The sequence below is a fragment of the Drosophila eugracilis genome, unplaced genomic scaffold (assembly GCF_018153835.1).
Source record: "Drosophila eugracilis isolate 14026-0451.02 unplaced genomic scaffold, ASM1815383v1 contig_661, whole genome shotgun sequence".
NCBI lineage: Eukaryota > Metazoa > Arthropoda > Insecta > Diptera > Drosophilidae > Drosophila > Drosophila eugracilis.
The window spans coordinates 109310-181398 of NW_024573549.1; the positions used below are offsets into that span (position 1 = coordinate 109310).

The 72089-nt window shown below is 41.8% G+C and overlaps 1 long non-coding RNA gene across 8 annotated transcripts; it reads right to left on the reverse strand.

The window, feature by feature from the left end:
* Window positions 1–36007: 36007 nt before the first annotated feature.
* On the reverse strand, window positions 36008–38750 carry LOC108108617. 8 transcript variants are annotated; one of them, XR_001772483.2, is made up of 5 exons: window positions 38281–38627; window positions 37498–37606; window positions 36942–37156; window positions 36812–36879; window positions 36008–36317 (listed from the first exon to the last, which is right to left on the reverse strand). It is a non-coding gene; the product is annotated as an uncharacterized LOC108108617 (long non-coding RNA). The 8 variants fall into 8 exon arrangements; XR_001772484.2 differs by having other exon boundaries at window positions 36942–37105; window positions 38281–38626; XR_001772481.2 differs by lacking the exon at window positions 38281–38627 and adding an exon at window positions 38687–38750 and having other exon boundaries at window positions 36942–37606.
* Between the last annotated feature and the right edge of the window lie 33339 nt (window positions 38751–72089).

Here is a 72089-nt window from a genome sequence, read left to right on the forward strand (position 1 = left end):
TACACTTATGCCAACGGTTTTTCCAATCCTCAAAGCACTTCCCATAAGCACTTTTCGGTATAGCCTTGAGCTCTTGCAGCGATGCAGTCTTTATCTCTTCAATCGTTGCAAATCTCCGTCCTTTCATAGGTCTCTTCAGTTTTGGGAACAAGAAAAAGTCACATGGGGCCAAATCCGGTGAATATGGTGGCTGAGGCATTATTGTGGTGTTGTTTTTGGCCAAAAAATCTCTCACAAGCAAAGATGAGTGAGCAGGGGCATTATCGTGATGCAAAAGCCATGAATTGTTTTCCACAATTCTGGACGTTTCTTTCGTATGTGCTTCTCGCAAACGGCGCATAACTTCCAGATAATACTGTTTATTGACCGTACGACCATATGGTAAGAACTCCTGATGAACCACGCCATGGTAATCGAAGAAAACAGTGATCAAAACTTTGACATTTGATCGAACTTGGCGTGCTTTTTCGGTCTTGGCTCGCCTGGGCCTCTTCCATTGGGAAGATTGGGCTTTGGTTTCGATATCATAACCATACTCGTATACCCATGATTCGTCACCAGTTATGACCCTTTTGAGTAAATCTGGGTCGTCGTTGACGTCATTCAACAGCTCTTGAGCGATGCTCATGCGACGGTTCTTTTGGTCAAAATTCAGCAATTTCGGAACAAACTTCGCTGACACACGACTCATACCCAAAACGTTTGAAAAAATTTCATGGCACGAGCCAAGCGATATACCGACATCTTCAGCAACTTCTCTGATAGTGATTCGACGATTTTCCAAAACAATTTTCGTCACTGCTTGAACGTTTTCATCAGTTGTTGAAGTGCTTGGGCGTCCAGAGCGAGAGCTGGTCATTGGCATCTTCCCGGCCATCTTGGAAGAGTTTGTACCACTTGTACACATTTTTTTACTCAGAACAGTTTCACCGTATGCCACTGTCAACATTTCAAGTGTTTTCAGAGCACTTAATTTTATTTTTTACACAAAATTTGATGCAAATCCTTTGATCCATATTTTTCGATAGCAAAAAATCGCCGAGCTCGCAAAATAACTTGTAACTTTACGCCTCTCACAACCAAACAAAAGAGGATGTTCCATTGAAACTTGGTACAGATGTTAGGGAAGAGTGTACCAATATAACAAAACAAAAAAATCGATAATCGAAAATATGTTGCCCGCGAAATTTGAAAAGTCACCTTACTTTTTGAACACACCTCGTAGTCGTCTTTTTGCTTACGCCTAAATTCTTTGTGTTAGCTTCGCAACAATCTTAGGTTTGTTCTTTTTTCCATCGCCTAAGCCCTCCACTACGACACTCGAACTCGACACCGCGACGTTTGTATTCCGATTTTGTTAGCTTCGCTTTTTTGTCTTTCAGAACGGCAGCTTAGCCACCACGGATCTTTACTGTGCCAATTTTTGTTGTTTATATTTTTTTTTTGCCATAGCGGAGACCCGGTCCCCGCGACCCCCTTCCCCTAGTCATTGCTTGGCAAGGCAACAGCTCAGTTTTTCAACGAGCTCTCGTCCATTGTTATCAAGCGGCAACTCAGCCCCCGCGGCTCCCTCGCCATATCCAGGGGCAAAACCGCTTGAGCATGCATTAAATTGCTAGGCCGATTAAGCTGGCACTGCTCCATATGAGCAACCCATTCCAGCAATATAGGAATAACAGGCAGGTCTCCAGCGACTCTGAATCCGAGACCGAAGGGCCGGCAAGAACTTCTACACCGAAGAGTGTTAACGTCGGCACTCCCTCAGCTAGAAACATGGCATTTATTCCAGAACAAATAAAGGCGGTAGTAGAGGCTGCCGTCAACCATGCCCTACAGGAAGCGGCCATTGACAGCCAGCGCAGGGAGAATGAGTTGCGCCAGACTATTCAACAACTGGCCAACCAAGTGGCGGCGATACAGGTCGCACCCGCCCCAACAGTAGTTCCTCAGATTAACGTTTATACACCCATAGACATTAATAACACCGTCATTTGTAATGAGCCACTAGACGCCGGTAAATGCCTGCCCGGATTTTCGGGTGCCCAGGAAACATACGTCTCCTGGCGGCAGGCGGCAGTAGGCGCATACTATATTTTTAAGGAGTTCGTAGGAAGTTCACGCCATTATCAGGCAGTAATTATAATTAGGAGCAAAATAAGGAGCCCGGCCGATGCAGTGCTATCCTCATTTGGCACAGTGCTTAATTTCGACGCGATTATAAATCGACTCGACTTTACTTATAGTGACAAGCGGACAATGCATAGAGCAGGAGATGGGCACCTTCAGACAGGGGGGTCTTTCGCTTCTACAATATTATGACGAGGTTGAAAGGAAGTTCACCCTCCTCACCAACAAGGCGACCATGTCATACGAAGCCTCGGCTGCACAAGTTTTATGCGAAAAATTCCGGGATGATGCCCTCGCGTATTTATCTCTGGATTAAAACGCAACCTCACTGACGTCCTCTTCGCGGCGAAGCCCAAGGACATGCCATCAGCACTTGCCTTGGCTCAAGAGGTGGAGGCGAACCATGATAGGTATTCCTTTGCATCATCATTTGCAAGAAGCCAGGAAGATAGGGAGAAAAAACAATTTCCTAAGGCGCAAGAGCGTCAGCAGGCCGCCCCTCATGCTAATTCCCAATATAGTGGCGGTAAAAATCCCCATTTTACTAAGCAACACAAGGCACAGGTGCACCCTGCTCCACGCAGCGATAGGCACCATGGAGGTGAATCCATCAATGTCTAGGATGAAACCATCACAGGCCCCGGCATACCAGAATACGAAGCCGGCGCCGTCCGATAGAACGCACCCACAAAAAAGGCAAACGAGTACGACTCGGATGCCATCAATTTTTTAGGGGAAGATCGCTGCTACCCGTCATCAGACGAAGAGTAGCGGGGATTGACATGAGACTTCTAGTCGATACGGTCGCGGCCAAAAATTTCATCCGACCATACGAAGGATTGAAAGGCGTCCGCCCGGTAGAATCTCCATTCAAGGTTCATTCGAGCCATGGAGTCACCACTATCACGAAGAAATGCTTCGTGTCAATTTTCAACTTGAAGGCCACATTCTTCATTTTACCAGATTTGTCCACTTTTAAGGAAAACCAGGGATTGACCTTTAAAAAAGAGAGAGGGGCGTTTTGTCTGGCTTCCGGCCATCTCAAATGGGGCACGGAAATAGAGAACATCGATTTTCATACATGTCCCGTTGTAAATTTTACTGAGGTGGACTGCTCACACGCACCACCTTTGGTCAGAAAAGCATTTTTGAAAATGCTCAGCGACAGGAAAAAAACCTTCGCAGACCCCAATGTGGCCTTTCCTTCAATACGTCGGTGGTTACCACCATCCGAACCATTGATGAGATGCCCATTTATGCCAAACTTTACCGATATCCAATAGGGGCAGCTGATTTTGTCAATGGCGAAATCCAAGATCTGCTAAAAAATGGCATCATCCAAAAGTCGAAATCCCCCTACAATAACCCAATATGGGTTGTAGACAAAAAGGGCACCGACGAAACTGGCAGGCGGAAAATGCGTTTGGTATTGGATTTTCGCAAACTAAACGAGAAAACAATACCCGATCGATAAACCATGCCGAACATCTCGATGATATTAGGAAACTTAGGCAAGGCCAAGTATTTCACAACCCTGGACTTGAAGTCCGGTTATCATCAGATCACGCTGGCAGAATGCGACCGTGAAAAGACTTCCTTTTCCGTTAACGGAGGGAAGTACGAGTTTCGCAGAATGCCATTTGGATTAAAAAGTGCAGCCAGCATTTTCCAAAGAACAATTGACGACATACTGCGAGAGCAGATTGGCAAATTTTGCTATGTCTATGTTGATGATGTTATCGTCTTTTCAGAGGACGAAAACTCCCACATCCGGCACGTGGATTGGGTTCTCAAGAGCCTACACGATGCAAATATGAGGGTATCAACAGAAAAGTCACGATTTTTCAAGAAAAGCGTTGGCTTTTTAGGGTTCATAGTCACCAATAACGGGGCTAAAGCCATTCAGGAATTCCCAGAGCCTAAGAACATATTCGAGGTCAGATCATTCCTTGGCTTGGCCAGCTATTATAGATGCTTCATAAAAGATTTTGCATCCATAGCTCGGCCCGTCACTGATCTTTTGAAAGGGGAACTTGGAAGTGTCAGTAGACACAGATCCAGGAACATCCAGGTGCAGTTCAACGAGCATTCTGGCTTCCGAGGATGTCATCCTCAGATACCCCGACTACCAAAAGGCATTTGATGTAACGACAGATGCCTCAGCGTTCGGCATTGTCGTAGTCCTATCCCAAGAAGGGAGACCCATAACAATGATCTCTAGAACCTTATAGGACAGGGAAGTTAACTACGCTACCAATGAAAGGGAGCTGTTAGCTATAGTTTGGGTCTGGCCAAATTACACCACTATTTGTATGCAGTCAATGATATAAATATCTTTACTGACCACCACCCGTTGACCTTCGCAGTGTCGGAATCCAATCCGAATGCGAAAATCAAGGGGTGGAAAGCCCGCATCGACGAGTCAGGCGCTAAAATGTTTTACAAGCCCGGCAAAGATAACCTCGTTGCGGATGCCCTCTCCAGACAGCAACTTAGCGTTGTGGAAGAGGAAGAAGCTTTTTCTAGCGCGGCCACAATTCACAGTGATCTGTTGCTAACCTATACCATTGAAACCACGGACAAGCCTTTGAATTGCTTCCAGAACCAGATAACTCTAGAGAAGGCACGCTTTCCGTTAAAACGCAGCTCTTTGGAAACAAGAGACGGCATGTGATTAACTTCTCCTGCAAAGATTAATTACTTGATGAGCTCGCAGACATAATCGTTCCTAAAGGCGTAAACGCCATTCATTGTGACTTGCACACGCTGGCAATGATACAGGACGAATTGGTTTGGCAATTTCCAGCCACCAAATTTTGGCATTGCAAAAACCGTGTAACGGATATTTTTGCAGTTCCTGGAAGACGGGAAATCCTCACTGTCGAGCACAACAGGGCTCACAGAGGGCCCAAGAAAATGTAAAGTAGATACTCTCCGAGTACTACTTTCCAAAGATGGCCAAGCTAGCCACCGAGATTGTAGCAAACTGCAAAACATGTGCGAAAGCCAAGTACGATAGGCAGCCAAAGAAGCATGAGCTAGGCGAGACTCCGATCCCCTCTCATGTGGGAGAACTGCTACATATCGACATCTTTTCCACAGACAAGAAATACTTCCTCACTTGCATCGACAAGTTTTCGAAGTTTGAAGTTGTGCAACATGTCCACTCTAGGACAATCGAAGATCTTAAACCGGCCATACTCCAAATCATGAACTTTTGCCCTAGGGCTAGAGTAGTCTATTGCGCTAATGAACCTTCGTTAAACTCGCACACTATCTCAGCCATGCTTGACAACCATTTTGACGTTAGCATTGCAAATGCACCACCACTCCATAGCGTCTCAAACGGACAAGTAGAGCGCTTTCACAGCACCCTTTTGGAGCTTGCTCGTTGCCTAAAAATCGACAAGGGGATAACCGATACTGTGGAAATTATTTTATTGGCAACCGCCAAATATAATAAGTCAATTCACTCTGTCGTTGACAAACGGCCAGTCGACATCGTGCGAAAGCACCCAGACGACCCACAGACGGACGTCCAGAATAAGATTATTAGGGCGCAAAACACGCTCAGGGCCAGGGAAAATGCCTCCCGACAATGCAGAACATTCGAAGTCGGCGAGAAAGTCTTGGTTAAGTCAAACCGAAGGCTTGGCAATAAACTCACACCACTGTGTGAGGAAAAAGCTGTCGAAGCGGACCTGGGGACCACGGTCCTCATTAAGCAGAGGGTGGTCCACAAGGACAACATTAGATAATAATTCATATTTTATTATTTTTTCTATGCTTACACCTAGCCACTTGGCGTAAGTTTTCTTTTCCATATTTTCTCACCCCTAGCCACTTGGCATAAGTTTTTTTTTCTATATTTTCTCACCCCTATCTACTTGGTATAAGTTTTTGTTATAATTATGTTTTATTCTTTATGCTTTGGTGGTGGGCTACCCTGTTTTAAGCAAACACTACAATACATCCAATATTACAGGTTCGTATTTGTATCCCAGTTAGTCCTGCTTACCGTAACATCAGGGCACGTCACGGACTACTCGCAGGCCAAATATATTCCCATCACTGGTGGTAGAATTTTAGTTTGAGAAGAATTCGAGTTCGTTACACACTCGGCGATTCTCTCGGAATATAGGCGCATGGTGGAAGAAACGGATGCCATGACCAGCATGTTTCCCCCGTCACATATGCAGAAACTTTTGAGTGTCGATGTTGCTCACCTGCGTGACCTGCTCGACTCGTTGAGCATCCACCACAGCGTCGTTAAAGGTAGTGGCGGGAACGCCAGATGCAGAGGATTTTAAAAAAATTAAACTTAATGAATGAATTAATTTCAGTTAATAAATGCAAACAATAGGCAGAAAAACAACAATAGTAAAGTACAAGACCAAATTAATAATATTACTACCACCGTCAAACAACTTCTGAGGTCGGCCAAGGGAACCCAAGTCGACACGGGGCATCTTTATGAGATGTTATTATCCCGAAATAGAATGATTAGTATGGAGCTGAAAAACTTATAACTAGCGATAGCTCTAGCCAAGGCCAACATTGTGAGCCCTGCTATACTAGATCATGCAGCCCACAGATACCCCCATCAAAGACTTATTGTCCGTTGATTCCGTTAAAATATTACAGTCCGCTAACCTTTTGTATTTTGTTATCAAATTTCCAATAATCAAATCGTCGTGTATTAAAATCACTGTTTTTCCCGTGTCCCATCATGACACGATGCTCAGGCTGGAGGACAAAATAATAGCAGATTGCAATGGAGCAATCCACACGGTCTACAATTGCTCCACAACACCTGGAGCCACATTTTGCCAGCTGGCGTTAAGAAGGTCGTGCGCGCAAGAGCTCCACGCTGGAGGCATAGCGCACTGTGACATCCAGCACAGCGATCTATATCCAATTACTCACGTAGATGAAGGCATCATAATTGTAAACGATCGTCCGGCACGTGTGAGTGTGGATAATGGCACTTACATCCATGTACGAGGCACGCATCTCATTACCTTTACTGAGAGTGCCATATCCAATGAAACCCGATATGTCAACAATGACAAGGCCCTGAAGAGGGTCCCAGGAGTAGTCAGCTCTCCCTCCCTGAATATTACTGTGGAGCACAACATCCTCAGTCTTCCTTACCTTAACCGCTTGAGTGAGCGAACCTGGAACACATCAAGAGAGTCGGGGAGAATATCAACGAATATCATTCACATCAGATAGTACTGGTGGCAGGAGCAATATGCTGCGCGTTGATCTGCGTCGGCTTCACCTATCGGCGAGTCATCCAGGCCAGGGGAACTGCTGTCCATATAGCAGATATCATCACCCAAATAGGGTCGGCCGGGGGCGGCCTTAATCCCGAGGGGGAGTAGTAAACTAAGTTAACCGGGCGACGGCAATGACCGATCGTCCGAAAGCTTGCTCCGGCCAAATTGCTGACACAGCGTCTGGCCGGAAGCTCGTGCATAGCCGGCAAGCACTACCCATTGGAGTGGCCACTATGAGTCCCTTTTTATGTTGGCTTTAAGTTCAGTACATTTTGATATTTCAATAAAGACAGAGCCATCGCTCTTAGATTTGAATTCCGGCTCAGCCGTTACACAGTTTTTTTATTGGTTGTTGTGCCTTAAGGGCCAACGATAACGAAGGTAGTTCCTCCCTACATAATTCCTAACGAAGAAGGAAGACCGCTAGGCTGACTTGCCCGGCACAACCCTTCCCGCTGCCGACACATTGACTGCTGCGCGGGACTGATTAATTCCCTACATAATTCCCAACCAAGAAGGAAGACCGCTAGGCTGACCTGCACGGTACACCCCCTCCCGCTGCCGACACATCGATTGCTGCCAAGGGACATCTACTAATTTATATGTACATATATATTCTTATTATTTATCGGCATTGCATTGCAAGTCGATAAGTACATATCTATGTAAATATATCGAGTTGCTCACCCTTCTTTTCATATCTCATGAATATATCAGAATTCGCTATTATTCTTCCTCCACTTAGATAACCGGATAATTTTATTTGTCTTCTGTGCTCCTGCGCAATCGTCAAGATACTGTGTCCGTATAAAAGCCAGATGGAAAATGATCCAATTAGAATAGCTAACAATATGGGGTCGGGTCAATTTCTGATATATTTTTGCTGCTCGTGGCTTATGCTAGGCAAAAGTATTTCGGAGGGCAGAGACGCATGCCTTCGTCCTGGATGCCACAAAGTTGGAAATACATGAAAGATTTCTATTCCTGATTGCGTAGAGTTTACCATAACAACAAATGGGTGCCGCGGGTTCTGTGACGTGCAGCTGTTATCACTGTAAAAAGGATTAGATTCAAACAGTATTATACGACCTTAGCCATTTGTAAATTTTATTTAAATTTGTCTAGGTGCTCATGAGATAAAATAGACACACTCTTAAGAATGTTTCTCAGGCAAATATATCTTGAGAGACAAAGGCGTAAATTGTACTTTTGTAAGAATAAATAGGAAGCATCCACTAAGGTTAACTCGTTTTTAGTATGATTGATATTACATTATATATGCTATAACACCATGGGGCTACTTGTCAGGAATTTAAAAGGAGCGTTTCTATATAAGAAATAAAAATAGATTAAATTCCTTTTTTGAAGGTTTAAATTATATTTTCTACTTCACATTTATTCAAAGAGACTATGACGCGATAATAAATGCCACTTCTTCCATGTAGATTTTGTGACTAAATAATAGTAGGGTAATGCAACTATAAGGTACCCGTTACTGACTTATCCAATTTTATTATAATTTTGATTTCATTCATTCATTTGTTACATGAAGATGACACAGCGCCACTATTTGTCAGGAAAATCATGTTTAATAAGTAAACTGCCCATGTGAGGCCTTACAACCTACATCCCTTAATATGTCGCGAAATAATATACCGATATAAAATTGTTTTGCTATATGTAGGTAAGAGTGGGCGTGGCTGGATAATATTACAACCTTAAGATGCGCTGCCATTTCAAGATTTTAATATGCTTAATCCAAACTTTCTATTTTTTTCTCTCTCTCTTATAAGTTCTGAGATCTCATTGAATTTATTTTGTTTTGATTTGTGGACGCTGCTTTCAACTTCTAACTTCTATAGTTCCTAAGATTGTACGTACTAATTATTACACATAACTCCCTTATTTATTTAATTCAAGAAATAAACGCTATAGTCGAGTGCCGCGACTATAAGTGTGGACGGTCAAACATTTTAATCAATAGGTAGAAAAAGTATTGTAAGGAAAATCTAGTATTTGTTAAGTTATCCAATCTCGTATGAATTTCTTGGCCCCTTGAAGTCTGGACCTACTAATATTATATAAAAAGTTCAAATGAAGTCTGAAGTTAATTACAGAGTATTATCGAAATATATTACCGAGAATAAAAAGAACATTTACACAACTTTGCTAACAAACAGCAAGGTCCATTAAGTCGTACCTAAGGGCATAGAGTCCGAAGTAACGCCTGCAGAGATAACAAAGGCACTACAAGAAAAGGGATTTAGCGCTAAGACAGTCTTCAATATCCTTAACAGTGATACAAAGCCGTAGCCACTCTTTATGGTTGAGCTCGAACCAGAAAATCCTGAAAAAACAAAGTGCACCCTTTATACAACCTTCAGTTCCTGCTGCACCGCAGAATTACAGTTGAGGAACCGCACAAACTCAATCGCCCGGTACAATGCGCGAACTGCCAATAATATGGCCATACAAAGTCATACTGTAAGCTGCGCCCGGTGTGTGTAGTTTGTGGAGAGCTTCATGACTCCGCACACTACTCAGCGAGCAAAGATCACTATAACTCGAAAAAGTGCGGCAACTGCGAAGGTTTATAGTTTATAAGGCGCTGAATAGTCGCATCCACCAGAGAGGGATTACTGACAGAACCCAAAATAAACAGTTTACAGCCTTCAGACCAAACCCTGAAGTCTTCTCCTCGACTGCAGCCGAATCTGACTAGGACCCATAAACTCTGCCAAAATGTGCGCAAGTGCTTTAAAATCAGGACTGGCTACCCCTCGAAAAGCTAATTTCCGCAAAATACCAAGACCGAACACGGCTCAGCAGCATCAATCGCCGGAGCACCAAAAGCAACTTTAAGCTTTGATATGTAGCCTACAACAAAGCCTTCAGAATGGACATCGCTTATGCGGACAGCTATGAAGATCTGATGGAAACCCAAATCTATTGATTCAAATGCTGGTTTACAACAATCCAAATAATGGCATCCCTACGGGACTACGTTAAACACTTTTCGCCGCATAAACTCGAGCTATCTCATTCTACTTGACTATCATACTAATGCTGCTTTCGAAACACCTTACAAACAGATACATTTTGAACTACGACATTATTCATCATACGGAGGAAATGATCCAAATGGTAAAGCACATAGTGGGACTGGAACTATAATAAGAAGCCGTATTAAGGACAACTATCAGAAAAAAGTTTCTAAAAACACCTACAGGCCACATCTAAAATAAAAACTGGGAGGCAATTTACACCACCCCGTATACTCCCGCCCCTCTTTATCACTTCACTCACTATTATTATTATAATTAAAATTGACCTCACAGAAAACCAATTGGGTTAAGTACATAAAGTTTATTAGCTCACACATTGACCGGAATCCACATCTCAACGAAGCTTTGTTAATTCACTGGAGTCTGTATTGTGCAGCTCGAGCTTCAATACCTTAAACTATAAACACACAATGCAATCAAAATAAGACAAATCTACAAATCGAACAGCTCGTCCTCGAAAACCGACGCTTACGTCGACAGTGGCAATTTCAACCGTGATGCCTATTAGAAATTCCACGACGGCTGGGCGCGCAGTGACGCAGACAGAGCCAGCATGTTTGCCAACCACCTTAAAAATGTCGACTTTACAACATGAGCACAATGCCTCAACGTGTGGCAATTGAGTTTCGCTCAAACGAAATCGTTAACATCATCCAAAGTCAAATGAATCCGAAAAACCGCAATTTGTCCGATGCAAGGAATTGCGCAGCTAGCTTTTCCTACAGTCGATGTTAACGAGCAAAAATGCAGGCTTAACCTTTTATAGTTCCTGTGGAGAGGCAAGATTGATGGTGCCATGCTTCCTCTGTCAAGCGGAGGACGACCACTTTACTGTTGGGTGTATCGGAGCCGACTGCGTGAGCACGTGCCAACTTCGCAGAGAAGATAGCCCGCACATCCAGTACACGGTACCAAAATGCTGGTACAAACACAACTGGTGACGTTTACCATGTGGAACGAAGTGGCCTATTAGAAACTCCACAGGCGGCTGGGCGTGCAGTGACGCAGACAGAGCCAGCATGTTTGCCAACCACCTTAAAAATGTCGACTTTACAACATGAGCACAATGCCTCAACGTGTGGCAATTGAGTTTCGCTCAAACGAAATCGTTAGCATCATCCAAAGTCAAATGAATCCGAAAAAACACTCGGCTGCAACCTTATAACTCCCAAAATGATCATTGAGCTCCCATATTTCGCCGCTAGCACTCTCACCCAGCTATTCAATGCCATCGCAAAAATTGTCCACTTTCCAGTGAAATGGAAAAAGTCAATTATAATAATGATAGAAAAGCCAGAAAAAGACCACACATTCCCACGTCGTATAGAACTATAAGCCTACTCTCAACCTTATCTAAACTCTTTAAAAAATGCGTAATGACTCGGATAAACACATACCTGAGAATCCAGGAAGGAATCCCGTCTCATCAATTTGGGAGATAACATCATTCGGATAACATCAGAAAAACGAGAGTACTGTACTGCCATATTTTTAGATGTCTCTGAAGCATTTTATAGAGTCTGGCTAGAAGGTCTAATGTACAAAATCAAGATAATGCCCCCCTACAGCAAACAAAAACTTTTAGACTCTTACCTTCGCCGCAGAAAATTTGTTGTGAGGTGCAACACTGCTACATCTGATTATTACACTGTTGGAGGTGGAGTTCCTCAAGTTAGCGTGCTAGAGCTAATATTATATGTCCTCTGCACAGCAGACATCCCGTCAAGCGTCGTTTGCCGATCATACAGCCGATAATTCTTTGCCACTTAAAATGTCCGATGCAAGAAACTGCGCAGCTAGCTTTTCATATAGTCGATGGTAACGAGCAAAAATGCAGGCTTAACCTTTTATAGTTCCTGTGGAGAGGCAAGATTGATGGTGCCATGCTTCCTCTGTCAAGCGGAGGACGACCACTTTACTGTTGGGTGTATCGGAGCCGACTGCGTGAGCACGTGCCAACTTCGCAGAGAAGATAGCCCGCACATCCAGTACACGGTACCAAAATGCTGGTACGAACACAACTGGCGACGTTTACCATGTGGAACGAAACGGCCTATTAGAAACTCCACAGGCGGCTGGGCGCGCAGTGACGCAGACAGAGCCAGCATGTTTGCCAACCACCTTAAAAATGCCGACTTTACAACATGAGCACAATGCCCTAACGTGTGGCAATTGAGTTTCGCTCAAACGAAATCGTTAGCATCATCCAAAGTCAAATGAATCCGAAAAAACCCCCCGGCTGCAACCTTATAACTCCCAAAATGATCATTGAGCTCCCAAATTTCGCCGCTAGCACTCTCACCCAGCTTTTCAATGCCATCGCAAAAATTGTCCACTTTCCAGTGAAATGGAAAAAGTCAATTATAATAATGATAGAAAAGCCAGAAAAAGACCACACATTCCCCCGTCGTATAGAACTATAAGCCTACTCTCAACCTTATCTAAACTCTTTAAAAAATGCGTAATGACTCGGATAAACACATACCTGAGAATCCAGGAAGGAATCCCGTCTCATCAATTTGGGAGATAACATCATTCGGATAACATCAGAAAAACGAGAGTACTGTACTGCCATATTTTTAGATGTCTCTGAAGCATTTTATAGAGTCTGGCTAGAAGGTCTAATGTACAAAATCAAGATAATGCCCCCTACAGCAAACAAAAACTTTTAGACTCTTACCTTCGCCGCAGAAAATTTGTTGTGAGGTGCAACACTGCTACATCTGATTATTACACTGTTGGAGGTGGAGTTCCTCAAGTTAGCGTGCTAGAGCTAATATTATATGTCCTCTGCACAGCAGACATCCCGTCAAGCGTCGTTTGCCGATCATACAGCCGATAATTCTTTGCCACTTAAAATGTCCGATGCAAGAAACTGCGCAGCTAGCTTTTCATATAGTCGATGGTAACGAGCAAAAATGCAGGCTTAACCTTTTATAGTTCCTGTGGAGAGGCAAGATTGATGGTGCCATGCTTCCTCTGTCAAGCGGGGCACGACCACCTTACTGTTGGGTGTATCGGAGCCGACTGCGTGAGCACGTGCCAACTTCGTAGTGAAGTTACCCCGCACATCCAGTACACGGTACCAAAATGCTGGTACGAACACAACTGGCGACGTTTACCATGTGGAACGATAACCTCCTGGGGTCTTTTTCATCAGTTGGGAGTTCAACTTAGTAGCTACGGTGATTATACCCATGGACAGTCTATCCCATGAACAATTACAGCGAGAAAATTTATCGTGGCTGAGTTGGCGAGGACTGCCGGTAGGCCAGAGGACTGGCCCTTGTTCATCGCAACGTATAAATAGACGACGAAGCCATACGGATTCACGGAAGCCAAGAATCAAAAACGCCTTCGGCATATGCTGGAAGGACCAGTCAAAAACGCTTTTAAATGCTACATGTGGAACGTGTTTCGGAGATAATCGTCACGCTGAGAATGCCATTTGGATACCCGAAGTTATCTTCGCCTTGCTGACAAGGATTAGGCATTTCCCACAAGTGAGGGAGATTCAATTTGAAACGTTGGTCGGATTCTCGGTGGAGATGAAAACTGTTTGCGTAACGATGAAATCTCCCAAGTTGGACCAGTACTGGAATAGCCCGGAACGCAGGGCAAAGTTTTGGGGTACGCTCTTAGCTTCTCTAACGGTGTGTACTTTGGCTGAGTTTAGTACGTGGCTAACGCCGATGGCAAAAGAAGCATGGCACGTGATATATGCCGCCTGTGCGCACGCAATTGCAGAACCTTGGATCAGTGTCTAGAATTCCTATAAAAGCGGACCCGCGATCACTAGGTGCCATGCCCACCTACAACAGGGTATTTTCTTTTATCAGTGGTGGTTTAAATCCTCGAAAGCCAACTCAGAGCTAAGTTAGCTTGTCGAAGTCTGGGACTCTCACCCAGTTAAAACTCCACCCCCTCCCCGATTCCCTAGAGGTACTGCCGTGAGGTATTACTTAGCCGGGGGAGAATGCCCTTAGGGCTGTCTAGAATTCTATCCTATTGGTACTATTGTGGACATATTGCTTACAGCGGACCAATTTACTTCTGATTCAAGCATAATTTCCACCAGGTTACAAGCGGCTGGCGCCCTCCCAACCCTTTACTCCGAGTTCTTTTTCAAATTTCACAGATCTCGACGTTCTTGTCAGAAGTTGCGTTAAATAAAAGTCCACATGTCCATGCTTACATCTGCAGTTCTAGGATGAGCTTATGCGTCCATCGTCCTTTGCTGCTATTTACCCACCTCTCTTGCCACATTCAATGGTGAGTTCTCTGCACATTTTGCTTAGGAATTCAGCGGTTACGAATCCTGTGCAGGTAGCACAGCACATTCCACTGCAAACAGGTGTGCGAAACGCACAGGATACCCGCAGGGCACACAATTTCTGTACAGAGTCGCCATCCTGCCTGTAGCTTTCGTTTTTTGCGGCTCGGGTCCATATAGGAGGAGCGTCGATGTGACAACGCTAACCATTAATCCTCAGTCCCCGAGTGTTCGCCATTATTCGCGAAATCGCGGCCGCAGTTCTACCTGCCTTGTAACTAGCGTATGCTGGATGTTCTTTAAAAGAAAGCCGGTGGTCGATCATGACACCCAGGTATTTTAGACTTGGGCGAGATTTTATTGAGGCTTCTCAGATTCGTATAGTAGCCGTCTCCACTTTCTGCCTGCTACTTATTAGGACTGTTTCAGTCTTTTGCGCTGCCAGGGTGAGACCTTTAGCGTCTAGCCATGTGCTTGCTCGTTTCCCAGCTTCGTTGCAGATTTTCTCCGCGACTGGGAGTTTTTGGCCGTTGCTACTATGGCTACGCCATCCACAACGCCAATGAGTCGTGTCCCTTCCGGAATCATGATCCTAAGAATCCCGTCGTACATGACGTTCCACAACAGAGGGCCAAGGACTGATCCTTGGGGAACTCCTCCGGTGACCATGAGATTCGCCTGCCCAGATTCAGTTTCGTATAGGAGCAGGCGGTAATCGAAGTAGCTCTCTATTACTCGCTGTATATACGCTGGGACGTTTAGGTTGCTCAGTGTATTTAGTGTGCGGTGCCAGATAGCGGAGTTGAATACGTTTTTAACACCCAAGGTGTTCGCTATGCAATTCTGCTTAGTGCCGTACAACCACTTTTTTCCCTCAATGGCTTCGTCTGCGATTTTGCACAGTTGATAGCCCCTTTGGAAAGCCATACTGCACCTCCTAGAGACCGTAGAGTTCTGCAAGGCCCCCCCCTAGCCGGGAGTGGAATATTTTTTTCTTTATCCAGCATACAGGTTGGCCTGATTATGCCGTACAACCACCTTTTTCTGCGATTCGCACAGTTGATACCTTTGAAAGCTATTACTCGCAGGACGTTTAGGTTGCTCAGTGTATTTAGTCTGTGGTGCCAGATAGCGGAGTTAAATACGTTTTTAACACCCAAGTTGTTCGCTATGCAATTCTGCTTAGTGCCGTACAACCACCTTTTTCCCTCAATGGCTTTGTCTGCGATTTCGCACAGTTGATAGCCCCTTTGGAAAGCTATACTGCACCTCCTAGAGACCGTAGATTTCTGCAAGGCCCCCCTAGCCGGGAGTGGAATATTTTTTTCTTTATCCGGCATACAGGTTGGCCTATACGAAAAAGGTTCCTCCACCGGCTTGTCACCCTTTGGCATGAGTACCAACCGCTGGCTTTTCTAGCGCCGAGGGAACATACCTTCTGTTAGGCAAGCGTTACACATATCATCGTACTCTTCTGTATTTGCCTTAATTTCAATTTTGAGGACTTTATTTGGGATTCCATCTGGTGGCGGTGCCTTGTCATCCCTTATTATTTTAGTACTCCGAGGACTTCTTCGGAACTTGTGAGCTTTATACTCGCCATGTTCACGATCTGTGACGTTCGCTCCGTGTGTGTTTCCACTATCCTTTTTAGACTGGCTGGGCATGTCGGCGGTGGCCTACTATATACCAGAAGCCGTTTTGTGACGAGTTTATATGCGAAGCCCCATGGGTTTGAGTCTATTTCTTCACATATCTTATTAAAGCACCTGCGTTTGCTCTCTTTTATTGCTTTTCGGCTCGTCTTCTTTCCCTGTAATGTATCTGTAGCGTCTCAGATTCGGGGCTTTCTCTTGAGCGTTGATAAGCGCGGCTTGCCCTGTGGCATTCTTTCCTGACATCCGCAATGACTTGATTCCACCAGTATGCAGGTCTTCTTCTTGATGGGTTTTCCTTATTTTCTGCATAGATTCGTCGCAGGCTAGCTTGGTCTAGAGCCGCTTGTAGAGAGGTCCTCGAATAGCATCTGTACCATCTCCCAGTCTAGCTTTTCTAATTTGTACCTTGACACGGTCTTTGGAACTCGTCTACTCAGCTGTAGAAAGCTATACCATTCACATGGTCCCTGGCGAAGCAGTCTCCGCTTTTTTTCTTGCATAACTCTCCTGAAGTACGGACATTTCACACTCATTGTTGGGTGGTCGCGGTCTTTCTCTTTTTTGCGCTTGCAGAAAATGCAGCAGGCCTTTGCTTTAAAGACTCTGGCTTGGTGCTCCTTTGCGCCGCAAATGTGGTTAAACTCCATACACTTAAAACACCTTTTGGGTGTTATCTTTGGGCGGACTCTGCACCAAGTTCATGCTAGCCTGATTTTGCCCTTCTCCAGGAGCCGTCTTCCTATGTCAGGCATTACTCTTAGTGTGGCGATTTGGGTGCCACCGAATGCCGCCCTTAATCCTACCACCGCGGATTCTGGCAGTTCCACATCGAACTGGGATTTAACCGCACATAGAACGTCCGTCTTTCACCTCGATTGTCTCAGTCAGCGCTCTGACGTCGACATTGCTGCTCAGGATCGCTTTCATTGTGGTTTCAAGCTGTGCGGATAAGGATATCTGCATCCCTCCCGTGGAGCTTCCGTGCCTTCTGTTTCACCACTCTTCTGGCTTCTTCACAGGTTTATGGGGAATTCTGGTGCTCTCTGTCTCGGCATGTTTCCCTTATTTTCTCCTTAGCTGGCTTCGCTTGCCGGCACCTTATGCATCGCCTTTTTTTTTTTACTAGAATGGCTGTCGTTTTAGCGGTTTCTTGCCCTTTTGGTCGCTTGCCGCTCGCGAGTATTTCTGCATAGGTTTTTTTCACAGCCTCCTTAGCTTTTAGCTGGCAGGACTTCTCTCCTAAGGTAGTCAATTTCATCGACTATCTCCCGCATTGGGTTTGTGATGGACCGCTTTCCGTCCATTAGCTTCTTCAGCTCCCTGGTCTTCGATCCCAGGCTATTCAGCTGTTTCAGCACATCCCCTTGCTACTCATCAACTTTTGGGCTGCCTTTTCCTGCTGATGGTGGGGGTACTAGGCTGCTTGCCGCTGGCCTCCACCCTATGTTCTGGCGATCTCGCCATTACACTGCTTTTTTGGAATGGGTCAGCTACCATGTTGACCCAGTCTGGTAGCCGTCGGTGTTAGCTGGCAATGGTGTGTCAATGTGGTCCTCGGAGGGAAAGGACAACCGCACCCCTATGTATGCCGTGGACTGCCGGGATGCACGGTCCAACCGAAGCTACTTGATATTTGAGACGTTCACTTGGTCAACAACATCTACCACTATCTGGATACAACGCAGCGCAACTACTAAGCGCACTCGGCGACGGAGCATCCACGTTAGTCAGACTAGATGAAGCTACGGATAAATAGACAGAGAAGGTGCTAGGAATGTGACAGGAAGGAGAGTCTCATCCGCTACCGCGTATCTCCACGATATCGCCCTGTAGAACCCTCCAAGGATGTCAACGACCCGTAAAGCGTTAGCTTCTCAGTGTGTGTATGTCCCTATATGATATAGATCAAGTATTAAAGCTGGTAGAACGTGCTGAGATAATTAAGGTAAACGACCCCATCGTACTCCCCTGCGGCAGTTACATTACGCAACTTATCATAAAAGAATTTCACCGAAGATTTCTACACGCTTACCAGGAGACGGTGGTTAACGAAGTAAAACAATAATTTTGGATACCAAAACTGAGGTCCACCCTCATTCGTATACGACGCTCCTGCCAACATTGCAAAAACCGACTGACGGTCCCTAAGCCGCTGCGCATGGCGAAACAGCCTTTCATAGACCATTTAGCTACACGGGGTGGACCACTTTGGGCCTATGGTGCGGATTAGACTTAATTCGGAGAAACGATATGGGGTGCTATGCACCTTCTTGTCGATGGGGTAGTTAATTTTGAGGTACAACCACTGACTCCTGTCAGTCCTGGACCCCAGAGGACATCGAAGTTCATTCCACCGGCTTGTCCCCACATGGGTGGCGGGCCCACAATGTAATTCCTAGGAATTTAAAGAGCTTGTGATATGTTACGGTAAAAGCTTAATAAATAAAAGATTAAAGGCATCTAAACGGGAATTTTGTTAACAATGATATGTAAACATTCAATTAAATATATATAATATTAATTATATAATTTGTAAAAATGTAAACTAAGAGAACAAGAACTTCGATTATATAACTTGGCGGCCGTCGCTCATGCGCTCATGCGCGGCCAAAACAAAGTAAAAAAATTATTTTCGTTTAGGTTTCTATTAAACATTTATTGAAGTGCTTTGGGATATACAATGTTTTTTGTTTTTCTAACAGGTGCGTAAACGAATAAATAAGAAGATTTTCCGACACGAGAGCTGACCATATGAAGAGTCAATTTTCAATGTAGGAATGTGCGGTGGCAAGCAAGATTTCATAGAAATCGCTCTGAATGACCTTCGCAGCATTTGGATACTTGACTTGCGCCATCTCTCCAAGCTGCAATAAACAACGTATTGCCATAAAAAGTGCTGGCGAAGTTCCATATGTTACGGTATGTAACTTTAAGATCTTCAGAGATTCAGAAGTATCCCGCCTCCACACTATAAGCTGGAAATTTTGGTTAGCTTCGTCGATCATGACTTGGCGGTACATCTCTTCAATGTCCGCTTCAAGGGCAAACTTATGCATTCTGAATCGAAGCAGCGTAGAATATAGCTCCTCTTGAACATACCATCAAGATGTCATTCAGTAGAAGACGTGTGGCACATTTATACATATTCCTCTATGAAATCCAGATACATTTTCTTTAGATCAGCTGATCGCTCTCGCACTTTGGGACGATGCGTGGGATCGTGATAACGAGAGCGGGAAGAGGGCAGAGGCAATTGATTTCGGCAAGCGAGATAACACGCACGTCGCTATCTAACGCGGGGCGCCATTTACATATGTGCATTATATAAATAAATAAACGTGAATTTTGTGAATTTATCTGTTAGTGCTTGCATTGCCTGGCAACCCCTCTTACAATGACCCTCTGTTGGTCAAATACATGGGGACTCAGCTGCACATGGTGGCCCATGAGGGGATCCTGCAATCGCAAACATAATTGAAAATTCCTGATTCTGTGTGTAAATGGGCGCAGGTAGATCGCGGCTGCGTTAGGCTTGCAAGTCGGTTCTGCGAAACGCGAAAAGAGAACGTCGATACATAGACGAGGACAAGAACTCTCTTGAACTCTGAGACGTTCTCTTATCTTCGCTTCTTTTTCATATTCTTGTGCATAACGGAATCGCAGCTGCGCCAAGTGTTCAAGCCGGCGTGGAAATTAAGGAAAAGGCGATACCTATGCTCATCGAGGACAGGTTCTTGAACTTCGGAGACGGCATCTTTCTTCGCTTCTTCTTGGGGTGGATACTGGTATTCATAACGGAGTAAATAGGCAAGTTGTGTGTGAGACAAGAATTTTACAGAGGTCAACATGAAAGCCGGATCGGATGATGCTCCCTTGGAGCAGTTCTTTAACTTGCAGGAAAATCGATTTCAGTTCGTGAAATCCCTGTTACAACATTTTGGGAAACATTCGCAATCAAGGGAAACGAGGATTTACCTGAAGAAGCGGGTGGAACCGGCGCCTGCGTCTATTGGCCAGGCTACTATTATTCCTTTACAACAACGCCTATCTGAGTAGTGTGCAAATATTGCATATCGCGTTGCCTAGGCTGCAAAAGGACAAAGAATCGTTTTCGTCTCCTCCGCAAGGATTAGCAACGGAAGATCCTTAAACGACGTGTGTGGACTGGGCCTGCCCTTCAGAACGGCATATCGCATGTTATACTAAATTGACGGAAATATCGTTTCGTTTTTGCAGCGGATATCCAGAAGATGTATCGCTGTATAGATGTTCATCCGGAAGTCGCCCAATACCACCGTATATTATGGAGGGCGGCATATGGGTCCATTAGCGTTTTCGCTTTGTCAACGCTTACCTTTGGGACGGCGTCTGCACCCTTCACGGCTATCATCATCGTGGGAAAGCTGATCTTAAAGGAGGTAACCATGTTAAAGAAAGTGCCTTCGGATGGCACTCAGTCGGCGCTGGAGTCAGAAAAAAGTTTCTAAAAACACCTACAGGCCACATCTAAATAAATACTGGCAAGCTATTTACACTAGCCGCCGTATACTGTCCCCCTCGCTTCACTGCTATTATCACTTCACTCACTATTATTATTATAATTAAAATTGACCTTACAGAAAACCAATTGGGTTAAGTACAGAAAGTTTATTAGCTCACACATTGACCGAAGTCCTCATCTCAACGAAGACAACGTAGATAGCTATGTTAATTCACTGGAGTCTGTACTCGTCTCTGCAGCTCGAGCTTCAACACCTTCAATACCCTAAACAATGCAATAAAAATAAGACAAATCTACAAATCGAACAGCTAGTCCTCGAAAAGCGACGCTTACGTCGAGAGTGTCAATTCCATAGATCGCCATCTGCTAAGCAAAGCTTAAGACATGCTTACTCTTACTCAACTTTTTCTTACTCAAGTTCTACAGCAAGAAGAAGCATATGTCCACCGCCGGGTCATAAAGCAATTGTCAACTTCTGGTAGAAAACACTCACTATGGAGAGCTCACCCAACTCTGAGCTCACCGAAAGAAACCGTGATGCCTATTAGAAAGGCGGCTGGGCGCGCAGTGAAGAAGACAGAGCCAGCATGTTTGCCAACCACCTTAAAAATGACTTTACCACATGAGCTTTAGCCTCAACCTGTGCCAATTGAGTTTCGCCCAAACGAAATCGTTAACATCATCCAAAGTCAAATGAATCCGAAAAAATCCCCCGGCTGCAACCTTATAACTCCCAAAATGATCATTGAGCTCCCATATGTCGCCGCTTGCACTCACACCCAGCTTTTCAATGCCATCGCAAACATTGTCCACTTTCCAGTGAAATGGAAAAAGTCAATTATAATAATGATAGAAAAGTCAGAAGAAGACCACATATTCCCACGTCGTATAGAACTATAGGCGTACTCTCATGCTTATTTACACTCTTTGAAAAATGCGTAATGACTCGGATAAACACATAAATTTGGGTTTCGTGGAAAGCAAGGAACAATTGAGCAGGTCAACCGGAACCAGAAATTCGGAACGCGTTCGAAAAACGAGAGTACTGTACTGCCATATTTTTAGATGTCTCTGAAGCATTTGATAGAGTCTGGCTAGAAGGTCTAATGTACAAAATCAAGACAATGCCCCCCTACAGCACCCACAAACTTTTAGACTCTTACCTTCACGACAGAAAATTTGTTATGAGGTGCAACACTGCTTTATCTGATAATTACTGGGCTGGGGCCAACATTATATGTCCCGACAAGCGTCGTTTGCCGATGATACAGCCGATGATTCTTTGCCACTTAAAATGTCCGATGCAAGGAACTGCGCAGCTAGCTTTTCATATAGTCGATGGTAACGAGCAAAAATGCAGGTTTAACCTCTTATAGTTCCTGTGGAGAGGCAAGATTGATGGTGCCATGCTTCCTCTGTCAAGCGGGCACGACCACCTTACTGTTGGGTGTATCGGAGCCGACTGCGTGAGCACGTGCCAACTTCGTAGAGAAGTTACCCCGCACATCCAGTACACGGTACCAAAATGCTGGTACGAACACAACTGGCGACGTTTACCATGTGGAACGATAACCTCCTAAGGTCTTTTTCATCAGTCGGGAGGACAACTTAGTAGCTACGGTGATTAAACCCATGGGCAGTCTATCCCATGAACAATTAACAGCGAGAAAAATTAGCGTAGCTGGGTTGGTGAGGTCTGCCGGTAGGCCGGAGGACTGGCCCTTGTTCATCGCAACGTATAAATAGACGACGAAGCTATACGGATTCACGGAAGCTGAGAATCAAAAGCGCCTTCCGAATACGCTGGAAGGACCAGTCAAAAGCGCTATTAAATGCTGCATGTGGAACGTGTTTCGGAGATAATCGTCACGCTGAGAATGCCATTTGGGTACCCAAAGTTATCTTCGCCTTGCTGACAAGGATTAGGCATTTCCCGCAAGTGAGGGAGATTCAATTTGAAACGTTGGTCGGATTCTCGGTGGAGATGAAAACTGTTTGCGTAACGATGAAATCTCCCAAGTTGGACCAGTACTGGAATAGCCCGGAACGCAGGGCAAAGTTTTGGGGTACGCTCTTAGCTTCTCTAACGGTGTGTACTTTGGCTGAGTTTAGTACGTGGCTAACGCCGATGGCAAAAGAAGCACGCCTCGTGATATATGCCGCCTGTGCGCACGCAATTGCAGAACCTTGAATGAGTGTCTAGAATTCCTATAAAAGCGGACCCGCGATCACCAGGTGCCATGCCCACCTACAACAGGGTATTTTCTTTTATCAGTGGTGGTTTAAATCCTCGAAAGCCAACTCAGAGCTGAGTTAGCTTGTCGAAGTCTGGGACTCTCACCCAGTTAAAACTCCACCCCCTCCCCGATTCCCTAGAGGTACTGCCGTGAGGTATTACTTAGCCGGGGGAGAATGCCCTTAGGGCTGTCTAGAATTCTATCCTATTGGTACTATTGTGGACATATTGCTTACAGCGGACCAATTTACTTCTGATTCAAGCATAATTTCCACCAGGTTACAAGCGGCTGGCGCCCTCCCAACCCTTATACTCAGATCTCGACGTTCTTGTCAGAAGTTGCGTTAAATAAAAGTCCACATGTCCATGCTTACATCTGCAGTTCTAGGATGAGCTTATGCGTCCATCGTCCTTTGCTGCTATTTACCCACCTCTCTTGCCACATTCAATGGTGAGTTCTCTGCACATTTTGCTTAGGAATTCAGCGGTTACGAATCCTGTGCAGGTAGCACAGCACATTCCACTGCAAACAGGTGTGCGAAACGCACAGGATACCCGCAGGGCACACAATTTCTGTACAGAGTCGCCATCCTGCCTGTAGCTTTCGTTTTTTGTGGCTCGGGTCCATATAGGAGCAGCGTCGATGTGACAACGCTAACCATTAATCCTCAGTCCCCGAGTGTTCGCCATTATTCGCGAAATCGCGGCCGCAGTTCTACCTGCCTTGTAACTAGCGTATGCTGGATGTTCTTTAAAAGAAAGCCGGTGGTCGATCATGACACCCAGGTATTTTAGACTTGGGCGAGATTTTATTGAGGCTTCTCAGATTCGTATAGTAGCCGTCTCCACTTTCTGCCTGCTACTTATTAGGACTGTTTCAGTCTTTTGCGCTGCCAGGGTGAGACCTTTAGCGTCTAGCCTTGCTTGCTCGTTTACCAGCTTCGTTGCAGATTTTCTCCGCGACTGGGAGTTTTTGGCCGTTACTACTATGGCTACGCCATCCACAACGCCAATGAGTCGTGTCCCTTCCGGAATCATGATCCTAAGAATCCCGTCGTACATGACGTTCCACAACAGAGGGCCAAGGACTGATCCTTGGGGAACTCCTCCGGTGACCATGAGATTCGCCTGCCCGGATTCAGTTTCGTATAGGAGCTGGCGGTATTCGAAGTAGCTCTCTATTACTCGCTGTATATACGCTGGGACGCTAAGGTTGCTCAGTGTTTTTAGTTTGTGGTGCCAGATAGCGGAGTTGAATACGTTTTTAACACCCAAGGTGTTCGCTATGCAATTCTGCTTAGTGCCGTACAACCATTTTTTTCCCTCAATGTTTTCGTCTGCGATTTCGCACAGTTGATAGCCCCTTTGGAAAGCCATACTGCACCTCCTAGAGACCGTAGATTTCTGCAAGGCCCCCCCCTAGCCGGGAGTGGAATATTTTTTCCTTTATCCATCATACAGGTTGGCCTATTACTCGCAGGACGTTTAGGTTGCTCAGTGTATTTAGTGTCTGGTGCCAGATAGCGGAGTTAAATACGTTTTTAACACCCAAGTTGTTCGCTATGCAATTCTGCTTAGTGCCGTACAACCACCTTTTTCCCTCAATGGCTTTGTCTGCGATTTCGCACAGTTGATAGCCCCTTTGGAAAGCTATACTGCACCTCCTAGAGACCGTAGATTTCTGCAAGGCCCCCCTAGCCGGGAGTGGAATATTTTTTTCTTTATCCAGCATACAGGTTGGCCTATACGAAAAAGGTTCCTCCACCGGCTTGTCACCCTTTGGCATGAGTACCAACCGCTGGCTTTTCTAGCGCCGAGGGACCACACCTTCTGTTTGGCAAGTGTTACACATATCATCGTACTCTTCTGTATTTGCCTTAATTTCAATTTTGAGGACTTTATTTGGGATTCCATCTGGTGGCGGTGCCTTGTCATCCCTTATTATTTTAGTACTCCGAGGACTTCTTCGGCACTTGTGAGCTTTATACTCGCCATGTTCACGATCTGTGACGTTCGCTCCGTGTGTGTTTCCACTATCCTTTTTAGACTGGCTGGGCATGTCGGCGGTGGCCTACTATATACCAGAAGCCGTTTTGTGACGAGTTTATATGCGAAGCCCCATGGGTTTGAGTCTATTTCTTCACATATCTTATTAAAGCACCTGCGTTTGCTCTCTTTTATTGCTTTTCGGCTCGTCTTCTTTCCCTGTAATGTATCTGTAGCGTCTCAGATTCGGGGCTTTCTCTTGAGCGTTGATAAGCGCGGCTTGCCCTGTGGCATTCTTTCCTGACATCCGCAATGACTTGATTCCACCAGTATGCAGGTCTTCTTCTTGATGGGTTTTCCTTATTTTCTGCATAGATTCGTCGCAGGCTAGCTTGGTCTAGAGCCGCTTGTAGAGAGGTCCTCGAACAGCATCTGTACCATCTCCCCGTCTAGCTTTTCTAATTTGTACCTTGACACGGTCTTTGGAACTCGTCTACTCAGCTGTAGAAAGCTATACCATTCACATGGTCCCTGGCGAAGCAGTCTCCGCTTTTTTTCTTGCATAAAGCGTTAGCTTCTCAGTGTGTGTATGTCCATATATGATATAGATCAAGTATTAAAGCTGGTAGAACGTGCTAAGATAATTAAGGTAAACGACCCCATCGTACTCCTCTGCGGCAGTTACATTACGCAACTTATCATAAAAGAATATCACCGAAGATTTTACACGCTAACCAGGAGACGGTGGTTAACGAAGTAAAACAATAATTTTGGATACCATTTAGCTACACGGGGGTGGACCACTTTAGGCCTATGGTGCGGATCAGACGCAATTCGGAGAAACGATATGGGGTGCTATGCACCTTCTTGTCGATGGGGTAGTTAATTTTGAGGTACAACCACTGACTCCTGTATTTTAGTATTTTATGGCCCAGCTAGAGTGCCTAGTGGAACTCTGGAGCGAAAACAGCGTTTAAGGGGTTAGAACGAAATTACGAAATTACGAAATGCATAAATGTGGATGCGTGACGGGGTCAAAGATCTACTCTCACGCGACCTTACTGGATCCCAGAGGACATCGAAGTTCATTCCACCGGCTTGTCCCCACATGGGTGGCGGGCCCACAATGTAATTCCTAGGAATTTAAAGAGCTTGTGATATGTTACGGTAAAAGCTTAATAAATAAACGATTAAAGGCATCTAAACGGGAATTTTGTTAACAATGATATGTAAACATTCAATTAAATATATATAATATTAATTATATAATTTGTAAAAATGTAAACTAAGAGAACAAGAACTTCGATTATATAACTTGGCGGCCGTCGCTCATGCGCTCATGCGCGGCCAAAACAAAGTAAAAAAATTATTTTCGTTTAGGTTTCTATTAAACATTTATTGAAGTGCTTTGGTATGTACAATGTTTTTTGTTTTTCTAACAGGTGCGTAAACGAGTAAATAAATTTTCCAACACGAGAGGAGGCCATATGAAGAGTCAATTTTCAATATAGGAAAGTGCGGTGGCAAGCAAGATTTCATAGAAATCGCTCTGAATGACCTTCGCAGCATTTGGATACTTGACTTGCGCCATCTCTCCAAGCTGCAATAAACAACGTATTGCCATAAAAAGTGCTGGCGAAGTTCCATATGTTACGGTATGTAACTTTAAAATCTTCAGAGATTCAGAAGTATCCCGCCTCCACACTATAAGCTGGAAATTTTGGTTAGCTTCGTCGATCATGACTTGGCGGTACATCTCTTCAATGTCCGCTGCAAGGGAAAACTTATGCATTCTGAAGCGAAACATTCAGTAGAAGACGTGTGGCACATTTATACATATTCCTCTATGAAATCCAGATACATTTTCTTTAGATCAGCTGATCGCTCTCGCACTTTGGGACGATGCGTGGGATCGCGATAACGAGAGCGGGAAGGGGGCAGAGGCAGTCGATTTCGTCAAGCGAGAGAACACTCACGTCGCTATCTAACGCGGGGCGCCATTTACATATGTGCATTATATATATAAATAAACGTGAATATTGTGAATTTATATGTTAGTGTTTGCATTGCCTGGCAACCCCTCTTACAATGACCCTCTGTTCTGTGCCAAAAGTACAAGCCGGCGTGCAAATTACGGAAAAGGCGATACCTAGGCTCATCGAGGACAGGTTCTTGAACTTCGGAGACGGCATCTTTCTTCGCTTCTTCTTGGGGTGGATACTGGTATTCATAACGGAGTAAATAGGCAAGTTGTGTATGAGAAAAGAATTTACTGAGTTTTCGTATTAAATTATTATTTGGGGTGGTGAGTTGCGCGCGAAGTGCGGTTTTACAGAGGTCATCATGAAAGCCGGATCGGATGATGCTCCCTTGGAGCAGTTCTTTAACTTGCAGGAAAATCGATTTCAGTTCGTGAAATCCCTGTTACAACATTTTGGGAAAGATTCGCAATCGAAGGAAACGAGGATTTACCTGAAGAAGCGGGTGGAACAAGTTGAGGAATTACGAAACGCGTTCATGGAGACGGATTCAGTGATCGTGAACCTGGAAGGGTTTTCTGAGGAGCGGTACATGGATGCCTATTGCGCTTTCGCGGAGGATTTGGACAAACTTTGACCAGAGGCTCGTGCGCCTCCGCGCTGATGCGACAGTGTGGCTGATCATCCCCCAAATGTCAGTTCCGAAGTTTTCCGACGCCTGCGTCTATTGGCCAGGCTACTATTATTCCTTTACAACAACGCCTATCTGAGTAGTGTGCAAATATTGCATATCGCGTTGCCTAGGCTGCAAAAGGACAAAGAATCGTTTTCGTCTCCTCCGCAAGGATTAGCAACGGAAGATCCTTAAACGACGTGTGTGGACTGGGCCTGCCCTTCAGATGTCGCATGTTATACTAAATTGACGGAAATATCGTTTCGTTTTTGCAGCGGATTTCCAGAAGATGTATCGCTGTATAGATGTTCATCCGGAAGTCGCCCAATACCACCGTATATTATGGCGGGCGGCATATGGGTCCATTAGCGTTTTCGCTTTGTCAACGGCGTCTGCACCCTTCACGGCTATCATAATCGTGGGAAAGCTGATCTTAAAGGAGGTAACCATGTCAAAGAAAGTGCTTGCGGATGGCACTCAGTCGGCGCTGGAGTGGGACGACGAGCTTCCTGACGCTCTGTTCGAACGGTGGCGAGCGTTTCGGGATGGGTTGCTGAGGATTGGCGATAAAAGCCTAGACCGATGGATTCATCGTGCTATAGCTTACTGCTGGGTTACTCCTACAAGACCTAGAAGGGAGCTGAGTAGCTCAGTCTTAGCCGTCAAGTTGTTGAAATGGCTTACTTCGGCTAAGTCACTAAGCGTCCTACCCATTGAGTCTTTCTATTGGACGGACGCCACAATTCTTTTACACGTGGCCAACAGGGTCGCGTTCATTCTGGATCATTCTTCGTCCTCGCAATGGAGGCATGTGGGCACGGCAGAGAATCCAGCGGACTGTGCGACAAGAAGACTGTTTCCGGGAGAATTGAAGGGCTTTGGCTTGTGGTGACGAGGCCCTGAGTGGTTTACACGCAGTCCGGGTGACTGGCCTTCGATGGATTTCGAGCAGGTCGACACAAGCGATGCCGCACTAGACGCAAAGGCGGCCGAAGCACGCGTTCACCACGCAGTCCCGCTACCGTCGTTTGTTGGCAGATTTTCTACTTTCAGTTGGGCTGTACGAGTCAGGGCCTATGCGTTTCGGTTCAGGCACAACGCTGTCGGTAAAGGGGAGGGGCGCATCGGGGTCCTAACCATTGCTCTAGTGGCTACAGTTCGCATCGTGCAGCAGGAATCGTCTACCTGCGCGAAGTAAGCTTTTGAGCTTGTCGCCGATCTTTTCGGAAGGCATCATCGAGTGAGGAGGCGGCTAAGCTATTCTAATTTGCCATATGAGCGCCGACATCCGATAATATTCCCAAGTTCCCATAATTTCACTGAGCCGGTAATACGACACTCGCATGTTTTGACTTTGCACGGAGGTGCGCAGCTGACTTTAGCGCATACACTCCAGCGGTTCTGGATAGTGACAGGAAGGCAGGCAGTTCGAAGAGTTGGACGTATATGTGTCCGGTGTTTCCGGGCGCAGCCCTTCGCTTCGGCTCAGCTCATGGGAGACTTGCTGCTTCAACGAATGAGCCCCCCTAGTCGTGCATTCATTGCAACGGGAGTTGACTACACGGGCGCTATAGAGCTCAAGGCAGCACGGTTGCGAGGCATCAGCTTCTACAAGGGGTATATCGCCGTTTTCATTTGCCTTGCAGCAAAGGCAGTGCATTTGGAAAAGGTGACACGCCTCTCCACGGAGCATTTTCTACTGGCCCTGGACAGATTCACAGGTAGGGGAGGGATGTTCCAGCACCTCTACAGTGACAACGGGACTAACTTTGTGGGGGCGGACAATCTAATGAGGAAGTTCTATGGTAAACTTCGAGAAGATTTCAGACGACCTAGGGTTTCATACGCCGGCTTATTTCTTGATTGGGGACTCGATGCATGCTCCTCCGGAGTTTCGCCCACAGTCTAAGTCCTTCGCGGAGCAGTTCCCGATCCAGCAGTCAATGGTACGTCATTTATGGAAGGCTTGGAGTATGGATTGGCTAGCACATCTGCAGCAGAGGCCTAAGTGATGCGGCGAGGCTGAAGGACTCCAGCTTAACGACCTCGCCATCATCAAGGGCGACCGATTTCCGCCGTCGCAATGGTTACTGGGGCGCGTTGGTTGGTGTCGAAACTTTGTCCTTTGCCAATCCGATCTTAAGCGCTGTCTCTTGCCCCCCTTATTAATAATTAACTTATTTCTTCTGCAGACTTCTAGTTTACTTTCCCATACTAGACATTCTACCCCACAACCAGGATGGACCGGACAGGCGAAGGTTTCTCATCCTAGGTCTAGCATTGGTGGGCGGCATGCTCAGTTTACTGCTTGTCCCAGTGTGCTGGAAGCTGGAAGCGCACTTGGGACGATACGTGGGATCGCGAAAACGAGAGCGGGAAGAGAGCAGAGGCAGTCGACTACGCTATCTAAAGCGGAACGCCATTTACATATCTTCATTATATATATAAATAAACGTAAATTTTGTGAATTTATCTGTTAGTGCCTGGGAACCCCTCTTGCAATGACCCTTTCTTAGTCAAATACAAGGGGACACAACTATACATTTTACATTCTCTTTTCAAGAGATAAAAATCTACGTTTCCCAACTTCATACGACAAACCAAGAGTATTTGGGTCAGATTTGAACGGCAAACGAACCGAAAATCTACCAGACGACAGTCTTTGAGTATTTTTCTAAAAGTGCAGTCTCAAAGTTGCTGCTCAGGAGTATGGACTTTAGCCTTAGGCGGCAAGTCCTCCATAGGCCAAAATTTCTGCAGGGTGGTGTCGATTGACTTCATCTGTTCTTCCTGATTGTTGAGATGTACCGAATTTTCTGCCTTTATTTTGTTTTCCGAAGCACATCTCCCTGACACTATCCAGCCGAGAACAGTTTTTGGTAAGATGGGAAGTTTTGGCCAATGCTTTATCTGGCCAACTGACAGAATTTCAAAGAATGATTCTGCGCCGATAAGCATGCCATTTTTGGACGCGAGATTTGTATTAGCAGAGTATCTGTGCAACAATGTGTGGTGAGAAAATTTGCACACCCTGCACATGGCTTCCCGCAAACTAGTGCTAATGCAGCGCTCCAGCGTTTTACCAACATGGTCGATAAGGCATATTGGTCTATTGGGTTTTGGGAAAGGACCCCATTTCTGAATCTTCCATCGCCTTCCATCCGGACCTAGGGCTTTTCCTGAGGGCATGTCTCTGGCTATCAGCTTTATCTCCTCTATCATATTTTCCCTCGGTGGTTTTTACACCACGATTTTGTATGCTGAGCCCAATGGGTCATCTTCGGCCTAGTCACACAGGTCCAAATAGCATCGCTATTGATCAGTCTTTTCAGCGCATTCTCCGCATGCTCGCGTCTTTATCCAGACGTCTGGCCAACAAGCAGTCCTGCGTGAGTCCGCAATTTCCTACGTCCGCCAATAGACCGGTTGGAGATGCCTGTGATGACTCTTCGTTTCCTTCCTTCCTTCGGGCCTGCATCCTGCCACGCCCTCTCTAACGCCCACAAATAACGACAATTAAAATCACTGAAATCTGATGATCTATTAGAGCTAGAAAGTAGAAATTAAGTATGTATAATCTTGAGATGGCAGCTCATCTTATGCTGGCCTCTTGGCAACTAAAAGTGATAGAAAGTTGGTTATTATTAGTTACGTAGTTTTTTAAGATGCCTCGAATCCGTATTATTTTTTTCTTATTCTGTTAGGGTAAAAGTTATTGTTATTTGAATTCTGTATTGAGTCTTTTACTGCTAGGGAGTCGAAATATATATTGAATTTACCCTTTTGGTTTTTAATAATTTCGAAGCATAGCAATTTTTTCAGAGGTGAGGATGAACATTGCGGCAGTATGTCATATTTTATTATTAGTGTGTTCGAAGAGTTTTTGTTGTGTTCCTAGAGATGTATCATGTTTCTTATGGGTTCGGAGTATTTTGTTTATTAGTTTTGAGAGGGGTCAGGAAGGTCTATACTTATGAAGTTTTATTGGTTTGAAAGGTAAATTAAGTGCTAGGCTTAATTTAATGGTCTGGTCTATTATTGGTGGCGTTTTCTTTTTTGATTTTTTACACTTGAAAAACTTGTAAATTGGTGTGTTTTTGGAAAAATAGGATAGGATTTTTAGATAAAATGGCAGTTATAGTGGCGACTGAAGAAGTTTAGAAAATAAAAGAGGGCCCACACTCCCCGCATCATTATTACCTAACCCCATGGTGTCGAAAAATTAACCTTATAATGATTTAGGGAAGGAATCACGTGTCCAGATAAGAGTGAGGCTGCTTAATCCCATTAGCATTGGGAAATTCAACGTGAATTGTCAAAACGCTACTCCAGCAGCTCAACGGTTAATTTATAGCGATTTTGATTAACATAATCATTTCATCACAAGTTTCAACACTAATATACTTATTTCTTAAATATATTTTTTCTCTTTTTTAAAATTAAACTTAAATTTGTAGTTACTCCTTCTTGGTGAACCTCAACAACAAACAAAAAAGAAGTGAATTAAGTTAAAGAAAAAAAATTTTAAGAATTGCAAGAAAATGCAAAACCATATATTCAGTGAAGAAAACAAATGGAAAAAACAGAAACTATATGAATATAAAGATTTTTCATTTGCAAGTAAATTTCGCAAAGCCAATAGCCATCAGTTTATTTAAATCGTTAATTTTTTTTCGTGTGAAAGTCAGTTCTTTAAATACTATAGGGTTACAAAAACACTAATTCTTTTACAGCAGACCTAAAGCAGAGATCGATCTTTCACCTATGGATATGCCGTGAGTGGTTTATTTATTTATGTAAATACACTGAGAATAATTGTTCTTTAGTAGTGCGAAAATTGTAATAGCTTATGTCACGTAAATACTTTATTCATCATTCTTCATACCACCAAAACAAACCTGAACTGATATAACATGAATTTTATTTATACGATTTAAGAACCTTAATTTTGTTATTACCTAATACCCTAGCAAATTAATAGTATCCAAAAATCCCAACTAAGTAATAGTCGATTGGATTCTTTTTATTAAATGCAAATTGTTTTTTTCCCCATCTAACCACGCCCGCCCGAAGGCCCACAAAACCCAAAAAATCAAAAATTTTAAAATTGTGTAAAAGACTAATGGGTATCTTATAGTCGTGGCACTCGACTATAGCGTTTCCTTTTGGTTTATACTATATTTATATTATTTATATATAGTTACTTTGTCTTGTATGAATGACCTATATATTTACTTTGAATCTCATATAAATTTTTTTCGCATATAATTAAAGTACTTTCATTCGATTTCATTCGATATCTTGTTAGTTCTAGCCGAATTTTGTTTTCTACACTTTTACAATTAAACTGAATTATGAAACGTTAATTATCTTCTATTTGAACTTGGCTGATTACTCCGAGGTTGTAGGATGTACAAAGGGTTCACTAGAGCTCTGCTCTATCGGAAAGTGACCAAAGCTAGGGTCGGCAATTCAAGAGTCCCTTTATATCTGTGACATCGCAAATGATCAATTTTTCTTTTCTTTCTTGCAATCTTTAGTTTTCCTTTTTTTTTGAGAAACAAGTTTTTGAATGAGAATTGTTAATTATTATTAAGTAAGAAAAATGGCTCCCAACGTGTAGGACCTTAATGAAGCTGTTTATTAAAACTCAAGGATAAATTAATTCGACGAGCCGATCGATCGGAGACTCACGAGCGCTTATTTCGGCTTGTCTTACGGATAAATAAGAATTCAGCATACAGTGATGGTGAACAAATTGTAAGCCATGATTTTGGTATTAGCTAGATTACTGCTCCCGACGTACTAACCCGGTTGGGGGACTTCCAAGCGAAGTGGTTTCGAGGGGCAGGACAGCTAATTTCCTTGTTGCCCGCTTGCACAATCCAGAGCTAGTGCGGAACACCGCAACTCGATCGACGCCATCATCTCCGGAGACAGTGCTCTCCACCCATCCGAGGCGCCACTGGAAGGGGGGTAAGTTGTTCTCCGTGATGAGGACCATGCTGCCTGGATTTACGTTGTACTCGGGGGAGCGCTCCGCTCCTAAAGCAACGAGCGGTATTCGGTGCTCCATTTTCTCCCGAATATTTGTTGCATTTAGCAGCGTGTGTGCCAACGCTGCCACCGACTCAGACGATCAAGGTTGAGATGGGTGACGTCCGGTTTGTCCATTTGTGTGAATGTAGACCCAATAAAAAAGTGTGCAGGAGTCAGGACATCGATGATGGCCGTGAGTTCAACGTTGCCGAAATTTCACAAACTAGCGTTCGCAGCTCGTGAAATGTGAGAATGGATTTTCCAACAACGCGAGCAAAATGGTACTTGGTAGATTCGACAGCAATTTCCTACAAGCCTCCAAAGTGCGGAGAACGAAATTCCACTTGATTTCCTTCAAAGTTAGGGAACTACATAACTTGCTGTGTTGAGGATCGCTAAGGAACAGCTGCCGCAGCAAAATGATCTCGTTCTTAGCTACCACAAAATTGGTTGCGTTGTCCGGCCAAACCGTTTGAGGCTTTCCCCTCCGGCTGATTGCTGTAGGTAGGATATACGGGTTCTGGCTAAGCGGAAAAATATACGGGTTCTGGCTACAAGGAAAAATATACAGATTATGGCTGGCTAGAAAAATACACAGATTCTGGCTAGGTGGAAAAATATACGGATAAACGGATTCTGGCTACAGTAAAAAATATACGGGTTCTAGCTAAATGTGGATTTTGGACTCCCCTTCACTCCCCCCTCCCCAAGTACTTTAACTAGACTTCTACCTCAATATACTGTTCCAAAGCTCCCACTGCACTCACCCTAAGCTCGCTCACGACTCCTCCCCTCCAGGCAGTGTATTGTATGTATAGATATTAAAAAATACGTCTTTATTGTTTTTTATAACTTTTTTGTTTATGTGTTTTTAAGGCTTTATCCTTATCTTTTTTTTAATTATTAAATATTCTCATAACCATTGAGAAGAACGAATATTTTATGTGATGTGTCCATGTGAGCTGTTAATTTTTTTACATTTTTTTTGTAATATGTTAGAACCTATAAATATTTTTTTCAAAGAAAGCGCATCATATTTTGAATATTATTAAAATATATCTATACCAACTGCAAAAAAATATTTCTTTGTCAGAGTCTCCATCTAACTTAACCAACCATACGATCGTGTTGAAGACTGTAAATATTTTTTATACATTGCACAAAGGAATATTTTAAATAGTTTAAATATTATCAATGGGCAATAAAAGAAACAATATTTTTTTGTCAGTGTTTTCTACACGCTTCGCCATGCATACGATCGTGTTGACGGCTTTCAATATTTTAAATTATATATTTCCTCAGAATACAGTGCAATATTTTATAAAGTTAAAATACCTTATATTTTTTATCCTGTTATTTTTGTTTTGTTTCTCACGTTTTTTCAGCGTTTAACAGAAGTGTTAAATATTTTTTTGGTCAATGCCATCGATATTATTATACAACAAGAAGAAACGCTATGGTCCAGTACCGCGACTATAAGACACCCTTTACTGTTTTATACAATTTTATAATATTTTGCTAGTGGAACACAAGGCGCCACCTATTGTCAGAGAAAGTATGTTGATTATACATATTGAATTTCTACTTTCTAGCTCTAATAGTTCCTCATATTTCAGCGATTATATTTTTTGTGATTTGTGGGCGTTAGAGTGTGTGTGGCAGGATGATGAGATAAATTTGCGCTGCGTAGCGCTCATACGGACAGAAGACCAGACCGAGAAACGGACATGGCTTAATCGACTTCCCTATTTATACTGATAAAGAATATATAATATATACCTTCTTTGGGTCGGAAACGCTTCATTCCTGTTACAAGCTGTTCAAGGAATCTAATATACCCTTTTACGAGTAATGGATATAAATATTAATTTTGCTAGTGAAAGTTCACAAAGCGCACTCTTTTATCAGAAAAAGCATATTTAGTAACGGATAACCTACCTTTCTTTATAAATAGCGAAATAATGTTCTGATATTAATTTTTTTTGGTAAATTGATAGATATAAACTAGAAATATTAAACAAAGTCAAAAAAGGGCTTAACTTTTTAATGGACGCCATAGCTTTTCGTGGCTTGAGGACGGCCTCGCCCATTTGGCAGGATGCTGAAATAAACTTGCGCTGCAACAGCATATGGCATATGGACATCACATGAAGAGTTATGAGCACGCGCAAAATGTTTGGAATATGAGTAATTTTGATAATATATCAGATTATTTATTGTTATATTTAAAGATTGATGTGCTTTTGTTATGTGATATCTTCGAGAATTTCAGAAAAGTATATAAAAAAACTATAATTTAAATCCATGTCAATATTATACAACTCCTGTTAATAAATTACATTGATATGCCATGCCACAAGCTATGCCATATAAAAATACGAAATAGTTAGAAAATTTTGATTTACATGCGTAGATGATCAATCAATTGTCACCTTTTAGAAGTAGATTTGGAATATACTGAAAACCTTGACAATCGACACACTGATTTACCATTTTGTCTGAAAAACAAAAAAGAATGAAAATATGCAACATCCAAAATTGATTACAGACTTGACAAACAAATATAATTATTAGTGCATTATATGCACTACAGAAATTTACAAAAGTGTCTTAAACATAGCATGATTTTAAAGAAAATTCATCTTTGGTCTTTGGAATTGACTGCAGTAATTATTAAAAAACATGGGCTGATAATGATTTAAAAAAAAATTGTATCAAACTACTAAACAGCAAGACCATTGAGAATGTTGATAGGAGAAAATTGAATTAATGAGCAGTTAGTAGCTATGTTTTTTGTGATTTGTGGGAGTTACAGCCACGGCAGGATGCTGAGATAAACTTGCCCTGCGTATGGACCTCAAGAATCTTCATGCTAATTCTCAACTTTGTATCTCTGGTTCCTGAGATCTCAGCTTTCATACGGACAGACGGACAGACAGACGGACATGGCTCATTCGTCTTTGCTATTCATCCTGATCAAGAATATAAATACCTTATAGGGTCGGAAACGCTTCCTTCTACCTGTCAGAAATCGTCAATCCTTTTTTATAATTCATCTTCCTACAATGTAAGATTGTTTTTATCGGAAAAAAGAATAAAATTTAATAAATTGTAATACTTACACTGTTAATTTAAAAGTATTTACCAAGTTTTTAATAATTTCTCGACTTTTTTGAAGATTTCTTGTAATAGGTAGGGTAGTGGTTTCACAATTACTCCAACGTACCACTTATGTTGGAGGTTGAGTATTCTCCACATTTTTAGAAAGTCCTCCGACTAGCACCTACTGTTGTGATGATGTAAAGTGTTATTGCGATTGTTGTTGATCCATATTATCCTTGTTGGTTTTTAAAGAATTGTAGGACAATTTATTGTTTACTCCAACAAAATTTGACATTAAACTGACTTAAAATTGAACTGTCTAGCGCCATTTATTGAAGGATTACTATTAGGATTTGTTTTGCATGCGCCCGGATGAAGTGAGTGGGAAACTAGTTGCTTCAAAAGTGATATTATATTTAGAGGAGTGGTTATCTGGAGAATTTTCAATTTTTTTCCGGTTTCCTTTCATTATATAACAACGCACGTGTAAAACGCATTTATTGCATTTATTTCACAACAATTTTAAATAGCATTTATTTATCATCTAACCATTAGAATTTATATATATGTACATACTATACAGAGTTTTCATTCTCCGTCGTTGTTTATGTCAAAGGAAATTGATATTAATAACTTTGTATACACTTTGTATTATATTGTGATATATTAGATAGATGATGTTGATCTAGAAAAAAACAAAGAAAATTAATAAAATCCATTAGCGCATGGTATACTTTGATTATACAACAACGGATGTGTGCTTGCGATTTGATTTAAATTAGAACGTATTTATTGTATTTATGTCACAACAATATTAAATAGAATTTATTTATCATCATCATATAGAATGGTTATAATAAACATTATATATATACATACGAGGTGTGTTCAAAAAGTAAGGTGACTCTTCAAATTTCGCGAATTTCAAATTTTTCGATTATCGAAACCTTTTAGAAGTTATACGAGGTGTGTTCAAAAAGTAAGGTGACTTTTCAAATTTCAAATTTTTCAAATTTTTCGATTATCTTCAGTTTTGGGAACAAGAAAAAAGTCACATGGGGCCAAATCCGGTGAATATGGTGGCTGAGGCATTATTGTGGTGTTGTTTTTGGCCAAAAAATCCAAATCCTTTGATCCATATTTTTCGATAGCAAAAAATCGCCGAGCTCGCAAAATAACTTGTAACTTTACGCCTCTCACAACCAAACAAAAGAGGATGTTCCATTGAAACTTGGTACAGATGTTAGGGAAGAGTGTACCAATATAACAAAACAAAAAAATCGATAATCGAAAAATTTGAAATTCGCGAAATTTGAAGAGTCACCTTACTTTTTGAATACACCTCGTATATGTACATACCATACAGAGTTCGCATTCTCCGTCGGAAGGAAATTGATATTGATATTTGTATACACCTTGTATTACATTGTGTTGTGTTAGATAGACGACGTAGAATGAAACAAAGAAAATGAATGACGCAATATATATTTCTACATTGTTGTTGTTGCAAACAAAATTTCACAGAAAGTCATAATTTATAAATCATCATGTTCATCAGTTTGTTAAATGTATATGGAATATTGTTGTTTAATTTAATTAAGGGTAATATTCAAATTGTCAATATGTTCAATCGCATATGTATATTTTGCATTTTTTCCTTAGCCAAGGGGGAGATTATTAAGATATTTTTGAATGAAATAAATAATTTTGTTTGCTAACGTCATATTTTTTTTCGTTGTATATATAAAGTATTTATATGCAAGACCTGTTCGTAATCGTTGATGTTATTCGTTCCAATGTTTTTTTCTGACTGTGTGTTTTGAGAGGTGGATCTGATTTCATCATCTAATAAATAACTTATATCTAACTTTTTTTCGCGACTCCCGTTGCTTATCGTGCAACCCACCTCCCGCCTAACCGACCGAGGGGCGCTGCCGTCTATCGTTCGGCTCGGAACACGGGGATAGGACCGAGGGGAAAATTAAATAAATAAATAAATTTTATATGTGCTAAATGGCTTAGAAAGACAATTTTTACGTTAGTAAGAGAAGTATTGGATGTTATGTGGTAGAGGGTATTGTAACTCGAACATAATACCCTAAATGGAAGGGTATGAAGGGCGAAGTTCGAGCTGCAATGTCCCAAGGATAAGGGAATATAGTTTCTAGTGGGCCTAGCGGGCATATTGATGTTTAAGCGACCTATTAGGGCTTGGCTATCAATATCACCACTAATAAGATTGTTAATAAAAACAACGCCAAGCATTGTCCTACGGTTAGCAAGGGTCAGTAAGTTTATTGGTAATAGTCTACTTTTATAGGAGGGAAGATGTAAGTTTGCATCCCAATTTTGGCCACGAAGAGTAAATAAGAGAAAGTTTTTTTGGATTGATTCTATACGGTCTTGGTGGACCGCGTACTGGGGGTTCCAGACGCAAGATCCATACTCTAAGATCGGACGAACGAGAGAGACAAATAAAGTTTTGGTTATGTAAGGGTCATTAAATTCTTTCGACCATCTTTTTATAAAACCTAACACACCTCTGGCTTTGTTAACCATGGAAAATATGTGGTCGGAAAATGTAAGTTTGGAATCCAATAGGACACCTAAGTCGTCTACTAGCTTAATTCTATCTAGGGTTACACCACAAAGTGTATAAGTAGATATTAACGGCTTAGAGCGACTGAAGGTCATTACTTTACACTTAGAGCCGTTAAGATTTAGTAAGTTTGCAGAGCACCAAAATTGAAAGTTGTTAAGGTCAGATTGTAGTTTTCTCTGGTGGCACGAATCTTAATATTGAACACAAAGTTTCACATCATCTGCGTACATTAAAATAAAAGAATTTGTTAAAGCGATTTGAAGGTCATTTATGAATAATGTGAAAAATAGCGGACCTAAATGGCTTCCCTGAGAGAAAAATCCATTAGCGCATGGTATACTTTGATTATACAACAACGGATGTGTGCTTGCGATTTGATTTAAATTAGAACGTATTTATTGTATTTATTTCACAACAATATTAAATAGAATTTTTTTATCATCATCATATAGAATGGTTATAATAAACATTATATATATACATATATGTACATACCAGAGAACGGCAAGGGTACACCCAGACAATGAGTGCACTCGAATCATGTGTGCCTTTTCGGCACTCAGAGTGTGATCGGCACCCTAAAATATGGGTGTGTGCCTTGCACAAGCTCATTTTGAATGTGCACTTGCGCACCCAGTACTCTTTTCAACAGACACCTGACACTCATAGCAAATGAAGCAGTGTCTGAGACACCCATGTTTTTGGGAAAAGTAAGTCGGGTGTCTTGAAAATGAGTCGAGTGCCTTGAAATGATTCGAGTGTCTTGAAATGAGTCGGGTGTTTCGGGTGTCTTCAGCTGTATTGCATGAGCAGGTCATTGAGGGTTGACCGAATAATTTTACATGAAAGGAAGGATGGAAATCCCAATAATTTAATCATAGAAAAGTATATTTCTAATAATACAAATTATTGCCGTCTTCAGTAACTAATATTAAAAAATAAGAGTTTATAATCATTACAAGTATTTAATGACAAAGTCTTAAAAAAACCCAAAAAAAAAAAAACGTACATTGCATCAATATTTTTTAGTTTTCCGTGTTGTTATCAAACCATCTACCTGCAAATGTATTCCCGTTTTTTGTAGATGCGTATAAGAATACAGATCATAAGTCAATTGCACTGCGAATAACAGGTAGATGGCCTCGACATGGAAAATCCTAAAATATTTGGCCTTTTATAGGGGCCATTATTGGGATTTCCTTCCTTCCTTTCATGTAAAATTATTCGGTCAACCCTCCAATGACCTGCTCATGGCAATACAGCTGAAGACACCCGAAACACCCGACTCATTTCAAGACACTCTGAATCATTTCAAGACACTCGACTCATTTTCAAGACACCCGACTCACTTTTCCCAAAAACATGGGTGTCTCAGACACTCGCTTCATTTGCTATGAGTGTGTCGGGTGTCTGTGCATTAGGATCATGTGCCTAGAATTGAGCGGGTGTCAAAAACGCAAACACCCTAAACGCACAAAGCGATCTGTGCACTCCGGGTGTGTGCTCTTTTATGAATGTGATTCGGGTGCCGAAAAAAGATACCCTTGACGTTCTCTGGTACATACCATACAGAGTTCGCATTCTCCGTCGGAAGGAAATTGATATTGATATTTGTATACACCTTGTATTACATTGTGTTGTGTTAGATAGACGACGTAGAATGAAACAATGAAAATGAATGACGCAATATATATTTATACATTGTTGTTGTTGCAAACAAAATTTCACAGAAAGGTCAGATTGTAGTTTTCTCTGGTGGCACGAATCTTAAGATTGAACACAAAGTTTCACATCATCTGCGTACATTAAAATAAAAGAATTTGATAAAGCGATTTGAAGGTCATTTATGAATAATGTAAAAAATAGCGGACCTAAATGGCTTCCCTGAGATACACCGGATGAAGCATAAATCGGACCAGACAAGACATCTTTAAATAAAACACGTTGCGTTCTACCAGTCAGATAACTTTCAACCCATCTAAGAAGATCAAGTCAAGTTTATGAACTAAAAGTGAGTGATTTACAGAGTCAAATGCTTTACTAAAGTCAGTGTAGATGACATCTGTCTGAACACTTTTTCGGAACCCAGTGATGACATAAGAGGTAAATTCAAGTAAGTTTGTAGTTGTAGACCGTCGAGTCATAAAACCAAGTTGATATGGAGATATTACTGATCTACACTGGTGTTGCAAATGGGGCACAATAATTTTCTCAAAGAGTTTAGGAATTGCTGATAATTTAGAGATACCTTTATAATTACCAGCATCCGAAGTTTTCCCTTTCTTGTGTAAAGGAATGGTGAAAGATTCCTTCCAAATAGGGGGAAACGTAGTCGTTTCAAGCGAGAGGTTAAACAGTTTGAGAAGAGGATTGCAAATGGAAGACGCGCAGTACCAAAGCACACAGCCCGTAACGCCGCTCTGAAGATCCTTAAGAATACCACGCTTAGATAAAAAAGGTCGCGTGACGAGGTTCGACTGCGGAACACCGTAGACATAAGGCTGCCTAGCGGTTGTCGAAGGTGAATATGTGGCTTGAAAAAACTTGGCGAACATATCGGCTATTGCCTGATCAGTTCTTGCCGTTGAGTTTTCAAACGATAGTGCTGAAGGAAACGTTTTTGGTCTACGCTTAGTCTTAACGAAATCATAAAACTGTTTCGGATCCTTTGTAAATTGGGTCCTACAACGATCTAAATAATTTTTATAACACTGAGCGTTAAGCACGGTAAAATTTGACCGAGAAATTAAGCATTGAGAGTAACTAAGCGGAGTTATAGTTTTTAAGTATTTGTTCTGAAGCCTGAACTTTATATTTTTTAAGGTGCTTGTTCGGTCAAACTCACAATATTTTTCGTCTTACATACTGTTTCTCTTTGCCTATACAAATGTAAACAAAGCTCATTAACATGTAACCAATCTCTGTAAATTACTCTGTTGGAACATTATGTTATTTTGCCGCTGCTAATAAAAGGCAGTTGCTGATGTTAGATCTTGGAAAACGGTTGTCTTTTTCTCGCCTGAGTTTTTAGATTGCAATTAGTTTATGCACCCCCCAACCTGATATCTTATGCAGCACAAAAGACGCTTCGTGCATTATACATTTTGGCGCCCAACGTGGGGCAGTGTTTAAACAAATTATTAACAATTTATTAATTCATAAACAATTGTCGTGAAGTATCGCCCGCAACAATTATTCCGCTCGACCCGCTCATCGCAACTCAACATTGTCATAACCGCATACAAAGGTGAACATTCAACCCTAGTGCATTCATCGAAAGTGAATAATAAAAAAACAAATAAAGTTATTAACTATTCACGAAAATTCTAAGGGCAACGTGTCGTTCGTATAACGGAACTATTCGCGCTCTTCTTCGCACATCTCTTCGCTTGTGTGTGTGTGCCGCCCGCTCCTATAAGCTCGGCGTCGATCGCTCATTCTCATTTTGCTCCGTTATTCCGCCAGCAAAGTGTTGTTGTTTTGTTTACATCGCCAACTGCAGTCGCTGGTACAGTTTTTGAGTTCTAGTCGCTTTCGCTTTGAACTAACTTCAGCGGCATTGCCACATTCGTCGCTCCGCGTTGTTGCTGCCGCAACTTTACTCTCGTTCTCGCATTCGCATTCTTCGTCGCAGCAATGGAAACGACTATATTGGAGACTCTCAAACGGCAACGCTCGAATATTAAGCGCAACATTACGCATAAGAGGAATGGTCGATGTCAAGGAAGAAGAAGAGCAGAAATCGCCGGCTGAACTTCAGTGCCGTTTGGGAATCTTAGAGAGTCATATTTTTAAGCAAGCCCTTTCGGTACAACTCAGAAATTGAGACCATGGAATCCACAGATAGTGGACGTGCAGACCTGAGGAGGACAGTTACATAACTACAAAGTTGGCAATTCAGCAACTTCTTGGAGAGGATCTGCACAACACAGTTTTCGACCACATCTCTGCACCAAGCTACAGCGCGCCGTCTCGACTGCCAAGATTGGCACTACCTAGCTTTGCTGTAAATCATAAGGATTACAAGAACTTCATCTCGTCGTTTCTGCCACTGGTCAATCGTGAGCAAATATCTAATATAGACAAATTTAATCATCTCCGTAATTGTTTAAAGGGACCTGCACTGGAAGCTGTCGCAGCCTTCCCGGTCACTGGAGAAAATTATGCGAAGGCGCTGGAACGGCTGAAGGACCGGTATGACAAGCCTGCCCTAATCTTTGTCGAAACGTTAGCCTCGATTTTTAAACTGCCGCCGGCTGCTGCGGCAAGTGCTCAACAGCTCCGCAGCCTAATCGACAACGCATCCGCGTTATATAGTGCCCTTTCATCGCTAGGCTCGGACGCTCAAATTTCTGAGGCGATGCTCATTTACGTGGTCATGGAGAAGTGCGATCAGCAGACCAAAACAAAATGGAACGAATCACTGGATTATCTCACTCTGCAATCCTGGAGCCAATGCACGCAGATACTTGAGCGCCACTGCCAGTTTCTTCTGTCTGACGAGCAATCCCATGGATCGGAGCGGCCAAGACCGACTCGTCCCCCGCAAGATATCACAATTCGTCGTTTTCGCTGACCAACGCACCATGTGTATACTGCCTCGCACCCTCACACAAATTACTCGGATGTGACAAGTTTAAGGACCTTAATCCAACGCGATTTGATGTCGTTAAAACACACCGTCTGTGTTTAAACTGTCTGTGTAGAGGTCACCAACTGTCGAGCTGCCCATCGAGAAATCGCTGTCGCACCTGCAACAAGGCACATCATACCCTGTTGCACAACAACCATTCGCTAGATTCATCTCGCTCGCACCAACCGTATCCAACCGCACCGCCATTGGAAGCTGCAACACACTCGCACTCGCATTCTGGCCAGAAGTCTCAGGTGTTGCTTGCCACTGCTATGGTTCTCGTCAAGGATGCGTTTGGAACCTACTGGCCTGGAAGAGCTCTTCTCGACTCCTGCTCTCAAGTGAACTTCGTGACGGAAGACTTCGCACAACGGCTTCGCTTACGGAGGGAAACCCATGCAGTCCAAATTCGAAGCATCGGCCGTTCGCAAACAGATATTAAATATTGCACAACTGCATCTGTCAAATCTCGCATTTCATCTTTCGTACTCTCCGCAGATCTCTGTATTATTCCACAAATCTCATACCAGCCCGATCTGGCCATCGACGTTTCGACTTGGAAGCTGCCAGAAAATACGCCGCTCGCTGATGAAAGATTCTACCAATCACGCCACGTCGATCTGCTACTGGGAACCGAAGCCTTCTTCGACGCCTTAACTGTAGGGAAAATAAGGCTGGGACCTCAAGGCCCGCTGCTGCAGAATACTCAGTTTGGCTGGGTCGTAACCGGCCGACTGCAGCAAACCGCGCCAATAGAAGTTTCCACTTGCATGGCTTTAAACGCAAGTTCAATTGATGTCAACCTCAAAAGTCTGTGGGAACTGGAAGCAGTCGATTCGCCACCTCTGCAGAAGCCGGAGCATGCTATTTGCGAGGAACAGTACGAGAAGACCACTTGACTCGACAGCACTGGTAGGATTGTCGTCAAACTGCCATTCAAGGCTGACCCAACTCGGTTGGGAGACTCATTTGATATCGCTCGCCGTCGGTTCCTAAGCATGGAACGTCGCCTATCGAAATCTCCAGCACTTCGTCAACAATACTGCGACTTCATGGAGGAGTATGAGAAATTGGGGCACATGTCCCCAGTTATTCATCCTAAACTGCACGAGCCGCACTACTACATCCCGCATCACTGCGTCCTCAAACCCAGCAGTGAGTCTACTAAGCTTAGGGTGGTGTTTGACGCCTCTTGCCGGACGTCAAATCAATTATCACTCAACGACTTGCTATGCGTTGGCCCAACACTCCAGGAGGACTTGTACCTGCAGCTTCTAAAGTTCAGGCTTCATCGTTACGCCATCACTGCAGATGTGACCAAGATGTATAGGCAAGTAAATCTCGACATTATTGATCGCAAATACCAGTACATTCTTTGGAGAGCATTTCCAGAAGACACGCTGCGCACGTATCAATTGAATACGGTAACCTACGGCACTGCAGCCGCCCCATTTTTGGCAACACGTAGCCTCAACCACCTCGCTGATGTTCATCAAGCTGACTGTCCAATCGGCGCCGCTATCATAAAGTCGTCTTTCTATGTTGATGACCTACTCACGGGTGCAGACGACTTAGAGACGCTTCGCATTATCAAGGATCAAGTCACAGAAATTCTTCGTCGAGGGCATTTCCCACTCACCAAATGGCATTCCAACTACGTTGGATTCATGGAAGATCATGCATCCAAGAAGCTCAGTTCCTGTGGCGAGGGACTAGCCAGCGCTCTTGAGTGAACTGGAACCAGCACAAAGATACACTGTTCTTCAAGTTCATACCAAGGAACCACGCAACGCGTATCACCAAAAGAAGTATTTTGTCCACCGCATCCGCCTTGTTCGACCCGCTTGGTTTGCTCTCACCGCTTATTGTTGTCACAAAAATACTTCTGCAAGAACTTTGGCTCGCTGGCCTGCAATGGGACGAGAGCGTTCCAGAAAACATACACACGGCCTGGAGCAAATGCCTAGAATCATTCCAAACAGTCTCAATTTGATCGATTCCCCGCTATTGCCTCCAACACAAGATGCGATCACTTCAACTTCATGGATTTTGTGACGCATCAATCAGGGCTTACGGCTGCTGCGTGTATCTACGCTCGGAAACGTCGACGGGAGATGTCGCAGTGCAGCTATTGACTGGCAAATCGAGAGTGACTCCTGTGAAGAAAAAATCCCTTCCAAAACTGGAATTGTGTGGAGCGCATTTGCTGGGCCAACTGTATGCGAAATTCCTGTATCGCCTGCGTTCGGTTCAGACCCAAACTGGAGAACCAACTCATGGGATCGCTACCACTAGAACGAGTGCTACCGCAACAGCCGTTCCAAAGGTGTGGCGTCGACTTCTGCGGACCGTTTAACACATATCTTCGCATTAGAGGAAAGGGTCCAACAAAGTCCTACCTCGCCGTCTTCATTTGTTTGGCATCCAAGGCCGTCCATATAGAAGTCGTCTCGGATTTGTCAACCAAGGCATTTCTTGCAGCACTTAAACGGATGATCGCCAGACGGTCAATTCCAACCGACATCTTCTGCGACAACGGGAACCAATTTCGTCGGAGCTGCCAACCATCTTCAAGAACTACGAGCGTTCCTTCAAGACAAAGCCACCCAAGAAGTCATTTCGTCTTATTTGTCAACTGATTTCATAACTTTCCATTTCATCCCTCCTAGAGCTGCTCACTTTGGAGGCCTTTGGGAGGCGGCGGTAAAAAGCGCCAAGAGTCTACTCTACAGAACACTGATGAATTCAAGATTCACCTTCGAGGAGCTCTGCACCATAACCACTGAAGTCGAAGCGATTCTCAACTCGCGCCCATTGTCTCCGCTGTCTCCAGATCCCAACGACTTTGGGGCACTTACTCCGGGCCACTTCCTGGTGGGGAAATCTCTTCGTGCCCTTCCAGAACGGACTGTGTCATCAACACATGCGTCCAGCCTGGAACGATTCGACGCCGTGACCGCGAGCAAACAACAGTTTTGGCGAAGGTGGTCGCTTGAGTACCTACAGGAACAACGCTCGCGCACCAAATGGACAACACCATCGGCCAACATCAGGGCTAACACCATGGTCATCATCCACGACGACAATCTGCCTCCTCAGCGATGGAAGATCGGGCGCGTCAATCTTGTTGAAAGATGATACTTTCAAGGCGGCCGGGATGTTCGGTCAAACTCACAATATTTTTCGTCTTACATACTGTTTCTCTTTGCCTATACAAATGTAAACAAAGCTCATTAACATGCATTAACCAATCTCTGTAAATTACTCTGTTGGAACATTATGTTATTTTGCCGCTGCTAATAAAAGGCAGTTGCTGATGTTAGATCTTGGAAAACGGTTGTCTTTTTCACGCCTGAGTTTTTAGATTGCAATTAGTTTATGCACCCCCCAACCTGATATCTTATGCAGCACAAAAGACGCTTTGTGCATTATACAGTGCTTAAGCCCTTGGTATACCAAGGAGGGTTATCCGTTCTGGGCGGGTACCTCATCGGGACACATATATCAAAAATTAGGTTTAATGCATGGTAGAATATGTTTAAAGCTGAAGTCATATCATTGCATGCGTAGAGATCGGACCAGTCAAAATCAGAGATAAGAATATTAAGTTTAAGAAAGTCTGACATGCTAAAACATCGAACCTTTTTGACAGCCCTAGTAGGCTCTGTCACTTGGAGTGGTCCAGCATCGATCGCCAGCTCCAGAGTGGAATGATAAAGATCTTCAGGGCGTGTAAGTGGTATAACCCTAGATATAAATACGGAGTCCGACTCTGAGGTAAAGCATAGATCGAGTAACCGACCCAAAGAGTTTTTAACATGGTTAATTTGTTCCAGGGTCATGTCTAACATACCTGCAATAAAATCATGATGTGAGAAAAGTGTTAAAGCTAAACTATTTTCATTTTTGACCAGTTAATTTGTGGTATGTTAAAATCACCCAGAACCACTAACTGATCCAAATCTGATAATAACGTAAAAACGGACTGTATGGCCGCTAGGTGCAACTCATACGTGGATGGGTCGGACCTGGGAGGGATGTAAGAAAACGTAATAAATAAAAACCTACCAGGAAGCGAAAGTTTAACACAAATGAATTCGATATCGCCGAATTGAAGATTAATCTCCTCGGATACGAGTTTAGAATCGACAGAAATTAACACTCAACCCCTGGATCCGAGTGATCGATCAAGCCTGTATATTACATACCTACTCGGAAAAATTTCAGAGCTAAGAATTTCCGAAACCAGCCATGTTTCGGTAAAAACTTTGCTTAGTACGCAACCCCCTTGTGTTCTGATAGGAAAGAATGAGAGACGATGTTAGTTTTTTGCGAGGGGTTGCTCAGTGGCTTTTGTTTGGGAGAGTTTCAGCGCTGCAGGTCGATTAATTTTCTTTTTTTTTATGTCCCGGTCGATGTTCTTGGACGAAAATGTGTTCCGGCCAGAACTTGGTTGAGCACATTTTGTCAAATATTAAATGATGATACTTTTCTATTATAATGATATCTAAATTTTGTTATGTCATCCACCTTGATGTCGGCTTTCGTTCTGGCTTGCATGTATGCCAATACGTCTGCCTCAGACGTATTCTCGAAAAGCCGGGAAACGAATATATGTTTCTCAGGTGGGATTACTTTTAGGGGCTTTGGTGTAGCAGGTTCTAATCCTGCACCGCCAGTGCACGCCGGTAGTCCGGGCACGAAATTCCCCTGCAGTGTATCGGGTGGGTTGATGTTAATGAAAATTGGCTCTGTAGGAGCCAGGAGCCTTGAAGCAGAAGATGGGTGGTCAAGATCATGGACAAGACCAGTCAAACATTTTGTTATCAAGTACAGTGGAACGTCTATTTGAGGAACAAAATCAACTTCTGGAACGAATGCATATCCATCGGGAGCAGCTGATTTAAGGTTTGAGAAAATTAGAATTCCCACATTTTCTGGCAAGTACGGAGATTGGAGCCAATTTAGTGATTTGTTCTTAAGCTCAGTAAATAATAACGAAAAGCTTTCCAAGTGTCATTATCTGAAATCTTATTTAGATGGGGAAGCACTGTCCTTAATTAAACACATTGCCGTTACTAATGATAACTACCAAGATGCGTGGGAAAAATTGGAAAATCGTTATAACAAGAAAACGCTAATCGCTCGAACATTTGTTCAAAACTTTCTATCGCTGCCAACCGCTAACAATTTGAATATCGCAGAGTTACGTAAGTTAATTGACTCTGCCGACGAATGTATTCGAGGCCTACACGCGCTGAACTGTGACAGACGCGATGTGTGGCTAATTTATATTTTGCTATCCAAACTAGGACCCGAAATCAAACAAGCTTGGGCAAACTGCAGTGTGTCGTCCAAGGAAGACGTCACCATACATGATCTATTCGCTTTTCTTTTTGCACATTGTGATACTTTGGAGTCTTGTCAAAATATACACGTAATACAACCCCCAAGACCAGCCCAGAGTAGAAGCCGCCAAGCCGCTTATCATGCCAGTGGATCAAATCAGTCTTCTCGCGACTGTATATATTGTCACGGACAGCACAGTATATACGCATGTACTGCATTCAAAGCCCTGGATGTCGCAAATCGCCGTATCTTTGCCAGGGATACTAAGCTTTGTTTTAATTGCCTAAGTCGATCTCATCAAGTCAAGAATTGTAATTCTTCGAGCACTTGCCGTCAGTGCAAGGCTAAGCATCACACGCTAGTCCACCCGGAAGAGTCTAGATCGATTCCGTTGGCTTCCGCCCATATGTCTGCGGCTGAGGTTAATATATTTCCTTCGATTGATCCTGATGTTGGTTTAAATACTGCTGCTGTCAGCCATCATACTGTGGAGAGGGCCAACAATCAAGCCCTACTGCCAACTATTCTAGCTAATGTAGTTGACACATGTGGCAACAAGACCTCGTGTAGGATATTGCTCGATACTGGATCAACAATAACCATTGTAGCTGAGTCGTTTATCCAACGGATTGGAATTCCACGTACGCATGCTCGCATCTCAGTTGTTGGATTGGGTGCTAGCCCGGCTGGAGTTAGCCGAGGTCGCGCTAGCTTCACTTTGCTTTCAAGGACTACGACTGCCTCATTGGAGGTCTCTGGCCTAATTATGAGTTCTCTGACTTCTTTGATTCCCGCTCAGCAGGTCAAATCCACCGCTTCTGTCTGGACCAAGATTCGCAACATACCGTTAGCTGACCCGACGTTTGGATCACCGGGAAAAATCGACGTTATTTTAGGCGCTGATCAACTGTGGAACATCTACACTGGACTGCCGAGAGTTTGGTATTGAATACCCCATTTCGCTACATACTAATTTTGGTTGGGTTATTACAGGCAGCTATAATGATTGTGGCGAACCACTTACGAAAGCACAAGTTCACCATGCTTACGAAGATTTGGATTCCCTAGTTCGCTCTTTCATGGACATGGAGCAGGTGCACCCGACCAAAGCCACGATTGACGCCAGTGATGGTGTGTACATTGTGCAGTACCCATTCAAGGAACCCATCATACCACTTGGCTCTACGTTGCCACAAGCTCTAAATCGCTTTGGCGCCCTCGAACGGAAATTTCGAAAGTATCCCGCACTCAAACAAGAGTATGTAAAGTTCATGGAGGACTATTTGAGAAGAGTACATATGGAACTGATACCTGCTGCTGAAGCGTTTGAGGAACCAGGACGCTGTAACTATTTGGCTCACCACGCAGTGTTTAAACCGGATAGCACCACTACCCGTTGCCGAGTTGTATTTGATGGCTCAGGAAAGGACTCCAAGGGTCATTCGCCTGACTCACGACTGCACATAGGCCCACCTATTCAAAGGGATTTAATTGGAGTATGCCTTCGCTTCCGTCAGCATCTTTATGTATTTTGCGCTGACATTGAAAAGATGTTTAGAGGCATTTTGGTGTCAGACGAACACACGCAGTATCAACGCATAGTTTGGAGAAAGGAGGAAAACGCAACGCTGGATCATTATCGACTGCTGACCGTAACCTATGGTTTAGCTTCATCGCCATTCCTCGCCGTTCGAGTTCTTAAGCAGCTCGCGAACGATTATGCCAAGGTGTATCCAAACGCTGCTGTCGTTCTTAACAGAGACGCGTACGTCGATGATATTCCCACTGGATGCGACCAAATTCAGGATCTTATTGCACTCAAAGATGAGTTAATTTCTCTTCTAAGCAAAGCTCAATTCAACCTTCGAAAGTGGAGCTCAAACTGTTACGCCCTATTGGAGTCGTTGCCCAAGGAGATTTGTGAGTATCCGCTAGAAGCTTTAGAGAAGGACAGTTCATTTTGATTTGTTAAAGTGCTCGGACTGTGTTGGGATCCAAAAGCTGACTGTATTTTCTTCAAGCTAGAAATCCCCGGAATTACAACCGCTCTTACCAAACGCATTCTGCTTTCGGAACTAGCCAAGATCTACGATCCGCTGGGCTTGCTTGCACCCACAACTGTGTATCTAAAGATTCTCTTTCAAGATAGCTGGCTGAGTTCGGTCGAGTGGAATGAGGTATTGCCTCCCCAATTATGTACACGGTGGCAACAGTTCGTATCGCAAATGCATTTATTGGAAACCTGTCGAGTACCTCGATACATATCAGCACCGCTTCAAACAATGGAACTGCACGGATTTGCAGACGCATCATCCCAGGCATATGCTGCCGTCGTCTACAGTCGCGTCGAAGTCAACAATGTATATGCTGTTAGTTTGATAATGGCAAAAACTCGCGTGGCGCCTATTAAGCCTGTCTCCATTCCGCGGCTGGAGCTAAACGCAGCCCACTTGCTCTCTAAGTTGAATTCCCTGGTCAAGCAATCATTAACTGTTCCTATTTCCAGAATCAATTGTTGGTCAGACTCTGAAATAGTACTGCATTGGCTATCATCTCCTCCCCGGACCTGGAACACTTATGTTTGCAACCGCACTGCAGAAATCTTAGAGACGTGCCCACGTAGCTGCTGGCAACATATTCGAAGTGGCGATAACCCTGCAGACTGCGCATCCCGAGGAATACTTCCAAAGGACCTCTTAGATCATCCAATCTGGTGGAAAGGACCAGCTTGGCTTTCTCAGTCACGCTCAACTTGGCCACCCGTGAAGGCTAAGTTTGTTCTGTCGACAGAAGAAGAGGCATACCTGGAGGTAAAGACCGATCCTAAGGTTAATCTACACATTTCCGACGACGGAAATTTACTAACTTGTATGATTAACAAAACATCCTCATGGTCTCGTTTGTTGAGGATACTCAGCTACTGCTTTCGTTTCGTTCATCGTCTTCGTGGGAGGAATCAACTTTGGCCGTTCCTGTCGGCGTGGGAGCTAAAATATGCCCGGTCTAGGATATTCACCCATGTTCAAAAGGAATCCTTCAAAGTGGAATACAAGCAGTTAAGCACCGGACAGCCACTAAAAAAGAACTCGAAGCTGATCCGTTACACCCCTTTCTTAGACGAGCAGAGTGTAATACGTGTTGGTGGCCGCATCGATAGTTATATGGCTAATTATGACGCAAAACATCCCATAATCCTGCCTAAGGAATCCCCAATCGCTGCTTTATTAGTTCAACATCAACATGCTATATCGCTACATACTGGTATCGAATACACTTTTCATAGTCTACGACAAAAGTATTTGATTCTAGGAGCTCGAAACATCGTACGCCAAACTGTATTTAATTGCAGAACTTGCTTCTTGCAACGGCGACATACGAGTTCTCAACTTATGGCTGACCTACCCGCGTTTCGAGTTCAACCCGCCCGCTGCTTTCTTCACACAGGATTGGATTATGCTGGACCTGTGACGATCAAAGCCTCTACAGGTCGGACACCAAGATTTGGCAAAGCTTTGTTTGCTATCTTCGTTTGTCTCTCAACAAAAGCGATACACATTGAATTGGTCAGCGATTTGACAACATCCGCCTTTATAGCCGCTTTCAAACGCTTTTGGTCTCGACGAGGGCCCATATTGGACTTATATTCGGACAACGGAACAACTTTTCATGGAGCCAAACGAGACTTAGCTGAAATGCAACGGATCGCAATTGCCCAAGCTCATAACGAAGAGATTTCGAGCTTCTTGTCAAGTTAAGAAATCAATTGGCATTTCATCCTGCCCTCAGCCCCCCATTTTGGAGGTATTTGGGAGACTGGGGTGCGATCTATAAAGCTGCATCTAAAACGAATTATAGGCAGCAGTGCATTAACATTCGAGGAATATTCGACATTGTTAATTCAGATTGAAGGACTTCTGAATACTCGACCTTTGTACGCACCCAGCGATCACAGCTTTAACCCACTAACCCCTTCTCATTTTCTAACAGGTCAGCCTCTCACTTCGGTACCAGAGCCATTGTTTCTAGATGTAAACATCAACAGACTACAGCGCTGGAGACAATTGCAGGCCAAGGTTCAAGGATTCTGGAAACGCTGGAGCCTTGAGTATCTCAGTACTCTTCAAGTTCGCACGAAATGGCAACAAGATACTCAGAACGTTGCCATTGACACCCTGGTTGTGCTGAAGGAGCCGAATCAACCGCCAAGCAAGTGGCTGTTGGGACGAGTCGTACAACTTCATCCTGGCCAGGATCAGAGGATCCGTGTGGTCACCGTTAAAACTGCCAGAGGAATCAACAATCGCCCCATTACGAAAATTGCTGTGCTTCCTTTGAACTGAACCGTCGTTCAAGGGGCCGGTATGTTGAAGAATAGGTCGGTTAAATGCTCATTATTGTATTATTGTCAAATCGCACCTAGTTAAATGCTCATTATTGTATTATTGTCAAATCGTAGCTAGATAAATGCACATCATTGTTTTGTTTTTCGTCTCAAATCTTGAAGCTCACACGGATAGACAAAATTGCAGTAAATTCGCATTGGTATTGCAGTATCACGCGTTTTTCTGCATTATCTTTTCTGCACGTTTTTTCGGCTTTTATTATAGATTTTGACTCGAATCCAACCGCTTGTAATTTGCCCGCTTAATAAATAGTTAATAATCGATCGCAACCGCTTGTAATTTGCCCCGCTTAATAAATAGTTAATAATCGATTGCAACCGCTTGTAACTTGCCCCGCTTATATACATATATAGTTTTGGACTTGCTTGCAACCGCTTGCAACCTGCACCGCTTAATATATATAGGTTTTGACTCGTTCGCAATCGTTCGCAACCGCTCGCACCTTACCCCGCTTAACAAATTGTAAACCCGCTTATAATTAAGAAATAAACTCGAATCTTAGAAAAAGGAGATACAGTCCACTTAATTCGCCAAGCGCCCCCTTCCTTCACAGCCTCTCGACCCGGATACCAGACACCGCGACTTCCCTCATCACCCCACTTAGCCAACCCGACGACCAGCAGAGACACAGCAGCGGTAGTGCAGACACCAAACGTCAGCGGCGTCAGAGCGACAGCGCAGCGACAGAACATCAAGGGCAGAATGGCACCGGCAGAACCGCGGCTGTCAGCGTCGGACTGCTGCTACCGCTCTGCCAGCGTTATGCGGTCAACAAGCCATGCAGATTATGATTGAGATTAACTTCGATTTGTACCCCCGAGGCAATCAGACGACTGTTCTAGATTATAATAAAACCATTGTAACGTATTAAAACGCTTAGTGTTTTATTTTAACGTAGCTGCGTAGAATGAAAGGTTTAAATTGTGGACGAAGGAACTGGAAACACAAGATATGAGGATGCTCATAACGTTGACTAGGTGGTATCCGGGGGAAAGCTCCCCCCTCATGTCTGATCATAACTGGCGCCCGGACAGATTCCACTTTCTTCCGAAAGTGGGAACCAAAGACCCCCCAAATATAAAAGAAAGAATGAAATAATGAGACATGACACAGTTCTTGGAATTGTCGAATTCTAGGAAGTGTTGTCTTGATTGGCGAGCATCGAGGCTGACTCCACAATTCCAGAAGTTCACCAATTCCTGGTATCCGAAGTTTTGGACAACTGTCGAGTGTGGTCTGGTTGAAGAGCGTGGGGAGCTCATGCACAGATCAGTTCGCTTAACAGAAAAAAGTTCTATAAATAAATGCAAAGGTATTACCAAAGTTCTGAAGAAAGAAAGAATAAAAAAAAATGTTAATTTTGGAAACAAAAGAAAATTAAGTATTAAAAAATTAAAGAAAAAATCAAAAATATGGCGTCGTGCGTGTGAAATTTAAAATAAAAAAAACCAACAATGAAATTTATGTTAGAGGTGACATTCTCCACGGGTGCAAAAAATTTTGAATAACTTAGTACCTGCCGCGGCGATTTGTCCACGTACCGTGTGACGCGGCATATTCGCGGGCACAAAACACTAAGTAATATAATAAAAAGAAGCAAAAGTCCACTGCGGCGATAAGTCTGCACCATTGGGTAGCTTATTCGCGAGTGTAAAAATTGCAATTTTAATTAAATAAACACAGATAACCGCTGCGGCAATTGATTTGCAAGTGGCAAAAATTATAAATCTATTTTGAAGTTAAAAAATTTTTTTTTCCAATTATAAAAAATGTGTCGTGTATGTGGCAAAGCTGCCCAGTGGATTGTGTGGCAACCGTACCTTAGTAGGCACAATGCCAAAACGGATAAATACGGACCACCGCGCCGATAAACACAATTACACAGAAATAAAAAATATAGAACCAAAAAGACGAATTTCACTAAAAATCGCACAACGCTCAAACGAAAATTTTTTTGTTTAAACAGAAAGCAAATCACATACTAATTCTAATCTAATTTCAGAATAATAATCCTGTAAGAGAGAAAACAGAAGACCTTGAAATATTGAAACACTGAAACATCAAAACCACGAAACAAAAAAAAGGAGGAAAATACTAACGTTAAGTGAAACGATTCTTTATACGCACGTCTCTTAATAAAAAAAAAAAGTAAATAAATAAAGTAGAAATTAATTTACAAAAAAAGGAGAAAACTGTTGATAGATTCCCTGCTTCGACCCAGAACAAAAAAGAAAAAACTCCTGAGCAAATTTAATCTAAAAAATGGAGGAAATGAAAGGAGTTTTGAACCGTCTTGATGCTACCATTTCGGCCTTAACCACTCAGATGGTGGGCATGAAGGAAGAGGTTAGGAAAATAGGAAATAGGGTGAACATTTTAGAAACTGACTTTGAGCAACGCAACCCGGTATCAGAGATACCGCTACCACTAACACGTCCGCGTACAGAGTACGAACTGAAGGAGTCTTTGGCCGTACCGGATTGCGTAAGGGAGCTTGTGACTTTCGAGGGAGATTCCGAGAAATACAACTCTTGGATTAATGGGGCTCAATCCATTGTTAACGACTTCGAGGTGTACGGGAGAAACCCCTATATAGGTCAGTCCTTAATCAGATTAGACAAAAAATTAGGGGCAACGCTGACATGGCACTCAATGCCTATAACGTGCGGGATGACGATTGGGCAGAGGTCAAACGGGTATTGGCATTACACTTTGCCGATAAACGAGATGTTGGTACACTTGAGTACGAACTAGCTTAAATGACCCAGGGAAGCCAAAAACTGCACGATTCCTACCTTAAGATCAATAATCATGTCTCGCTCATAATGAATAAAATTAAGGGTATGAATTATTCTACGGAGATAACCGACGCTTTTCTTGCCGGTCAAAGGGACAAAGCCCTTAATGCTTTTATAAGGGGAGTAAACGGCGACGCTTCTAAGCTACTGATAATCCGTAAGCCTGCGAACGTCCACGAGGCATACTCTATTTGCAATTACAAAAGGTAGAACCGAGGAACCCTGCACTAAGGGCGCCTTTTTTTAGACAGACCTTTAGCCAAAGTCACCGGAATTATAGACCTACCGCACCAAGGTTCCCCCATACGAATCAGTTTAACAATACCCATTTAAACCATAGGGTACAGATTAATTCGGGACACAACTTTGCTCGCAGCAGAAGCCCGCAGAGCCCCCCAAGATTCCAGGGAGCTAGAGCAATCAAGCATGAGTCAAACCATTCAGGCCAAAGTTATAGATCAAATTTTAACTCGTGTCAGGCAGAGGCCGGTGGCATCAAACGGAGCCCGAGCGCTAATTCCAATTTAAACCCCTTCCGTAAAGCGCAAAGGCTTTTCCATATCCAGTCCACTCCATCATCAGACTCCGTTCCCAATGAGTGTTATCAACAACATTCTGGTAATGAGGGGGAGGAGCTGGAACACCCTTCGCAAGGGGTGCTTAGGATATGTAGTAACTGCTAATGGTATCAAAGCAGACGAGAAAAAGGTAGAGGGTGTCACAAAAATGAAACCACCTACCAATGTAAAGGAATTAAGGAGTTTTCTCGGCATTACATCTTACTATAGGAAATTTATTAAGGAGTATGCAAAGGTCGCGAAACCATTAACTATTTTGACTCGAGGAGAGTTCGCTAGGATTAAGTCGTCACAGTCGAAAAAAAGTGCCCATTGAACTCGACGAGGCCGCGATGAAAGCCTTCAATGATTTAAAATCTATCCTTTCATCCTCAGAGGTTTTGGCATTTCCAAATTTTTCTAAACCCTTTCACTTAACCACTGACGGAAGAAAACTATGCCACCAATGAAAAAGGAATGCTCGCCATAGTGTGGGCCTTAGATAATCTTCGGTCTTATTTGTATGGTGCCGGTTCCATCAAGATTTACGCCGATCACCAGCCTTAAACATTTGCCCTAGGCAATAGAAATTTTAACGCTAAATTAAAACGTTGGAAGTCCCGTATTGAGGAATACAATTGCGAACTAATATACAAACCAGGGAAGTCGAATATAGTGGCCGATGCACTTTCAAGGGTTACAACGTACGTTAACCATCTGGGCTCTGGCACCGATAACGCCTCCGAATCAGATTCTATAGCTACAATTCATAGCGCTCTTCAAGACGCATCTAATTTAATCCCCCACGTTGAAATACCGATTAACGACTACCGAAATCAACTGATTTTTCATCCAGGCCTATCCGATTACTCATGTGAACACCCAAATGCCGGATACATGCGCCACTCAATTCCAATTAACGACTTTACCTCTTCTAAGCTTCTAGACTCACTAAAAATGTCCTTAAAACCTTCAGTAATCAATGGGATTAAAATTCCGGACGATTACCTACAACTCCTTCAAACCTGTTGCTTTCAGAGTTTTAAATTGTTTAAAATCCGCATAACACAGCGCTTAGTTCAGGATATTACGGACGAAGAGCAAATTTGCGAAGTCATCGAAAAAGAACATCGCAGCATTCAGATCCTAGAGAAGTACTATTTCCCACGGATGGCTAATATCATTCGCACGCAATTGTCAACCTGTGCCACTTGTAAATAAACCAAATAAACCACCACTACAATCAACTCCTATCCCTAATTACCCATGTGAAATACTTCATATCGACGTTTTCACATTGGAGAAAAAAGTATATCTCAGTTGCATCGACAAAATCTCTAAATTTGCTAAACTTTTCCCCTTACAATCGAAATCAGCAATCCATCTTCGCGAAACACTATTGCCTGCACTTCACGGCGCCTAGAGTGATAGTTACTGATAACGAAAGAGGCCTTCTATGCCCAACTGTCCTAAACTACCTTCGAACTTTGGAAATTGAGCTCTACCATACCCCAACTCAGAAAAGCGAAGTAAACGGTCAGGTAGAAAGATTCCATTCCACCTTCATGGAAATATATTGATGCTTAAAAGGCGAATATCCCACCTTTAAACCAAACGAGCTTATCTCAATTGTTGTAGACAGATACAATAACTCTGTCCACTCGGTTACAAATAAAAAACCCGTTGACATTTTTTTCAACCTCTAGAATAAACTACCAGTGGCTATCTAATTTTAAACAGCAAGCTCTTGAGGACATTCGAGGCCTCATTGAGCACAAACAAAACTTAACCAATAATGGGCGAAATAAAAATAGAGGCGACCCAATTTCCTATGAACAAGGTGACACCGTGTATGTCACCAATAAACAGATTAAAACCAAAGAAAAGCAGCGATTCAAGGCGGAGGAGGTTGAAGATGACCGAAAGGTCACTATCAAAACAAGGTCGGGAAAAATCTTTCATAAATCCCATCTAAGAAATTAATTTTTTTTGATCAACAGTGTAGCTTATATTTTTCTCGACAGGGAAGACTGGCAACAGAGTATCATAACTCCTCAAAACATTGAAATTTATCTATACAAAAGTGCGTACTGAACGTTTCACTGACTCATAACCTCCTTCAAACACAAACAAACAAATAAACATTAGTAATAAACAAAAAAACTCAATAATTCAATTCTTAGTTTAAGTCAAACAAAGACAAAAAACCCCTCATAACAGGGAAACAATTAATTAAAACGATACATCAAATAAAATTTTTTTTAGTAATAAGAACATACGAATAATACAAGAAAATACCAAGAACACGAACACAAACATTAGGCTTAAGACAAAGAAACCATTTTATTATAAGAATCTACATTTCATGTGCACGTAATCCCCCGCCGACGTTACAAGTGCGTCCACAATCTACGTGGCGACAACCCTCCACATTTTCAAGTATGATGCACCGGTTGTCCCCTTGCAACAAGGTACCGTCTGGAGGACCAAAGGCGTTTTTAAACTGGCTCACGTCATCAACCTAGGCCACATGCAGCAACTCATCGACCAGGTGGCAAACGAGGCTATGGTGGTAACCGACCAACGTATCAACGCACTAGTTGGCCACTATCTGCAACACGCTTCAGAAGGAATATCGCGCATGGTTGGCGCACCAACACGAAGACAACGCTCAATCGACCGGCTAGGATCAGCCTGGAAATGGGTCGCGGGATCGCCGGACAAATCGGATTGAAATGCCATCTTGAAAGAGGAGGACAGCTTGACAAGAAACAACAATCAGCAGATTCGCATCAATACTAGGTTATTCGACACAACACACGAGTCGCTCCAGAAGTTGAGCGACGTTATCGGGAGAGTCAACGCAATAGATGGGGACTTCCACGTGACGACGGCCCTTCTGCATAAAGCAATTATAATAGCGGACCAGGTCAATGAAATACTGAGGGCCTGCCATCTTGGAAAAACTGGAGTGGTCAACACGAATCTCCTGGACCACGATGAGGTCGACACAATACTGGCGGAGGTGGACCGCCTCCCTTATCAAAACGTTGTCGAGGCCGTCGAATTCTCTAAACCAACAATCCTGACAAACGGGACTGCTCTTTTGTACATCTTGGCTATGCCCAAGGTAGTGGATAGGAGGTACAGACTAATGAGGATCTACCCAAATACAACACATTGGCGATGGACCGCCTGGAAACATATGCCCTCCTCGGAAAGTGTATATCCATCGGCAACACAACGGTCTGCCGAGAAAAGGACTTGTTGAAATTGGAGGAAGACGGTTGCATACCCAGACTGTTAAAAGGAGGTCAGGCCGAATGCGACTATCTGATGATCAACCAGGAAAAGGTGGACATAATCGATGACGGCACACTCTTCCTAACCAACTTCAATGGAACGATACCCACACCAGCCAAGAAGTACAAATTGGAGGGATCGTACGTCATACAATTTGACAACGAAACAATCTCAATCGGCGACCGGAACTACAGCAGCTACTCTTCAACAAACCTTATGGCAATGGAGTTAACACCGGCCAAGCGCCCCCTTCCCTTCACCGCCTCTCGACCCGGATACTAGACACCGCGACTTCCCTCATCACCCCACTCAGCCAACCCGACGACCAGCAGAGTCACAGCAGCGGTAGTGCAAACACCAAACGTCAGCGGCGTCAGAGCGACAGCACAGCGACAGCGCAGCGACAGAACGTCAAGGGCAGAATGGCACCGGCAGAACCGCGGCTGTCAGCGTCGGACTGCTGCAACCGCTCTGCCAGCGTTATGCGGTCAACAAGCCAGGCAAATTATGATTGAGAGCTACTTCGATTTGTACCCCCGAGGCAACCAGACGACTGCTCTAGATAATAATAAAACCATTGTAACGTATTAAAACGCTTCCTGTTTTATTTTAACGTAGCTGCGTAGAATGAAAGGTTTAAATTGTTGACGAAGGAACTGGAAACTCAAGAGATGAGGATGCTCATAACGTTGAACAGGTGGTATCCGGGGGAATGCTCCCCCCCCTGTTCATGTCTGACCATAACTTTAATGTACACAAAATTGGTGGTTTTTTACCAATCGTACCTATTTTGGCTGCTATAAGTGCCCTCGGTAGTTTAGCTAGTGGAAGTGCATCCATTGCAAAAACAATAAATAACGCTAGAATTGCAAAAGGGGATATGTAGGAAAAGAAACGACATAATAGAAAAAATGAAAGTGTTCGTGTAGGAGAAGGGTTATATCTCAAACCGTATAGAACAGAACCATATATTTAGGGATATGGTATTAAGAGGCGAAAAAACTAATATGTAAGATACCCAAAAGACAACTTTCAAATATACCCATTACAATTTTTGCTCAAAAGATATCCCAATTTTTCCGAGGAGTATTTATGAGGGATTTGCAATGTGGTATAGTAAACCTAGATGATTCAAATTCAAGTGGTCGCATATAACAAAAATAAAAATGATATACATTATTTTGATAATTTCGGAAATCTACAACCACCTATAGATGATGTCAAGTATTTGGGAAAACAAATACAATACAACTACCAGTTCAACATTTTGATACATACAACTGTGGTTATTTATGTCTTTCATTTCTACTTTCCTTTGTCAATGGAGTGAGTTAATAACCCATCGTTTTGATTGGCTTATACTTAGGAGGGGGAGGGAGGGTGAAAAAAAATGTGTTGTATATACGTGTGTATGTGGTTTTAAAATCGGGAGTGCCTACTTCAAAATTCACAGTCCAAGTTTCGACCTTAAAAACAATTGCTAAACAACAAAATCAACTGCTAAACAACAAAAAAGCAACTGCTAAACAACAAAAAACAACTGATTAACAATAAAAAACACCAGATTAGCAAAAAAAAAAAACTGATTAACAACAAAAAGCAATATATAATAAAATGAACATAGAGAACAACAACTATAAGAACGAGGAGACTACAGAAGAATAATAGGAAGACACCTGTTAAACCGACAAGTTTGGTTTATGTTTTAACGACAAGAACGATGAAAAAGATGATGCCGCAGAAACAGCGTTCATACCAATTGATGTTAAAAATAATGCAAAACAATTAAAGCTTGAGACGGTAACTCAAGAATTGAATAGATGTAATAAGAAATGTATTTTGTCAAAGGCAAGGATGACTAAAAATGTAAAGTTCTCCATCTTCTAGGCGGAGTGTAAAAGGACGAAGATTGGAAAATCCCTTGTTCTGGAGTTGGAGGACTACTTTCTATACACCCCGGTAAGGTATACACATCTTCGGGACGAATTTATTTAGGAAATGGTTGATGGGAAATTTAATATTCATAAAAACAATAATAATTTATATTTAGAAGTAAGTAAAGTATGTAAAAAAAAAAAACTAAATAAAAAACCTTTATTTTAAATTAGGTTAAACAAATAGAATTTAAAATCTATATATATATTTATATATAGATACATATTCTATATATTTTTTATTAATGGAATGGATGGATGCTGTAGTTTCCAGTAAACAGTATAGATCGAGTATCTGAAGAGTGATTACATAAAGAATTTATATTTTTTTAAAATTTACTTTATCTAAATTTATTCAAGTTTCAATAATGAATGTGTTAGCTCAGTTAACAAAAGCGAGATCTGCCTTGAAGAGAAGGTTTGATGACCTAAAACATGTAAAGAATCAAAGTGTTATAGAGTTGGAGGAAACTTTTAAACCTATTACAGAACCTTTACATGAACTTGTTAACGAAAATAAAAAGCAGACATTTTTAAAAACAAATGTGGGAATCACGGTTAAGCGTGAATTATACGAAAATGAAAAGTATGAGACTGATTTGCCAGATGACCATGATCTGTGGTGACAACATCAGACAAAACGAAACTTATCTCAGTACCGATCTATGAATGATAGTGATTCGTATAATGATTTCTTTTCACAAACAAATCTTTTTGAATTAGGAAAGAGAGACGAAACATATAATGATGATGTGGACAAGGGGAGTGAGCCGGAAGCTATATCAATGCCTACAAATGAAAATGAAATGAGGGAAGATATAAATATATAAGACGAAAAAGATAATGAAAATTATGATTTTAATATCAGTTATTTGAGTCGGGAAAATATATTGGATTAGGATTGCGGACCTAAAAAGCTTTTGATAATGTATTAACATTAGGGGATAGTGAACTAAAAATTATTAATAATAAGATTCATTTGTCTAATGGAATGAGTTGAGAGCTATCTCCTGGTCTGAACTCTCTTAATTTTCATAAACACCCCCAAAATTATAATGATCATGATTTAAAAATATATAAAAATATTATGTTAGAAACATATGTTCACAGATTAGGTTATAACGTGAATAATCAAATTAAAGGTTCACGAGCATTTAAATATACTAAAGTTATTAAAAAAATTAAAAAACGATAATGAAAATCCTACAACATCCACTCCACTTAGTACGAAAATTGGTTTCGGTTATATGACTCTGGAGGAATCAAAAATAAATTATATATATTGGAATGATGCTAATGAACTAGTCAAACGGTTACAAATTTTAGTGGCGTCAAAAACAGCGGGTAACAACAATCACAATAATGAGATTTTCTCAATAGTAGAGGAACAGCGAGAGGAGGGAATTATTGTTTCATTCGAGTATATATATTAAACACAAAAAAGATTTTTATTTATAATCATCATGTCTGTTGACAAGCTTAGAGATTTTTCTAATGATAGGGATCGATCAGATCATTCAAAAAGAGGTGTTAAATTAATTGAAAATTTTTTAATTGATACTGATGGGAATCTAAATGCTCAAAATAAAAGAGTCAAAAAGGCTATTAAACCCTTAGATGATAATGACTTGACCACAAAACAATATACAGAGTAGTGTGTCAGAAAGTTGGGGGAAGACCTAAGAAAATTTGTAAGTTAAAGTATTAATCGTCGACTTACAAAAATTTCGAATCATGAAAGTAAAATAGAGATCTATAACAAGGGAGCAGATAGTACTGATCAAATATTTGAAAAAGTTCTTGAAAAGCTAAAAATTGAGGACTATATTTTTAAGTGTGTAACAAAACCGACAGCGATACCAAAAAAGACAACAATTGAAATGGAAGGTGTAGCCTATATACCTATTCGAAGAATATGATTAAACGAGCAATTGTAAATGAGTTGCATGGACCGTCTCGTAAACATTTTCAACGAAGACGAGTCATTACGAAGGAAATAAACGACCTGTGGCAAGTAGATTTGGTCGAAATAAGTGGTTATTCAACATGTAACTGGGGTTATCGATACCTATTAAATATAATTGCTACGTTTTCTAAATATGCTTGGGGTGAAGCATTACAATCAAAAAATGCCAATGGTGTTTTCCAAGCAATGGAGAAAATCTTAAAATCAGGTCATGGAACACCAAAAAATTTACAAACAGATGATGGAAAAGAGTTTTTTAATACAAAATTAAAAAAATTAATGAAACGTGTGATATAAATCATTATTCGACGTTCAGCACTCTTAAGGCATCAATTGTCGAGCATTTTAACAGAACACTCAAAGAGTCAATGTGGCGTAAGTTTAGTTTCAATGGGAAATATAAGTGGATAGATATTTACAAAAATTTGATATTTGATTACAATAATAGGGTACATAGAATCATAAAAATGAGCCCAATCAATCTCAAGACAACTAATGAAAAACAAATATTACAAGACTCATATTTTTTTTTTTTTTTTTTTTTTTTTAGAATAATAAGTAATAAGGGATTGTGAACTAATACTTTATTGGTTGTTATAAAAGTAAAAAAAGATGAATCATCTTAAATGACACATATTATTTTCAGAATACTTAAGATTGTGAACAAATATTTTCTTGGTTGTTATTAAAGTAAAAAAAAAGGTGTATCTTTATCAATGACACATATTATATTCAGAATACTTGAATACCAAAAATGAACTAAAATTCCTTCATCAAAAACTTTTTTTTCAAACACATAAATGCATGTTATTGTCATAGAAGCAAAGACTAAAACCAAAACTATGGATATGGCTAATTCTAATAAGAATAAAAAGTTAATTCTTTTAAAAAAAAGGTAAATAAAGAACATTTGAAACATTTTCTCAAACTTTAAACACTAACGTACATATTTCGTGTGTAGCAGATGTTAATATCTAATCAACAGTTCTATACATTTAATCCATATCTAAACAATGCTGAGAATCCAGGATGGCGGTTGCCTTGTTATAATGGGACTTTGTTTTAAAATGGCACTTTAAAGTATACCTTTCAGCGAAGTTAATATTGCATATATCACAGCAATAAGGTCTTTTGCCGGTATGCAAAAACTTGTGTTTGTTTAAGGAGGTTTTGGTATTGAATCGTTTGAAGCATTCATCACATTGGTATTTCCAGTCTCTGATGTGTCGTCTCCGTTCATGTAAATATTTTGCTGTGCTGGTAAAAAACGTATTCGGGCAGAATTTGCACTTAAACGGCTGCTCTCCCAGGTGGCGAACCCGTACATGTAATTTTAACAGCAATTTCGAGACAAAACGCCTATCGCAGAATATGCAGGCGAAATCTTTTTTACCTGTGTGACGCACCAAATGTATTCTTAGGTTGTAAGTGCTCTTAAAGGACTTTCCACACTCTTTACAATCTAGAGATTGAGTTTTACGGGCCCTTTTCTTGGCTGGATATATATTTTCAACCGCTTCGGCTTCCAGTTTCTGTTTAACGGTCACCTCCGTTTTATGTGGAAAAGGAACAGCTTTCGGTGGCAAATTTTCTGTCGCAACCGAAGAAGTCTCGGCTAAAGGTGTTTTACGTTCTTTTTTAAATCCTTTCAAATCTGACTTACCATTTTTCTGACTTACCATATAATCACATAAACATATATGTTGAGAGTAAACTACGAAATGGCGATCAAGTTCGTAGCAGCAAGTATAAACATGTTTTTGAAAAAATATACAAAAGATATCTTTAAAATTAGAAAAGTCAGCAATACATTCCCCAAAACATACTTTTTTGACGATAATAAAGGTATTCCGATTCAGGGTGGGTTTTATAAAGAAGAACTCAAAAAGGCTGAATTCCCAAACACATTTCTAGTTGAGAAAATTTTAAAGCGAAGAGTTGGTAAAGTTTTGGCTTGGCTTTTTATAGTATAAATACCAAATTAAAAGACAATGTAATATTTAACTTTAATTTTGGTTTTATTTCTTTTTTCTTTTTATAATATATAATAAAATTTAAATATATTTACATACGTATAAATGTACAATTTTATGATGTGTATATTAACAATTTTAATAAAATATTATATATTTTGTACAATTTATTTTTATTTTACTTATATTTATCATAATCTTGATCAAAATTAAACATTCTTAATTCAATTGACTTATAAAATAATTCTTGTTCTATGTTTACTTGATTATCTCTAATTTCATTTAATGTATTGGCATCTGTATTTCTCTCAGTTCTAAGAAACTGATACTATCCACAATGTCCTTTTTCATTAACCTTTTATGTTTTATTGATAGAGTACCGTGATCATCGTGATTTAACATTGCAAACTCTATTTCATTATGTTTACGCTTTCTTTTACTATCATTAGCATAAGCACATTCTTATATACCCTATTTGTTGATATTTTGTGTGCCCTTGATCTAATTATTGTCCTACTACCATATAGTTTAGTTCCAGTGAGTAATACATTTTTATAATGATCCACAGTTAAATTTCTGGAACTAAGAGTTTTCAACTTCATCTATTTTATGACTATAAACTTTGGAGCATAGACCTATAAATTCACTCATTGGTTTTCGATTCAACTCATCTTTCAAATATCCTAACCCCTTTTTAATAACTTTTTTAAAATTATATAAATCGATTCTTCTATCTGAATAATCGGATGTATCAAATTTTGATTCAATATCACCATGAATATCCTTATAAAAATCCTCAATTTTTATAGTATAGATAAATGAGTCTGTATCCATGTAATTTAAAACCAAATTTTCGTTAAATTTGGGTTTCATATATTGGTAATGAAAATCATACATTTTCCATTTTTATAAGTCCAACACAGCAAAACCCAAATACATTGGCTTATCAAATATCACAGAAAGTTCTTTCATTTGGATATCATAAAACTCGTCATTTGTTTTAATTGCATAATGAAAATTAAATTTTGAAACTAAATTTTTTTTTTGACTGAATTTATGAACATCTGTAGACTCCCATGTAGGAACCAATTTAACCGCTACACTTTTTTCCATAGTTTTCCCATTGATCGAGTTGTTCATAAATTCATTGTTCATTGTTATAATTTATTATTAGCTTTCTGTCTGTGTAAAGTATTTAAGTCAATGTAAGTCTTTAGCCAAAGTTTTCGTAAAAAGCTAACCCCTTTATTAATCTTTTTTAATATTAACCCATTTTGTATGCATTGCTGCAAATTTATATAATGGATTACATAATTTTTTTGTTCCCGAGGTTAGCTATTAATTTTTTAACTTTATCCTTTTAGATGCCAAAATATTTAACGGACAAAACGGAAGATCATTATGTGTATCATGAAGGCGATAGTGGTAAATTAGGTCTACTTCCAAAAAATATCCATACTCACTAATAATATATATTTTATGTATATCATATTTTTTTAAACCATTAGGAGACCATTCAAACCCTTTATATGGAAGAGGTTGTGACATCCCCAACCATATAAATTGTTTGCAACCAAATACATTAAAAACGATGATTCCTTTGTTGGATCATAATCTGTTAAGTATTTGTTATTTGCCTTTATTTCCTCTGTATATCTATGGCAACATTGTACTAAGCTCCTTGAATGCTATTTTGAATAAATCTATACATATCGATACCTACTAATAACTCTAGTTGAATATTTGTGGTTTTTAACATGGCTGCCCAAGATAGAATGAATAATTTTATAAATTTATTTTTCTAAAATTTTCAAATATAATATATCATTCAATAGGAAAACATCAGTTTTTAAATACAACTCTAGATAACCCTTTAGACTTGAACAAGAAAATTGTGACCAGACATTATGTGAGTGATCATAATCATCTTGAGAGCATTCCTTTTCAGTCAAGTTACTATAGAATGCTGCTATTGATGGTAAAGAAGTTTCCTCATGTCGACTAGCTGAATCTAAATATTCATAAGGAAAGATACCCTTTCTACGCATTTGCCTTGTTAATAATCTATAAAAACAATTAATTTTATTTAGTATGTTTTTTTTATAAAAAAATATATATAAACATATATATATAGAAGTTAACACCGGCCAAGCGCCCCCTTCCCTTCAACCCTCTCGGCTTTCGGGGCTACAATAATGCAGCCGCCGAGATATACAACGACAGCTACGCGGCGACAGCGATGGAGAGACCAAACGGGAGAGCGACAGAACGACGGCGGCATTCTGCCGGAGGCAATTCCCTTGCCGACGGGCAGTTTCGCCGGCGCCCTGCCAGGGGTATGCGGCGAGGCACTGAGGATCGTGCCCCTGACTCGGGAAGACGGCTTTGGATCTTAGCGAATAAAACCTCTATAACGTATTGACGCGATCGCTGTTTTATTTGTAACGTAACTCGTAAATAGAAGGGCCTAGGTCAAGGCGGGAAGAGACGAGTCAACTAAGAACCAGGAACCAAAGGAACAAGGATGGCAACTACTTTAACTAAGTACATAGGTGATATTTGGGAGAATAGTCCCTCTGGCCATGTCCGGCCATAACTTATATATGATGATATGTTACATACCTTGAAATATATTAATGAACATATAATGTCCATTTCCTCCATCTCCAAAAACAGTATGTTAACGTCGGCCCAAATATTGGATTTATATCTTCATCATACCCAAAGATGTTTATACTCATGTATAGATTATTCTTTTCACACATTTTATTTTCATAGGGAAATTTAGATTGGTGAAATCCAATATTAACTGTTCAAATATATTTTTTCATTGGACATATCAACGTTATAGGAACTATATCTTTGGGTGTTTTCAACATTTATTAAAGCCGATATCAAGGCCCATTTGAAACAGTATGCATCGTTTTCATTACATACATTAATAATAGCTTTCTGCCAAGAATTTTGGTAGCGGGATAGATGATGAACCTGGTAAATGTGTATATAATAAATAACTCGAAATTTACTTTTACCGATATATAACTCTCTGATAATGTTCTGAGATGTATTAGCAAAAATGATCCTGATTTCCTCATAAAGATTTCAAGTAATTGAATGCGTGATCCATCTTTTACATACATGTAATGGAGAACCCTTCCTTTAAATCCTTCCGAAATTTGATTGATACGTACATTGATAGGTTGAATTGCATTCTTCTTATACATCTCCGTGCAGACATGGTTTACCCACTTGTTTTTGATAACAAACAATTGACACGAATGAAAAAACTCGAATTGATTATTCATTTTTTGTTTTTTGTTTTTTCTTTTTTATTTTTTTCATGAGCTCGAACCGTCGCCGTATGCAGACGTGTATTTTATTGTGCTCCGGGAAAAAAAAGTATTCAATAATATCCTAAAAAGTGCAGTGACTGGTTTCGTAAACCAATAACAACACGAAAAGATGCTTTCAGCGATGAAATCGCTAATGTTTATATTGATTAATTAATGAATTAATATAAAACAAAATTCTAACAAACTCAACCTCGATTGCAATAAGATTAAACGACTTTCGCACACAACGTCAACGTGAGCAAGACGAGAGACGGCTTTCAGTACAAAGAAACAACGCTTACTTCTCTTTCGAGGCAACCGAAAGTAATGCAAGCTCTTCCCAAACACGGGAATTAATCAATTAATCAATTACCCCAAACTTGACCGAATTCTTAAACGTAGAAAGCGAGAGAGCGCGTTCTTGCTCCCCCTCGCTACCATCGATGTCTCTGCAGCCAAAGAGCGCAGCAACTAACACCGCAATTTCTTTGACACCGTCAACCGTAACAATAACAACAACCGCAACTGTAACGACAGCGCGTTTAACGACGTTATCAACGTCTGGCAGCGCAAACAATAATATTTCTGCCGCTGCGCTGCCCGAAAAAGAGAACAACAACAAAGAAAATATTAAGCCGGCTGTGCAGACTGGTATGGATCGCTACATCCAAATCAAAAGGAAGCTAAGCCCCCTAAACTCTCAACGAAAAATAACCCGTGGCAATGCTAACATAGCTGCAATAGAAACGCCCTCTAACTCAAACCGTTTTAAAATCTTGGCAGACTATGAGGATGATGCCGAATCTACTGAAGTCGAAAAAAGGAAGACTAAGCCCCCGCCAATTTACATACGAGAAAAAAGTTCCGACGTTCTTGTCAACAAAATTATAGAGCTTATTGGCAAAGACAATTTTCACATAATACCAATCATAAAGGGCAACATCCAGGAAACAAAAGTTCAAACGAAGTCTGAAGATAATTACAGAGTATTATCGACATATCTCACCGACAAAACAAAGAACTTTTACACGTATCAGCTAAAAAGCAGCAAGTGCCTGCAAGTCGTACTTAAGGGCATAGAGTCCGAAGTATCGCCTGCAGAGATTACAAAGGCGCTACAAGAGAAGGGATTTAGCGCTAAGACAGTCTTCAAAATCCTTAACAGGGATAGAAAGCCGCAGCCACTCTTTAAGGTTGAGCTCGAACCAGGAATTAAAGAAATACGAAGTGCACCCTATATACAATCTTCAGTTCCTGCTGCACCGCAGAATTACGGTTGAGGGGCCGCACAAACGCAATGACCCGTTACAATGTGCGAACTGTCTTACTGTAAACTGCGCCCGGTGTGTGTAGTTTGTGGTGAGCTTCATGACTCCGCACACTGCCCAGCGAGCAAAGATTACCACAACTCAAAAAAGTGCGGCAACTGCGGTGTAAATCACACTGCTAACTATAGAGGTTGCCAAGTTTATAAGGAGCTGAAAAGTCGAATCCACCAGAAGGGAATTACTGCCTGCACCCAAAATAAACAGTTGATAGCCTCCAGGTCAAACCCTGAAGCCTTCTTCTCGACTGCAGCCAGATCCTCACTAGGACCTATTAACTCTGCCAAAAATGTTACATTCGCAAGTGCTTTAAAATCAGGACTGTTTACCCCAGCCTCAAAAAGCTCATTGCCGCAATCAGAATACCAAGAACCGAACACGGCTCAGCAGCATCAACCGCCAGAGCAGCCAAAAAGTAACTTTGAAGCTATGAGATGCAGTCTACAACAAAGCCTTACGGAGTTTACATCGTTTATGCGTACAACAATGGAAGACCTGATGCGAAGCCAAAATCTATTAATAAAAATGCTGGTTTCACAACAATCCAAATAATGACTTCCCTACGAATATCTACGTGGAACGCTAACGGCGTTTCGCAGCATAAACTCGAGTTAGCGCAATTCCTACTAGATAATCTGCTGCTTTCAGAAACACATCGTACAAAGAGATACAATTTCCAACTACGAGGATATTCATTCTATGGAACAAACCATACAGATGGTAAAGCACACGGCAGGACTGGAATTTTAATCAGAATCCGTATTAAGCGCAATGATCATACAAAATTTGCTAAAAACTACCTACAGGCCACATTCGTAAATATACACTTGAATACTGGCAAGCAGTTAACTCTAGCCGCCGTATACTGCCCCCATGCTTCACCATAGCCGAAGATGAGTTTATGCAGTTTCATAGCAACAGGAGACTACAATGCCAAGCACACACACTGGGGATCTCGTCTCGTGACTCCGAAAGGAAAGCAGCTCTATAATG